Consider the following 53,010-nt stretch of genomic DNA (forward strand, 5'->3'; position numbering starts at 1 on the left):
TAAACCCTTATCATTTTTGGGGCATTTTTAGGGCTTTTTAGGGGGTTGTTCGGTTTAGGGCAAAATCTTTGTGTAAGCAAGTTTTTGGATACTCTTTCGCTCTTCTTTAATTTTAGCATTTTTTAGGATCAGTGGTTTTGCAAATTCATATCTATATGAGATAAAGTGTTCTCATTTTGTTCTGATCCTCTCTCTCTCTCTCTCTCTCTTTTACGTTTTTATTTTCTTGATGCAGATAAAGCCAAAGAAAGAAAAGGAATGAAAATAAGGTGGTTTTGAGATAGACAGAGAAGGCATAGTTGGATCTTCCGTGATCTTCGTTGTGCGTTATTTGGGTTTAAACCTGATTTTTGTCTGTGAAGGGGCGTCTTAAATTTGTCAACTCAATCTTTCTACTAATATTCTGTTTCTCGTGCATTGGCACGTAAGAATCAGATAGGTTCAAGCAACTAGAGTGAGAAAAAGAGAGACTCTTTTCAACGGCTAAGAGAAATTATAAGTCAGCTCTCTTTGTTTTTTTCCATGTAATAACCTAATTGGTTTGCACAGACATCTGCAAGGAATCTAACAATACTTATTTTCCCTAATTACTATATTAAACCCCCAAACCAAACATCACTAGATACAGTGGAAACAAGAGTGGGGAAGCCATATACAATATAGGGTTTCTGGGTCTGAAAATATGCCAACCGGAGTTATGATCCCGGCAAGAAACGTGCCGTCAATGATCGGTAGGAACGGTAATGTTGTTGGTGGACTTGAATCATCATCAGGACTTTCCCTCGGTCAGGTCAGGACTTGAGCTTTCTTTCCTTTGCTCTTTGAATCTATGGTTTGGATGAGTTTTTTCTTCTTCTTCTAGTCTTTCTCATGTTTAATTCCTCGATTTTTCTGCTTGCTTTCTTCATTTTCAGTGAATGCCATGGGTTACAAGATTTTTGAGTTTGGATTCGTTTTATCATTTCTTCTCACTATTCAAATTAACTACGGATCTTTTGTTCATCTTCTACTTTTAAAAAAAATTTATTATATTGGTGATCTGCTCTTAGTGGAACTAATTTGCCATTTCAAGCAAAATCCATCTCGAAATTTGCGAAACCGCGTAAAGTCTTTTGCTCTGCACACACGGATAGAAACGTTAATTTGGGACCTTCGTTTTTTATTTAAACAAATAGAATCTTAACATGCTCTTAAGTCTTATTCTTGACTTAACCAAGTCGATCGTTTATTTTTTTAATAAACTAATGTCAGATAGGGTAATTTATCTGTCTTCTTGCCTACCATTTTAATCCTGGCAACCTTCTTCTCTTATATTCACTCTCTCTCCTACATATTTATGTGCTGCGACATGCGTTTGCATTTTTTTTTTTTCAGTGGAATTTTCCATTGTGTTGTTAGATTGAAAAACCATAAGCTTCGGAATCTTAAAGATCTGTAGAAATGTTCCAGCCAAACATGATGGAAGGTCAGCTTCACCCTTTAGACATGACCCAAAACACATCAGAAAGCGATATTGCGGCTCGTTTAAGAGATGACGAATTTGAAAGTACTAAATCTGGTAGCGAAAATCAAGAAGGTGCCTCCGGTGATGATCAAGAACCACGTCCAAAGAAGAAGAGATACCACCGTCATACTCAGCATCAGATCCAAGAAATGGAAGCGTAAGCTCAATGTTCAGTGGTTTCTTTGTTCAATTTTGATTATTTATAATATATATATTTTTTTTTGACAAAAGAATTTTTTTTGTGTTTTTTCTATTAGTTTCTTCAAAGAGTGTCCGCACCCAGATGACAAACAAAGGAAGGAACTGAGTCGTGAACTAGGGCTAGAACCTTTGCAAGTCAAATTTTGGTTCCAAAACAAGCGCACTCAAATGAAGGTATATAACGCTTTTTTATAACTTTGGCATGTTCTTACAAATATAATTACTTGATTCATTATTTTAATGGATTTATTTTCTGATCTTTGTTTTACATGAAAAGGGCCGTTACAATATGCTTTGTCTTCTCTAATGAAAAATTTTGGTGTTCATATCATTGTTAGTCAACGACTCAACTCTCCTTAGTTTGTTTCCGTGACTAATTTATTTTGTATATATTGTTGAACAGACCCAGCATGAGCGCCACGAAAACACACAGCTTCGTACTGAGAACGAAAAGCTTAGGGCTGACAACATGAGGTACAGAGAAGCTCTTAGCAATGCCTCATGTCCCAACTGTGGTGGTCCTACCGCTATAGGAGAAATGTCTTTTGATGAACATCATCTAAGACTTGAAAATGCTAGACTTAGAGAAGAGGTATTAGAAGTAGAAGCCTGGTGATTGCTAATGTCTTTTGTCCTCACAATTTTCTTGAACGGCGATTTTTTTATATTTTGTCAATTCATATTCAGATTGATCGCATCTCAGCGATTGCGGCCAAGTATGTTGGCAAGCCTGTGGTGAACTATCCACTTCTTTCTTCTCCGGTACCCTCTCGTCCACTTGACCTTGGTGTAGGAAATTTTGGTGGGCAACCAGGCATTGGAGGAGAGATGTATGGGGCCGCAGACCTCCTTAGGTCCATTAGCACCCCAACTGAGGCAGATAAGCCGATGATAATTGAGCTGGCAGTTGCAGCAATGGAGGAACTAATCAGAATGGCTCAGATGGGTGAACCCCTATGGATGAGTAGCATTGATGGAACCACAACTGTGCTAAACGAAGATGAATATATAAGGACATTTCCTCGGGGAATTGGTCCTAAACCAACTGGATTCAAATGTGAGGCATCTCGAGAAACTGCGGTTGTTATCATGAACCACATTAGTCTTGTTGAAATTCTGATGGATGTGGTAGGCTTAATTTCTTCCATGATACCAATTTTGGGGTTTCTATAATTTTTTACTGTCTAGTATCATGGGAACTAACTTGTGATAGATTTTTTTTTTTTTTTCCTGTAAATTTTAGAATCAGTGGTCGACTGTATTCTCTGGCATTGTCTCCAGAGCTATGACTCTGGAAGTACTATCAACAGGTGTAGCAGGGAACTACAATGGAGCCTTGCAAGTGGTATAATACTGGATTTCAATTCCCTTTTCGCACGTACTAATTTCTTTGGTTTCTTGATATTATTTTAACAAAATCTTCTTGATATCCATGCTTTTAGTTTATTTTAATTCTTATGAAAATCAAGAGATGTCTTGAATTAACTAGTAGCAAATCCTAAATGCTTTATTTAAAGATGGAGCTCAAAGGCAAAAGGAAACTAAATCATAAAAGATAATTTAGAATGCAATTCTGTATATAGGCTTTAATATCTTTCTTTCTGAATAAATATGCATGATTCTTATTATTAATTGTTGAATATTGTGCGATTTTCCAGATGACATCAGAGTTTCAAGTTCCTTCACCACTTGTTCCAACTCGTGAGAGTTATTATGTAAGGTACTGCAAACAACATGGAGAAGGGACCTGGGCAGTAGTTGATGTTTCCTTGGACAATTTGCGCCCTAGCCCAGCAGTTAGATGCCGAAGAAGGCCATCTGGATGTTTGATTCAGGAAATGCCTAATGGATACTCCAAGGTAAATCCTTTTAAGTTGATTAGTTGAAACTAACTATAATTTAAAATGATAAGTAGTCATTACTTAATTTCTACTTTCTAATTTCATATTGTGTATTAGGTGACATGGGTTGAGCATGTTGAGGTTGATGATAGAGGTGTACATAATCTGTACAAGCAGCTAGTCAGCTCTGGTAACGCATTTGGCGCAAAACGTTGGGTTGCTACCCTTGATCGACAGTGTGAACGCCTTGCAAGTGTCCTGGCAACAAATATTCCTACGGGTGAAGTTGGAGGTAATGCAACATATCTTCTTTATATCTATCTTTTGACCATGAGGAGTTTGTTTAGAAATTTTGACATAATGAAAGACAATTACTGAAATTTATTAAACTTTAACTAGTGATTACGAATCAAGATGGACGAAAGAGTATGCTGAAGCTGGCTGAAAGAATGGTGATTAGTTTCTGTGCTGGAGTGAGTGCCTCCACAGCTCATACTTGGACGACATTATCAGGAACTGGAGCTGATGATGTAAGGGTTATGACCAGAAAGAGTGTAGATGATCCAGGCAGACCCCCTGGTATTGTGCTTAGTGCTGCAACTTCTTTCTGGCTTCCCGTTCCACCAAAAAGAGTTTTCGATTTCCTTCGTGATGAGAACACTCGAAATGAGGTATATTAAGTATTTAAAAACCTTATAGACTTAGATATCCGAAAATTTTAACAGAGAATGAATACTAATTACAATTACTACTAAAATAACTAAGGTGAATTGATTTTTTGTTTTTTCTTGAAATTTACTTTTGCTAATTTTGAGAGGTTTTCGTTAGTTGTATGCACAGCTGATTAATAATTTATTTTATTTTATCCCTCTATTTGATACTATGACCTATAAATAGAAACTCTATTATTAACTAATAATTGGTAGCATATATTTTATATTTGTTATCTGGGTTCAACATAAGTTTGCATTGCATGTAGATGGTTGGGTATGTTTTATTATGATCAAAGCTAAACCATGATTTAAAAGACCATAAGTCAATGCATATAACATTTTTTTTTTTTTTTTTTAAATACTGGATTTGAATTGTAAAGTGTGATTATATTGGAATATTTAATAGCTTAGTAATTGGAGTTAGTCATATACAGGAGTCTTGTACTCAAGTCGCGGGAGATGCAATTATTGCATTTACCCAAAATAGAAAACTGTAAAGTTAAAAATGTGTGATGGTTTGAAAAATGATCAGCATATTATATTCTAGATTTTTTTTATCTAAATTAGTTTTCATAATTGCAGTGGGATATTCTTTCAAATGGTGGAGTCGTCCAAGAGATGGCACATATTGCAAATGGTCGGGATACAGGCAATTGCGTGTCTTTACTGCGAGTGAATGTAAGTGAAAAATGAGGTGCATTATTATTATTATTATTTTTTAATTCAGTTCTTTCTCCTTTAATAAGGAGTGAATGTAGTTAAGTGTTGGTAAATTTACTAATAATTCTTAAGAAATGTTGTTGTAGAGCGCAAATTCAAGCCAGAGCAACATGCTGATTTTACAAGAGAGTTGCACTGATCAGACAGCATCTTTCGTTATTTATGCGCCTGTTGATATTGTTGCAATGAATGTAGTACTAAATGGGGGAGACCCTGATTATGTTGCCCTTTTACCTTCCGGATTTGCGATTCTTCCTGATGGAACTACAGTTCATGGAGGAGGCATTGGTGAAACTGCATCTGGTGGATCTCTACTAACTGTTGCATTTCAGATTTTAGTTGATTCTGTTCCAACAGCAAAACTGTCCCTTGGATCTGTTGCTACTGTAAACAATTTGATTGCATGCACGGTTGAGAGAATAAAGGCTTCTTTGTCATGCGAGAATGCATGAACCTCAAAGCGGTAACTTCTTTATTTTCCGATTCCATCAACGTGATTTCATTAAGAATACTGTTTAATGTTCTTGGCATACTGATAACTTATTTGTTACCGTTGCAGTTATCAAAAGAAGAAGGAAAAAAGGAGAAAAATATATGAAGAAGAACAAATAGGTGGTGGGAAATTTCGGCTTGAAAAATATGGAGAGAAGTCAAGAGCGCACCTTACATGATCCTTTTTTGGTGATTTGAAGTTTGTTTAAGAACACATTGCAAGCAAACAAAGGATTAGAGGTTCGGGTATTGACTTCCTCAAAACAAGATTAAAAACAAAAAGAACATTAAGACCTTGTTAAAAAAAGGGTTGGATCTCCCTCACCTTCTTATAATTGGTTTTTGTTGTTAGGGGTTTTGGGATAATTTTGTTTAGTTGCTTAGTTATCTTGTTTTTTCCTTCTTCTCTTGTTGTATGTGTGTTTTCGAAGCACTAGTAGGTGGAAAAGCTCTCACCTGCTAACAGACGTTTGCTTCCTTTTCTTTTTCCATTTCAAGAGCTGTTGAAATAGACAGAGACTGCTAGTCTTTTCTTTTTGTGTTTAATTATTTTTTGTGCTAATTTTGTCTTTTTCAAAGGTTTCTTTGTCCTATAATGTTAATTGGATAATGTGGTCACTGAGGCCAACTGGCCGGCGGATTCATCTCCGCTGCTCACTGACCAACTCCAATCTGATTGATCGATCTTAAATAACAAAACTGACTAAGAAATCCAATAGAAAACTTTACTATACAATTCTATATCTTATACCGAGGTAATTTGTGATGGACTGTTTACGATAGCGCTGTTCTAAGCATTATATCCAACGTCCAAAGCAGATGAAAATCAAATAAAAAAATGGATGACTGAAGAGTTATCTTGGTGAGCTAGCTCATAAGCTACTGTACAACAATATCATGCTAGTGGATTTGACGATTGCCGTACTGGAAAGGGTACGAAGATTATTAATTTCTGAAATGTGCCCTCAATTATATATAAACATCAAGCCTGTGCCAGCTAATTAAGATTTTTATTTTCTTTTAATGATTTGTCTCTGTACTGTTTATTTTTTTCTTATTCTGCCGAGACTTTTATATAGATCATAATGGATTTATAACTGTCTTGCCTATGATTACTACAGACTCCGCTCCTCTCCGTTGGTTTCTTCATAAATCTTAGAGTAAACGACTTTTTCCCACCCAAGATTTGCTGGAATGACATTTTTCTACCAAAAAAGTTTCAAAATACCAATTTATTATCCAAAGTTTATGTTTTGTTTACTATCCAGAATATGTTTTCCGATTCAGTGGTGAACGGATGGTAAACTCGGTTCAAGCTATTGAAGCTTTTGAAGAAGAGATGTCGATTAGTCTTTTGGTGATAGCAGGTTGAATTTTTATGATCGGGACTGGTTAAAATTTAACTTGGAAAAGGCAACTGCGTATTCCACAAGTCTCTCGATTTCCGATGACTAATGAGATCGACGAGAGCAAGGTTTGAGGGGTTTTGATTAGTTATAATTAAAGAAGAGACTTGTGATGGTATGAGGTTGTAACGATGTTAAAATCAACTAGCGATTGGTCAGAATATAAACTTTGGATAGTAAATTGGTATTTTAAAACTTTTTGGGTGGAAAAAAATGCGTTTACTCTAAATCAAACTTTAAAAATCTAAATAAGAACAAAAAAATATTGCAAATAAGTACACTCGAAGACATGACACAACACAGAAGAAATATTGATGAACTGGAGAGGAAAAAAATAAAATCCGTTCAACTAAACGCCAACACTCCTAACAAAAACACATAAAAAAGTACCCACAATTCTTAGGTGAGAATATGTCTCGCTGGTCAGCTGCAACTGCAAATGTAGAAGAATACAGATGGTGTGATATTATATTATTATTGACTTTGTTGATTCGCTAATTAAAGTCTATTTGAAAAGGTTGAAGTTTAAATTGGACCAAGAACGAAAGGATCGTCTATATATGATTCTGAAACATGGGCCGGGCTTGCTTTGCCGTTGATAAGTAAAATATGGATCATCTAGTCACGAAAAAGATTATTTAATATATAATTTTCTCGCCGGACTTCTAATTATAGTAGTTAACCGCTGTAATTATAAACCAATTAATTACTTCAGTTACTCTTCTACTATATTTTAGCATTTACATATATGGCATGTCTCATCCTGGTGGTGGTGCCAATTTCATCCTCATTGTGTAGTTGTTTCCCTTACACATGTACAATGTTAATGACAAATGCAATGTTTCCTTGTATTTCATCTTGTTGCTGGTGCAGTTTACATTGCACAAATGTCATGAGCTCTCACCTTAATTTATGAAACTGTTGGCTCTTCACTACCTATTGTTTTAGCACTATGTACATGTCAGATTGAATTTTTTTATTTTTCTCAGTTTTCTTCAGTTACTCTGCTCTTTCCATCTTCTTCTTTATTTTGAAGAGACGCTTCTATGTATTCTCGACTGTGCCACTGTTTTCTACAAGTTAATTCTGATTTTGATTAATACAATATTCAAATTCTATATCCGTCCTCTAAACGTACTAAAAGAAGATTAAAATTAATTGGTAATGACCTAATTAGCAATTGTTAATGACTAGTCCTAAGTACCTAGTCATGAGCCACCAATCATGATAAGGCTGACACTGTCCCTTCCAAATATACTTGCAATGGTTAATTTGTGCGGAAGCACTACGATATGAAAACTAGCACTAATTATTAATTAAAAGTTTTAAGAATGTAATTAAAATCATAATAAAATTTCCTTTTTAAGTCTAACAGAAATCAGTGTTGCCAATCTCATCCACAATATACATCAGCGAAATATACAGTATACAGTATTCGTATCAGTAAATTAATGTCCAGGTCTTCAAAGAAATGCGTGCATATTTGTCCCTAGCATAAAATAGAAGGTCATTAATTATTTAACGGGTCAATTCAAATTACGAAACCACATTCTTAAAAGATTAAATAATTTAATTAGTGACCACGAGTATCACTGGTTTTCTAATTCTTTGGTTTGAGAGGAAAAATGATAAAAATGAGATAAACCTGAAAGCACTAACTTTCAAAAGTAAAATGAGGCTGTTTATACGTACAGGGAATCAGCTGGTTTTGAAATACATTCCCCATCTCGGCTCAAGGTTTTGTCTGAAACAGGTTTAAAATATTGTGGTTTAGTGAAGGATAGAGGCTTCAGAAGATTTCTAATATATATGAGGGTGAAATTCACGCGCCGAGAAGATAGATTGGAATAGTTTCAGAGGGAATCCAAAAAAGGCTTCTTTTACTTAACGCTAACAAAGGCAGCCAACTCTACTTCGTCTTAATTCTCTTACTTGTTTACAACAGAATCGGCCTGAAACATTTATGAAACTTCCATGAGAAGAGGCCAGAGCAATCATCATAGGCCAAATTCTGACCCAAATATATACCCTCATTTCGAATTGCATCTCTTTTATGCGATTGTGTATTGACCCCACTTAGTATCATGGAAAATTCGTGCCACTTTAGGTCTAGATAAGTGTTTGGAGTCATTCACAGTTCACTCAGTACAAAAGGCCATGAACCTACCACCCTCTTTACATAAAGCCTTCCATTTCTGTCTTGTCTCTTTCAAACTCTCTCGTTTTCACAGTGAAACCAATCCCTAAACCATGGCAATTATTGAGAATGATGGTTTCTCAAGTCTCCCAGACGAACTTGTCATCTTGATCATCTCCTTCCTTCCCTTTATTGATGCGTTTCGCCTTTGTTTGTTAAGAAAAGAATGGCATAAAAGGGCTCTTTGGTTGCATTGCCCTAACTTCGAACTGTTTGAAGCAGACTTCACGTTTCCAGGTGCCAGGCAATATTCGTTCAATGTTGGAAAAAGAGTCCGTTCCATGGAGTTGAAAAGATTTGGGAAGCTGCGATTTGTAGATTTTCTCAATAAGGCCGTTAATGGTCTAACCTCACCGGCGTTATCCAAATTCAGTTTCCGCATGTTTTATTCCACCCAATACCAAGAAAATGTAGATAAGTGGATCAATGTTGCCTTGGCAAAATATGTGAAGGAGTTAAGTCTAGACTTTTCAGATGGAGACCCCATAGATCCCCAGCCACTGTTGCTCAATGCTCCACAATATGTCTTGCCCAATTTTTTCTATGAAAATGGCAGGTCTATTAGGGTTTTGAACCTAAACTCGTGCGGTTTGGGTTCTTTCAACTTTCAGAACTTTATTGGGCTAAGTAGCTTGACGCTAACAAGGGTGAGGCTTCATTGGGAGGAGATAGCACCTCTACTGGCCGCTTGTCCTCTGTTGGAGAGTTTGTGCTTAGTGGAGTGTTATCGAGTGATTAAGATTGATATGAGTTTCGTGTTATTGAGGCTTAAAAGGTTGATAATCAGGCATTGTGTACCAGTTACTCTTGGGGTGGAGCTTTGCCTTCCAAAACTTCAATATTTTGAGTATGCAGGGAGAATGGTGCTGTTGAATCTGAGCAAATTAGATGAAATACAGGAAGTGGTTTTGGATTATCGTTTGGATTTTTTTTATCCTTATGAGGCTGAGGATATAGTGGCACTTTTTTCTGGTTTTGCTGACGCCAGGATCCTTAAAGTATGCACTTCTGCTCTCAAGGTAAATTTTCTTCCAAATCATATAAATATTCCCTTGCCTCTATATACGGCTTAGATATATTTGTTTATGTTTTCCATTTCACTATATTCATTAATATTTCTATTGCAAAGAATCATTTCTTTTCGACTTGAATTTTGATCACAGAATCCTTGAAGATTTTCCTATTACTTTCTTTAATTAGATATATTTATTTTCTTGGTGTGATTTTGCTTACATACATTGTAGGTGAGTATAAATATTTCTTGACATAGAATTCCAAAACTTGAAAAAATAGATTCACAAATTGAGACACACTTTATTTAATCTTTCTTTTTTCCTCTTTTAATGGAAGATCTTGGAAAACTTCATCCAACATTTGATTTCAGAATTAGAAATCTCTAAATACCTAATGATAAACAACATTTTTTCCTCAAACTAAAAAGTCTAGTATAGGCATTCACATTTTGTTTTCACAAATACATGCATTGATCTATTGATCAACCTTTAAAATCATTATTCATGTATCATAAGTATTTAATGATTAGACATGAGCAGAAATTAAGTTTATTATCATGTAACATATGCAGACAATATACCTTGTTTGGTACACTTTTCAAATCTTATCCTATCCTATTGTAAATAGTAAAAACGTGTTTGTTTTTCTATTTGCGGAATTTGATTCAAAATCCAATTCAAAACATACAATTACCTTTCACAATAAAAGTTTATAAATTAATAAAAACACCCCCACCTACCCAAACCATTGTCGCTCGCCAGCAACCATTGCCAGTGCCAACTGGTGTTGACGCCAGAATAGTGCACGACCGGCCAAATCTAGTTGGTCGTGTGTCATTCTGACGACTGTCAGCCACTGTCCGATTGTGGTGGCCGGCTACCAGCAATCAGTTGGGTGGGTGGGGGGTGTTTTTGTTAATTTATAAACTTTTATTGGGGTGGTGTTTAGTTAAATTAATAAATGTAGGGGGTTAAAATTAATCTAAATATTTTTAGAAAATGTTTTCAATAAATGTACCAAGCATATTCTCATAATCCTATCTTATTGATTTAATCCTATACTATTTCAAATAATGTACCAAATGGACCCTAGATCTTCTGATCGATGAAATGACGTAAGCAACAGTTAAGTTCATTATTTTGTTTTATACTCTTTTAATAATAGATCAAATGATGCATAACTACTTGAGTTAAGTTCATTATTTTGTTCTATACACTTTTATGGTAGATCAAATGATGACAAAACCACTTATGTTAAGCTCGTTATCCATGTAAAACAACAGTTATTCTAATTTAGTACAATAGGAATCTTATAATCATTAGATATAATAGCTCAGGTCAACAAAATTTTGTCGCACATGATATAGTTCCAAAATAGGGTTTTAAATATGATTATCGGTGTAGAAAGCGAGTCCAAGAGGAGTATTGGAGAGGAAAGTCGTACACAATAACCTTACGACCCTATCCTGTCCTATAAGATTTAATCATATCGTATACTATCATATCCTATTCAGAATAGAATACTATTTCAAATAATGCACCAAACGGACCCTAGATCTTATGATTGATGAAATGATGTAAGCAATGGTTAAGTTCGTTATTTTGTTTTATACTCTTTTAACAATTGATCAAATGATGCATAACTACTTTAGTTAAGTTCATATACACTTTTATGGTAGATCAGATGATGACAAAACCACTTATGTTAAGTTCGTTATCCATGTAAAACAACTGTTATTCTAATCTAGTAAGATAAGAATCGTATAATCGGTAGATATGGTAGTTCAAGTCAGCAAAATTTTGTCGCACATGATATAGTTCCAAAATAGGATTTTAAAGATGATTATCGGTGTAGAAAAGTGTAATGTTACACTTAAAAGAAAATCTTATAAAGATCTTTATACAAAGTAATGTGACAAAAAATAAATAGAAGAGTGGAAGAGTTAATATAATGAATTTGACTTTTTGTTTCACTCTTCCATTCATTTTTTATCACCTTATTTTATATAAAAATCTTTGTAAATTTTTGTTGTAAGTATAATATTATTGATTCTTTAATTGATAATTTGTTGATTTTTGTTTAAGCTTATAAATAACCGTACTGAATTCTGAGAGAGAAAAAAAATTCAAGTTTCAAATTATATTTTAGATGATGAATACTCATATAGGAATCAGAATTTAGTGCTGCTGAACATGCCCTATCTCAAGATTTTATATTTTTTTTTTTGTTACTAAAATATGTGTTTTAGGAGCAATTTATCTAAGCCTATCTGAAGGTTGGGTCAATAGAGGAAAGTTTAGAAGCTAAATTTGTCCATTCTTTTATTGTATAATCAAGGGTATCTTTGTTCTTCATGTAACAAAAATATACATATATTTCATCTTAGAAAGAACCAAAACAAAGTTAGCTGTTACCTTCTTGTTTTTTATTTTTCTCTGCAGAAGTTTTCCAAGGACTACTTATTGTACTGCAAACCACCGGCTCACATATTGCACATCGAGCATTTGACATTGAAGACATGCTTAGGACGATATGAACTGCCAGCCATAATGTGCTTGCTCAGAAGTTCACCGCACCTCAAAACACTCTCAATTTTGTCCAGCTTGATGGAGTTGACAGAGGTAAGTTCCCTGACTCATTTCCTGACAAATATCAATTTGTGGAATATAATTCCATTTAATTAGCTTAGTAAACGATTGTATTGCAGTATCAGGATTTTATGTATAATCGCTATAGTGATCGATTGCCTGAAGGAATTTGGACAAAAAAAGGATGGAGACTTGATAATCTTGAACGGGTTGAGATGCAGGGGTTTACAGCAAAGAAAATTGAAGTTGACCTTCTCAAATTCATACTGAGGAAATCAAGATTCCTCCAGAAACTAATTGTTAAACCTTTGATCAGAGGTTCTTCATCAGAAAATTCAAAGGCCTTGAAGGATCTGAAAGATGTGGCGGTTGCTTCTGGTCAGGCAGTGATAAAATGGTATTGAATTGCCAAATAGTGATATCTACTGCTATCTGCCTCAAAACGCTCAATCTGATAAGGGAGAATAGTATGTAGGTATCTAATGTATAAGAATCCCGTTTCTTCTTCTACTTTCTGTTCTACACAGATTTGTGTGCTGTGTCTAGGTGTTGAACCTTTGACCTTATATATATGACTTTCAATTTCAGTTGCAGCACTTTATCTTATTTTGCATGTGTGTTTCCAGTTAATGAATTAAGCATTTTCTTTTTCCAATTATGTCTTGATATTTACCTTTTTATCTTAATTTTTTTGCCAGCTGTTCCTGGCTAGATAGAAATGTTGAGCATCAGTGAATTAAAAATCTTAATCACTGTTCTAATTCAAGATTTATAAGCAAGTTCCAACTTCGATATTGTTTAGGTTTCCACTCTCGGTCCAGATATTATGCTAAATTCTTTATATATATGACACTTATTTATGAAGATGAATACACTCGTTATCTTCTTGATGAGAATACTGTTATCAGCAAGCGGTTATGCATATAACAACTTATTTATGAAGATCATGAGTTCATATGAACATCCTGAAGATTTCCTGGAGTTAATGTCTGTTGCAGAACTCTATTAAAACAGAAGCAGAATTAAGATTAATGACTTTAAAGTTACTGTTAGTTATCAGCTGTAATTGTTTCGCTTCTTTAATTTCCTTTTATACAAAGTTTGTTGTCATACAAATTCTCTGTAGTGTAAATGATATTTTTTTTCTTGAGACATACACTGCTAATTTACATGTTTATGAACAAGTAGCCAGTGACGGCTGCAATCTGTGACACATGCAACAGCATGAAGTACATGCTGTGTGACAGATTTGCTATCATTCAAAGTTTATGTCTGCCTGGATTCGTCATTGTTTGGTAATGCATAAGAACTTACTTGTGTAATCATAATGCTGAATTGAGTATCTAGACCCTCCTTGTCAACTGGAAAATCAACCCAATCATCTTTCTAACGGATTAGTACGGATTTTGGTTATATTTTATTTCAGAATCAGGTTAACACTCAACTTTCAGTAATATCCTCCACAAATTAAACCGTTCTGGATCCAATAAAAACATTGGGTCAAATCCAACCTTCTCACATTCAAAATAAAATTCTGTATAAATCCCGAATGCAAAAAGAAAGAACAGGTGTTCACACAAAAAATGAAATAGCAAACTCTCTAAATACTAAAAACCATCTCAAGCCTTCTTCTTCCTCCCCAAAGCAGATCTCTTGCCTATATTCAATGTCGTCGTTTTTGCAGGATTCCCCAGCAGCCCACGTAGAATGGCCAAAACACCCAGACCCATGAACGGAAAGTAGACCATTATCAGCTCATCAGAAGCCTTTCCCGATCCGAACAGATCCGCCAATACAGCCGCCTGCAATTCACATCAAGATAATTAAAATCAGCGAGCTGATTTGGGATTATAAAGAGAACAGAAAATATTTTATTTTAGTTACCATGGAAGTGACAACAGAGGCGCCGTACATCAAACACGTGGTGTTAAACCAAGACTTAGAAGTAAGAATTGCAAAGATGTTAAGAATGGCGAGTGGCCACTGAAACACAAGTTCGTGGGTAACAATGCCTACGAAAAAATGGGGCTTCTCGGAGACAAGATAATCTCCATACTGTCGGATGTACCATTGCTTGATATCGATGAGGATTTGTGGGAAGAAGGTCAGCGGCAGACAAGTCTGGGCGTCGATCAACGGCGCGGCCGCCGCGATTAAGAGGAAGAAAATAAAGAGTATTGCGTCAACTAGGTTGAGGAGAGCTCCCATATTGATGGTTGAATGTTGATGGAAGGATGGAAGGATGGATTTATGATTGGATTTGGGGTGTTTGTAGAAATATGCTCACTTCGACTTCAAGATCCTTGTCTTTCGACGGTGGTTTTGGGTTTTTATTTTCTCAACCTTTTTCATTTGTCGATCATGTCATGTTTTAATACACATATATATAAATAAATATGGCTTCAAATTTTGTGAATTAATCCTATACAATGTTTATTGATTGATGACATTAAATTTTCTTTTTCAATTTTCAATTTTTTAAGTAAAATTATTTTTATTTTAATCACATCAAATATATTTTGGGTAAAAATGGATATTTTATTCAATAATACTATACTTACAAATAAATCTTATAAAGATTTCTATATAAAGTGAGGTGACAAAAAATGAATGGAAGAGTGAAACAAAAAATCAAACTTATTAAATTCACTATTCCATTCATTTTTTGTTACATCACTTTGTATGGAGGTCTTTGTAAAATTTATTTGTAAGTGTAATATTACTCTATTTTATTTTATTTTTTTGGAAAAAGAATTAGATATTTTTAACCTTAATTTATTTTTAAAAAAAAAATAGAGAAGGATTTAGGTATATTTTAAGATTGAAAATAAAGAAAATTTTAAGCAATCATAAAAAAAAAAAAATTATTAAAATCTCATTTCTAGATGCTTTCTTGGAGAAGTGGAGTTACAATTTTTCAATTACTCAAAATACTCCAAAGAATGGCGAAGAAGGATAAGAAAACTTTATCATATTTGAAGTTATAAAATACTAATAAGTAGAAAACAAATAAAGAACTCTTACCTTATAATTGAAAGAACAAAATTCCCAAGTACTGCTTAAAATTGAGGTATTTTTATGGGTATATATGTAAATTTATCATTTTAAAAAACTGTTAGAACCGTTGGAAAATAAACTTTCAAGTATAGGTTGAGGGAAAATAATACAGTTACCGAAGGAAACCCACCGAATGACATGGCACAATCCTAACCGTCGATTAATTATGAGTTACTATTAATCGACGGCCAGGATTGCGCTACGTCATTTAGTGCACAAATTTGGTGTGCTCCTTTCGGTAACTGTAACATTACTCTAGGTTGGGTGTTTTAAAAACTGTTACTAAAAACCGTTATGATCGTTTACCCTCAAAATCACTACCGTGGTTTACCGTCATAACTGCTATCATGAAACTCCCAAACGGACCCTTATACTCACAAAATATAATAAAATAATAAAATACAATCAACCTAATAGAAGGAAGAAATGGGGATCAATAAAATCAACCAAATAAATGAATAAACCGTAGAATAGGAGGTGAATCGAAACGACGTAGTGGTGAAAGTCCTAATTTTCCCTTGTAAAGAGCGGATAATTTACTCATGCTTAAGGTTTGGCTTAAGAACCTTTGGTCTGTAGGAATACTTAAGTTACACTAGGGCTGGTTAACGAACCGAGCAGCTCGCGAGCCAGCTCGGCTCGGCTCGAGTCCGGCTTGTTAACGGCTCGGTTCGTCTGATAACGAGCCGACTCGACTCGGCTCGTGAGACAAACTGAGCCGAGTTCGAGTCATGCACGGCTCGGCTCATTAGGCTCGCGAGCCAAGCCTGGCTCGAAATAGCGGGTTTTTTTTTTTTTAGAATTTCTGAAGTATTAGGATTTAATTGAAAATAATGCAATACAAGTTTTAAAAAATAACAAAATAACCCCTGTTATTAAAATCCCCAAATTGTCAAAATCCAACACCAATAGAACCCTTGCCGTAAAAGTTTGAATTAAACTCCTCCCAAAGTAACGATTTTGTTCTCCATCATCAGCCAAATAAGTTTCGTCAGATTTTCGTCAGCTTCGCAGGATCTTTGTCGTCTAATCGTCGTCGGAACTTCGTCATCTTCGTCGCAGGATCTTCGTCAGATCTGAATCTGCTTCGCGGGATCTTCGTCGGGAAAATGTCGTCGGAACTTCGTCATCTTCGTCGCGAGATCTTCGTCGGATCTGAATCTTCTTTGTCAGATCTGAATCTTCTTCGTCGGATCGTCATCATCTTCGTGGGATTTTCATCGGACTTTAATCGGTGAGCAGGGGGTTTCTTCGTTAGATCTTCATCATCTGTGATGGTTGTTTGTTTGTATTGTGATATGAAGAGTTATTACAGCAGTGGCTTCGTTTGAGGGGAAGTATTGTGATAATAGTCATGAGTGATGATGTTTGTAGTTAATGTTGTTTGTGATCTGTCAAAGTAATGTTCCTGTAGTGATGAAGTATAGATATTTTGAAATGATTTGTTGAGATGTGTTACTTTAACACTTGAAAAACACTTTACCAAAATAACTTCTTTGCATTTTCTTTCTCTGCGTGTTTTTGTTCTTTTTCTTTAAGTTCTCTTCTGAAAATCTATAGTTTGAGGTTTGGGGTTTCATCGGACTTTAATCAGATGCGCAGTTGTTGCCCAGCAATTTTTTTTAAAAAAAATTGAATTAAAAAAAAAAAACAAAATTATTTTGGAGTTGGCTCGCGAGTCGGCTCGAACTCGGCTCGTGAGCCGGTTCGAAATATGTCAAACCCATTATCGAGCCGAGCCGAGTTATATTATTTATGACTCGGCTCAGCTCGTTTATTTTTCCTTCTTCACGAGCTGAGCTCATTAAGCCGAAAGCTCGGCTCGGCTCGATAACACCCCTAAGTTACACTATCATCTAGGGCTGTGCAAAAAAATCCGATATCCGATCTTGATCCGTTTGGCTCCGATCCGAAAAAATCGGATATCCGAAAATTCGGATAGGATACGGATCGTTATTTAAAAAAATCTGAATATTCAGATTGGATACCGGATCGAGATTGTTAAAAAATCGGATATCCGTATCCGATCCGGATTTTACTAAATTACATCGTTTTGAGTTTTAAAATAACCCTAACAGTCTAACACAATTAACTCAACTCTCTCACTCTCAGTCTCTCTCACTCGAACACGCACAGACACACAGTCACTCAAACTCTCTCAGACCATATCTCATCTCAGTCTCTCACTCTCTCTCGCTCAACTCTCTCGGTCTCTCTCGCTCTAACACGCACAAACACAGACACACAGTCAGTCAGCCACTCAAACTCTCTCAGACTCAGATCTCAGTCTCTCTCGCTCAACTATTTCGGTCTCTCTCGCTCGAACACGCACAGCGGCACAAACACAGACACACAGTCACTCAGACTCAGATCTCAGTCTCTCTCGCTCAACTCTCTCAGATCTCAGTCTCCCTAACGATTGAAGCCCCAAATCGATCGTAAGTAAATTTCTTTAGAATTTAGATTTGCTGAATTTTATAGGCTGAATTTTAATTGTAGACTTTATGTCTGTGCTAAATGTTTACATTTAGTACTTAGAAAGCAAATTGTTTTGGTGGGTTATTTTTTATAGACACTTATATAAGGCATGCCATGTGTTTGATTAAACGTTCCAATCAATTCAGTTTATCAACTTTTTCGTGTTGTGTATTACCTGTTTGACAAAATGTCCCAACAAACAATGGGACTTCACATGTTTGGCTGAATCAGAAATTTCAAAAAAAAAAATTCAGAAGTATGAATCGCTACTCATTTCTTAACAATTTATACCCATTTCCGCATTTGATACAGGTAGCGGGATAATTGAGAAGTAGGAATTTAATGGAGGAGCCAACATTTTTCAATAGAATGATCACTCAACTTCGCACAACCTGCAAGTATGAACAGTACTTTATTTCCGTTATCTTTTATTTTTTTTTAGTGCTATTAAAGTATCCTTTTATGTGAAATATTTCCACATTTTTATTAGTTGAGTTTTTCATAAGTAATATAGCAGGGAAGTTCTTTTCTTCTATTTTCGATAAAATGTTTTGAGTAGGAAAACGACATGCCTGAATAACAGTGAAATATTATGCTATAAAATTTCTTATGCAATTAATTTTGTTGTTAATCTTAAAAGTTGTTTACTGAAATGGTTTATTTGTTTTGTACAGGAGGATGATGACGAGTAGGAATTGGCAATGAAGATAGCATATTCATTTAGGCTGTGACAATGTTTAGACAACATAGGTTAAATATTTTGTATTTCATGTTAATTTTTTTAGATACTTTTATCATGTAAGGGAATTATAATTTCAATTTTATTCCTAGAATTATTTGATTTTAATAAAAAAATTTTAAAATTCGGATCAATTTCGGACATCCGATTATCTGATCCGAATAATCAGATATCCGTAAAACCGGATATCTACATAATTCGAATCGAATTCAGATCAGGATATAGCCTGATCTGAAAATTCGGATCGGATAAGGGAAAAGACCTATTCGGATCGGATATCCGAATTTGAACAGCCCTGTTAAGTATCATCCCTATGTTAGCTGACGGCGTCACCCAAATTTAGGTGCTAACTCTGCTTGTGTTGTATAAGTCTATAATACCCTTCTGTTTTTATATATATATAACCTCATTTAACTCATTTTTAACTCGTTTCTAATTATATACCAACACAATTTAAACAAAGTAAAAAAACATGAAAAAGAAAACCCATACAAAAAAATCACCAACCTTACTGAACTACTAACCGCTATCTCCACTTATCGTCTACAATACCCACACCACACAAGCCTCGCATCTCATCTCGACCTGCCACCCTCACTCCCTCCGCTAGCAGCCCCACCCACATAAGCCTCCCCATCCACCGCCTATCGCCGACAACACCCACACCACACAAGCATCCCATCCCATCCCCACTTGCCACCCTTACTCCCTCCTGCTAGTGGTAGCCCCACCCACATAAGCCTCTCCATCCACGAACCCGTCTGCCCCATTGAACTCCCTCATCTCCACCAGGACCACCATTTTTGAATCCCCATCCAATTAATTTTAGATTCTTTAATAGTTTTATTGAGTCGTTGTTGTTGATTTGGGATTTTTGTGTCATTTTTTAGGATTTTTTTTATAATAATAAAACTGAAACAAGGTTGCTGCTAGGCCATTGAAAGGGTTTTGTTTTTACCCTTTCTTTATTATTTTCTTAATTTTAAAATTTTTATCATATAATTTCGAGAAAAAATATCAAGTTATTTTTTAATAGACAATATTACCTATACTTGTTTTGGGTCCGTTTGTTTTGTTATTTTGGATAGTATTTTGTGAATAATACTGGGTAGTTAAATAGGGTAAGTATTACGTAGTGAAATTTAAAAATTAACAAAAAAAACCTCATAGGTTTGCTAATTTAACTAAACACTCCAATATATAAACATTTTATAAAATGACAAAAACACCTTCACCCATCCATAGTGCCAGATTCCGACCACCACCATCGAAATCTGGCCAGAAAATAGCATTACGACGCAGACCGGTCGGATCTGGCGAGTAGGGCGTGGATATGACCTTTTTCGGCCAGATCTATGGTAGATCTGGTTGAAAAAAGTTAGATCTACGGCTAGATCTGGCCGTCGACGGTCGCAAAAGTCCAGATCTGGCCGTCAGCGATGGCTAAAGATATAGCCGTCGTTGTCAGTCAACGATGGCCCAGATTTAGCCATCGTTGACTGTCAACGACGACAATTTATTTGGTCATCTAGTCTTTTCTGGCTAGATCCATTGTAGATCTCATCGGAAAGGCCAGATCGGTGAATTACTGGCCAGTTTTTGTCGTTTGTAGGCTGTTGTGATAGATTTTGGCCACCACCAATGGTGGTTGCCAGAATCTGACAACAATTGGTGAATGAGAGTGTTTTTGTTAATTTTTAAATTTTTTTTGATGGTATTTATGAAATTAATAAACTTAAAAGGTCTAAAAGTAATTAAAAAAAATACTAATATTTCTTAAATAATTAAACAAATAAATTTTTTAGGAATAAGATTAGAAATATGGATAGAAATATTAAACAAGCGCACCCAACTTTTCCTAACCAAGTATTGTGGTCAATTCTCAGGAACGAATATGTAATTTTACAAATAAAATTATAACCAGAGGGGTAGTTGCTGCCTGCAGTGCTGGACTCCTTCAGTATTCGAGAGACAGAAATATAGAGAAGAGATGAGCGAGACAAGACCAGTGCCGAGGAGAGAGAGCCCATGGGGAACGCCGGAGGGAGAACATCGTCAACCTAAAGCTCACAGATGTAACGATCGAGCTGAGGATGTTATCCAAGTATGCCTATTAGTGGGCTATTACCTTCCTTTTTCCTCTATTATACCCTATTTCTCAAAATGCAATGGAGATTCTTGTGGCTTGTTGATTGATTCAATTAATGATATCCTGATTCTGATTGGTTCGCAATTTTGTAGGCTTGTTTTGAGGGGAACCCATTTAAGACTGTTCCGGGCCCTTTTAAGCTCTTTTGGCGGTGCATGCGATCGAAACCCGGGTAAATACTGAAGTAGTATCATTATTCATCTTCTTGATGCTTGAAATTCAATTGACAGAAGAATCGATTTTTATGCAATCTGTATTTTTGCAGAGAGGAACCAACAGAACCATACACTTATTTGCAACTGGATCCCCCAAAGAGAGAGGAGGTGAAACTTGAGTGAAATCCTTTTTTTACAATGCTGCTTTAGCTATTTGTTATTTGATTTTCTACTTTAAGGAATTTTTGTCTCTGGACTTCAACTTTTGTTATCTATTAAGTATCGTTTGTAGCAGTGTGGCACTCATAAATTCTAGCCTTGTCTGATTAATGATGAAAATGATCAAGAGAACAGAGAACCCTTTTTTATTTTTTTTTTATTATTGTATGTGATTTTATTTGGTGCAAAATAATTGCATTGGAAGCAAAACGAATGCATCCTATAATTGGTCGATTCAATCACCTCTTCATCACCTTCGGTCAAATATTTTCATCCCCATTAAGGAAATGTGCCTTTGCATCAAGATGTGGATGATATGCCTTCAATTGATTGTACATTTGGACTTTCTTTTGTTTGACTACTTTTTCATCAAATAATTCATTCTGGATTTTACATGAGTTTGGTATTGTGGCTATGAGGTCAGGCTTGTTAATCCCTTGTTTCTTTTGTTGTGGCGGGCTTATGTTGGCAATAATTTTTTTTCTAAACTTGAAGTATGGCAGTCGAAGAAGTGTTTATTCATTGAATGCTGCTTTATAAATAGAGGAAGTTTGATGAGATTTCTGTGCATAGGAGGTTCCTTGGGATAGACGATATATGATTGAATTGTTTACTTTTATAAATTTACTAGGTTAGCAATTGAACCAGGAAAGAAATGCATGAATCCCCTTTATTTGCAAAGTAGTTCCAAATATCAAAATCACATGTAATTAAATTATAATGAGTAGTGTGCCACAAATTTTTTTACCCTGGAAGTAGCTTGGAGTTCTTATTTTTCTGGTAGGTAACACTTTCTCTCATTTTCTGTGTTTATGCACATTATTCACCAGCATGCCATGAAATACCTTCTGAAACTCTCTCATTTTCTGTGTTTATGCACATTATTCACCAGCATGCCATGAAATACCTTCTGAAAATTATCAATCATATTAGAGCTTGTATTATCCTATTTTAGTGTTATTTACTCCTTACTTTCCCATTTTTTATGCTGCTGTCTAAATATATGTACCATTGTATGTTCATATTACGGATGGTGTATTTATATAGATTGTCCAAGGAGTCACCCCTTTTTTAAGAAATGAACCGAGAAACTGAAGTGCAAAAAAAATGTTACTCCTTTTTTCTATAATTTTTTCCTCTAAAATTGCTTAACGGTATAAAGGTTATTCATAAACGGAGATGTGGGCTGTACAAGCCTCCACCTTACTCCTTCAAGACTTATTTGCCGCACTGACAATTTAAGAGTTTCCAGCGAGTGATTGAACAGGTCAAACCAGTTCTTCTACGCACAAAATCGAACTCTAGAAATCGATAATAGGCTCACCAATGGTGAGATTTCGCTCCAATGCCCATGGTATGTCAAACAGCTTTGCTGTGATGAACTTGAAGATCTTGTTTACATTAATGTTGTAGGTTGCACTTGAAAAGAAGAGTGTTGCATTGAGGGCCTTCGCATAAGCTCTTGCCTGTCATGAACGAATAAAGTTGCCATCACAATATAAGATATTGAACTTAACTATCAGAAAGCCCAAAGCTAGCACCAGATTGTTTAACTTCTTTCAGCAAACAGAATAGAAGATCACGGTCCTCATCAAATTCAACTGACGCCGAGTTTAATGTCATAGCACTACAGGTTTTAGATATACCCATTGTAATTGCTTTACTTTCGAAATTATATTGTTGCATTAGGCTAACCGTCGAACTCCAAGGCATGCATCATTAAAATGGACTGTCAAATTATTGGTGAGCCTAACTGGGCGTTTACTGAGGGGTTGGGTAATTGATGAAGGCCCATCCTTTCTTTAAATTTGGTAATCTGCATGAATCCACCATTTTCTTTCTTCTAAAACTATCCGAAGTTCAAACAAGTTTTAAAATTGAGTAATACCAATTTTTATTTTATTTATTTTTTTTTTTTATAGAAGCAGTAGTAAAATGTGTTTTGGTGACCAGTCACCTTCAATTCAAATGAGTAATCACTGATTTGATTGCCTAGAAATTCAACGACCGTACAATGATAATGTCTACTTTGAAAGAGTTTTTATTTTTTCCTCGGGAATTGACCTGACCTGATCTCTCCTTTGCTCAATGGTTAAGCCTTTCACGTATATATATTCTCCCACATTCACAGATCGAATCAACTACCTACTTCTCCCACATTCACAGATCGAATCAACTACCTACTTCTCCCACATTCACAGATCTACACTATTATTGACTCAAAAAAGTTTGGCTTCTTTTGTTTTTATGATTTCTGCTGTTTATAAGCAAAGACAGATGAAAAACATGAAAATGTTACCTGACTTGCTATGGTCCATTGCAAATCTATAGGCAGCTGAATGAAATCGTCAAATTTGGTACCAATCAAAATCGGAATTGCAGTCTACAAGATGAAATGAGACTTCTTAAACATACATGCCTCGCCCTCGCGTATATGGACAGAAGTGGAATGAGAATATATACCTGATTATATTTTCTTGCTTGCTGATACCAGTTTATGACACTGCAACCAGAGAAATCAAATAAACCCTCTTGTAATTTAGAATAAAAGATCACATATCAAATCATATGATAATTCATCACAAACCTCTTCAAGGTTCGGCGACTAGTTAGATCAAACATAAACAGAATTGCTATCGAGTCCTTACAGGCATCAGGAAGATGATCCTGAGATTTTTCATCTCCTGCATAATGTATATAATGTTTGATCACCAACAAATTATTAAGAAAAAGATCCCACAGCATAGCATGTAAATCTGCTAAAGCAATACAAATATTGTAAGATTAATCATATACCTGCAACCTCCCAGATTGAATATGAAATGCGCGCCCCTCTTACCAACAAAGTTTTATCCATCAAATTCAGTCCTTCACTCTGCAAGCCACACTGCTCATTCCCATTCCCCACATACTTTTCCTTCAAACAAACAACATTTATATATAAGAAACATATTCATAAAACCAAAACATACAGAGTGATAAGTTTTGTACCAGAAAACTCGTCTTTCCGGTTTCACAATCACCCAAAAGACTAATCTTCAAAGCAACCAAATCTGAATCTAAATGGTGATGATGGGTATGACAAACTGGCATCACGTTGGGCTGGGGGGCGGATGTTGAGCTACTCTCAACAGAAGCCGGAGATGACGGCAAGGGCACCATCGCATGTGGCAACATCCGATACCGAATGGGCTTTCCTAGGGAACATATAAGAATGCTCTCCCAAAAACAACCAATGCAACGTCTGAGAATCAAAACACCACGATGAATTCTACGCTTAAGGTTGAATTGAACAATTTTTCTGGTAAACTGAGTCATACTTTCTTTTTTTTTTTCTTATATTTTTTGAATTTGAAGAGAAATTGATGGCCTCAAGAAGGTAGTGATTCTATATGGCCATGAAGATGGTAACCGAGCTTTGAGTCTATCATATTTTACAAAAATGGGTTATTTTTAGGATATGCTATACATTCCATTTACAACCACCTTCTCCTATCAACGTGACTACTTTAACGGGACCTTTGACAACATCCAACATCATAAACTACTACTCCACATTTCTTCCATTTTCACACATCACCCTGTTCCTACTTTTTCTATCGCCTTTTAAACCATTTCAATTTTCTTATCATAATATTTATCCCAACCACTGCTTTTAAACTTAATTAATCATATTCTTTAATGAACAAAAATTAAATAAAAATATTCTAATTATATATAACAAAGGCAATGAATAACTCCATAGTCAAATGAATCAGATATCTTCCGAATAATTTTACCCATAAATAACAACCTGAATTTCTGGTAAGGGTAGTCTCGGATGGATGAAGAGAGAAAAAGAATATTTATGATGTTGTTTCCATGTTTGCCATGCTCTTATTTCTTTACTGAATATTCTCTGATTAGTGATGTAATGGGAACAAAAACCTTAATAAACAAATCAGAACCAGAAATAATAGTTGATAAAGCCTATTAGTAACAAACCAAAACGTTGGTACTTGACCAATTTATTAATAATAAGATATGGTTGATATTAAACTATTTTTATATCTGTTGACAAACTCTCGTTGCATACACCTTTCAAATTCATATGATTGCATTTGGCACTAAATTTCAGAAACCATGTCAACCTTTTGTGGTTTGAATATTGTTATGTCTCAAAAAGTTAGGGCTGGCGTGGACTCTCGTCACCAATCAGGGTTCAGGAAGGTTTTGTGCCATCCAGGCGCTGCCACATCATGCAGTGACGGAAGAGGTATGGTTCTTGTTAATGCCGCAGGTGAATGCCAGGCTCGCAAGTGGTTAGGGATTATCCACCTATCCAAGCCCTACGTAATTTGAGGATATTTCTCGTGCAGATAATCAATGGGACGCAAAGAAAGATTTGCACGACACCTACCCACTTGCAGACTTGTAATCATTGCCTTGAACTCTCCCACTATAAATAGAGGATACCCTTCTCATTTACGGGATTGGCTAATCTTAGTCTAAAATAGCTTACGCATTTTCTCTCTCTGTTTGTATTCTCTTTAGATTATAACTCAGCTCGCCACACGTGATCTAATTTTACCCATCTATTAATACAATAGTAGTGGATGTAGGATTCACTTTTGAGCATCCGAACTACTTTAAATATCGCTTCTCAGTCATTGTTTCATTTCATGTTTCCTTATCACGTGTGATTTTTAAGTCCGCTTAACACTTTGCACGTGTCAATCGTTGGTGTCAAAATCCAGCATCAACAGTTTGGCGCTAGAAGGAGGGCCTGATTTAGTATCCGCTCTTCATCAGAAATCTTTGAGTAATCGGTCCTACTAATCAGCAAATGGCTCACGGTTTCGAACTTGAGCGAACCGACTATGACAATGAGGAAATCCCTTAGGTACAAGAGGACATTTCTCTTGAAGTGCCGCCAATCCAACAGAGTATCATGGTGGATATTCCTTCAAGCTCGCGGCTCGACCTAGCCGTCATGAGTTACCTGAAGAGGTTCAATAATACTCTTCAAACGATTAGCCAAAGGCTAGACCATTTGGATCTGGTCGTGCCACCATAATCCAATGAGGCGGTGCTATCGCCAAAAACACCTGCAGGTGGCACAAAAGTGCGAAAAAGGGCGAAAGCCCATACCGCACGCATTGCAGTGCTTCAAAGAAGGGGAAAGCAAGTGGCGAACAGCAGACCAGATGGCTCCGAGGGACTAGCAAACACCGGTCGCGCAACGGGTAGAATACCTATGGCACTACGACTTGGCGACATGTCACAGCATGAGCCGTCCCACGCCACGTCGCATGAGCACTCCCACAAATGTGCAAGGCGGGGAGATTACTAGTATCGCCAAAATAACGACCTTGACCGTTGTCATGAGGGAAATCCCTATTGTTCGTAGGTTGGTTCGAACCACCACGGAGATTAGGAAAATTCCCCGAATCACTCAATGCCATCACACGGCTCCAGCCAGCATGTGTCAAGGTTTGCCAAAGCTTCCAACCGAGTTGAGGAAGAGCCCGATTTGCGGTCTTTCCTCAATCGCAACCGTGAGGGTTGAACCCAAATTGCAGAAAGTGATTCCTAGGCAGCTCCGCTGCCTTAGATTGAGGAACTACAGCGAGCGTTAGATCAGCTTAAGGCTCAACAAAATGAGCGTGGGAAGGTCGTAGAGGCGTCTCTCTTTTCTCTAGCAGTTTTAGCTACTCCTCTCCCATCGAGATTCAAAATGCCCGACATACGGGCATTTGATGGGAATTCAAACCTGCAGGATCACCTGTATGAGTTCAACGATCTCATGGAACTCCACCAAGTCTCTGACTTGGCCAAATGTCGTTGCTTAGCAGTGACCCTGATTGCCTATGCCAAGCATTGGTTCAGGTTGCTTCCCGCGGGATTAGTCAGCTCATGGCCTCAAATGAGCCCGTCATTCCTAAGACACTTCCAGGCGAACAAGAATTTCTTCATGCAGTTGAGCTACCTAAACAACATACAGTAGGAGAAGGATGAATCCCTCTAATCTTACATAGATAGATTCCACAGGGAACTCCACAAAGTGGCTCACATTCTAGAAGAGTCCGTTCGGACTCTCATTATCACGGGAGTTTGCCCGCAAACAAATTTATGGAAGAAACTACAATTGGAGGACGATGTTTCCCTCACTTGCTTCTACAACCTCACTGAAAAATACCCCCGAGTTGAAAATTTCATGGCCGCTCTCAATCTCCACGACCTCGGTCCCTCGAGCAATACTCCTAACTGGGCGAAGAATAGGAGGACTGATCGCAGATGGGCTAATGACGATCAGCGGAAAGGAAAGAAGCGACAGTTTGAGCCCAAGAAATCTTATCCCTATTTCCTCGTTGCGATCGCGACAAGAATTAATACACTCCTTTGAACACTTTAGAATCGGCCATTCTGGATAAGTAAATGAGGCCAACTTGCTCGGAGAGCCAAAGCCCATGAAGAATCCCCTTTCAACCAGAAACAATAAAAAGTATTGCCGCTATCATAGGGATAATGGGCATCACACTGATGAGTGTCGAGCTTTAAAGCAGGCAATCGAATACCTCATTAAGCAGGGACACTTCAAAGAATATGTTGATGGCCCAACACCCGTTCAGGGGAAAGATCAAGAGGAACTAAGGAAGAAGCGTCATGGTCACAAGGGACTCTATTGTGTAGGGATCATCTTCAGAGGACCACACCTCGTGGGGAATTCTCAAGGTGCCTAGGAAAGGTATGCTCGGGAAACCCGTCATGACCCTGTGAGTGTAATGAGTATGGTGCCACAACCCGTTAAGGTTCGCAGAGAGGAGGAGATCACATTCTCTGAGAAAGATGCGGTGCGATTGCATCATCCCCATGAGGATGCTCTCATCATCGCCCTCGAAATAGGCTGGTGCGAAGTCCACAGATGTTGGTTGACAATGGAAGCACTATGAATATCCTGTTTCAACGAGCTTTCGAGAAAATGCAACTGGACGAGGCAGACCTGAAGCCTGCCTCCATCCCGCTTTATGGTTTTATCGGGGATCATCTGATTCCTAGGGAAACGATCTCACTCCTGGTCACATTGGGAGAAACCGACGAGATAACCAAAATAACGAAATTTTTGGTAGTAGACTGTCCGTCCGCCTTTAATGGAATTTTGGGACGACCTCTGCTGAGAAATTTCAAGGCAGTCACCTCCATCTACCATCTGAAAATGAAGTTCCCCACCTCGACAAGGATAGGGGAAGTAAACAAATCTCAACACGAATCTCGCGACTACTACATAAGAGCAGTACAGATGGCGTGCAAAGGAAGAGGAATGCCAGTTGGTATCCCCAAACAGGCAATGGCGATCAGTAGGATCGAGCCATAGCCCAGCCTGGTAGAGGATAACATGGATCCTCGCATCCAAGAATGCCCTCACAATGAGCCAGTCGAGGATTTATCTGAGGTATCAGTCGATCAAAATGAGTTGACCCGAGTGTTGAGAATCGGGAGTAATCTCAACCCTCAGCTTACCAAAGACCTGACAAATTTCCTTAGAGAAAATGTCGACGTGTTCGCATGGACTCATGCTAACATGATCGGTATAAACATGAATGTCATATGTAATGCGCTGAATATTGACAGTGTGGTCAAGCCAGTTTGCCTGAAGAGAAGAGTAATGGACCCTGAACGCTATGCTACCTTGAAAATCGAGTTAGATAAGCTCCTTTTGAACGGGTCCATTCAAAAGGCATTTTACTTGAGCTGGGTTGCAAACCCGGTCTTGGTAAAGAAGCCTAGTGGCAAGTGACGAACCTGTGTTGACTTCACCGACCTCAACAAAGCCTGTCTGAAAGACAATTTTCCCTTGCTAAGAATCAACCAGCTCGTCGATGCCACCTCCAGACACGAGCTGCTAAGCTTTAGGATGCCTACTCGGGATATAATCAGATTTTGATGTACGCACTGGACGAAGAGCATACCTCATTTGTTACAAATCGGGGGCTGTATTGTTACAAGGTCATGCCCTTTGGCTTAAAAAGCATTGAGGCGACTTACTAGTGACTAGTTAACCGTATGTTTTCCGAGCAGATTGGAAAATCGATGGAAGTCTATGTTGATGACATGTTGGTGAAGTGGCATGTCGCTTTAGATCACATAGCGCATCTCGCTGAGATGTTCAGCGTACTCCGAAGGTACAGAATGAAGCTCAATCCCCTCAAGTGCTCATTCGGAGTATCCTTGGGAATGTTCCTGGGGTATATGGTTAACGAGAGGGGGATAGATATCAACCCCGAGAAGATCAAAGCTCTTATCGATATGAAAAGTCTGACTAACCGAAAACAGGTTCAGAGTCTAAATGGGAGAATAGTGGCTCTCAGTCGCTTCATATCAAGGGCAAAGTTGCTTGCCATTTTTCAATATACTCAGGGCCAACAAAAAGTTCGAATGGACTTCAGAGTGCGAGTAAGCTTTTTAGAGCATAAAAGAGCACCTCAGAAAGCCACCTCTTCTGTCTAAACCTTTCCTCGAGGAAATTTTACTCCTGTACTTGTCCGTCTCTCAACATGCAGTTAGTGCAACTCCCATTCGGGAGGAAAACAGAGTCCAATGGTCGGTATATTACTTGAGTAAGTGATTGCTGGATGTCGAAATGCGGTATCTAGAAATAGAGTGATTAGCTTACGCCCTGCTAATCGCCTCCAGAAAGCTACAACCCTACTTCCATGCCCATAGAATCCTTTTCTTGACCAACTATCTGCTCAAGCAAGTCCTTTAGAAGTTAGAGGCTTCGGGTAAGTTACTCAAATGGGCAATGGAACTGAGTTAATTCGATCTGCATTATAGACCGAAAGCAACCATCAAAGGGCAGGCTGTTGCCGATTTCATTTCAAAGTTCTCTTACTAACCGAATCAAGAATCTGAGCAGTGAACCAGCGAAGTCACCCAGAAAACCGTTTAAAACTTATCAACTTGGAACCTCTATGTCGATGGTTCCTCGAAAAGGAAAAAAGTCGGGTCAAGTCTTCTCCTCCTTAGTCCCGAAGGGACTCGCATCCATGGAATTCTTCGATTTTGATTCCAAGCTACGAACAACGAGGTCGAATACGAAGTGCTAGTCACTGACTTGCGATTGGCAAAAGAAATGGGGTCAAGTGCCATCAGTATTCATAGCGATTCCCAACTGGTTGTCAATCAGATCTTGGGAGAATATCAAGCCAATGAAGAAAACATGATCAGTTATCTGAAGAAAGCTAAGGCCGCACTCGAGTCTTTCAAGCACTTTACAATTAGATAGATTCCTAGAGACAATAACTCTGTCGTAGATGTCTTAGCAAGAATAGCCTCGTCGCTAGACTCAAATGCGTTGAAAAATATTCTTGTTCGATACATAGAGATACCTAGCATCAACTCGCCCGAGCAGGCCGTAACTACAACAGAGTCAATTTTCTAGATGACTCCAATTATTCAGTATCTCCAAGATGGGACTTTGCCCAATGATAGGACTTTGCCCAATGATAGGACTGAGGTAAAAATCCTATGCACCAGAGTTGCTCGTTACACGCTCATAGGAGATCAGTTGTACAAGCGAGGGTTTAGCGCCCCTCTCTTCAGATGTGTAATCGATGAAGAAGCAGATTATGTCATGTGGGAGATACATGAAGGGATCTACAATAATCACACTGCCACGCGATTCGTCGCTAACAAAATTGTCTGCCAAGGGTACCACTGGCCTATACTTTAGGAAGATACTTTCAACTTTGTAAAAAAGTGTGATAAGTGCCAGTGGTTCGCAAACGTACTGTGAGCTCTTTCCCACCAGCTGATAACCATGACCAGCCTTTGGCCATTCTCAATGTGGGGAATTGATCTTATTGGGCCCATGCCAGCTGGAAAGGGAGGGGTCAAGTATGATGTGGTCGCAGTAGATTACTTCACCAAATGGGCCAAGGCTGAACCATTGGTCGCGATCACTATCAAGAAACTTAAAGACTTCATCTTAAAAAATATAGTGTGTCACTACGGAATTCCTCATACACTCATCTCTGATAATGGGAAGCAGTTCGACAATGAGGAATCCAAGCAGTTTTGCGATGAGCTGGGGATCCATAAAAAGTTCACCTCAGTTGCAAGACCGCGAGCCAATGGTCAAGTTGAAGCTGTCAACAAGACCATTAAACACACTTTGAAGGCTAAGCTTTACGCTGACAAAGGTAATTGGGTCGACGATCTCCCAGAAGTTCTATAAGCATATAGAACAACTCCGATAACCTCTAATTCAGAAACACCTTTCTCGCTAGCATATGGCTGCGAGGCTATGATCCCAGTGGAAGTAATGACTGGTTTGCTTCAGACAGACCTATTCAATGAAACAGACAATGAAGCACTTCTGCGTGCAAGTCTGGACTTAGTTGAAGAACACCGCGGCAAGACTCGGTTAAGGGTAGTATCTTACCGCAGCATGCAAAAAGGTTATTCAACTCTAAGGTCAGGAAAAGAGACTTTCAGGTTGGTGACCTAATTATGAAAGAAGTCCTTCTCGGTACAAGGGAACCGGGCACAGGGGTATTAGGACCTAACTGGGAAGGCCCATACCGCATTGCTAAAGTGATACGACCAGGGACGTATCACCTTAAAAGACTTAACGGTTCCGAAGTACCACGAGCTTGGAATGCTGAGCATCTTCGCCCCTATTACTAGTAATTCCGAACTAGCTCTTAATTTTTAATTTCCTTGTAAAAATTGTCCTTGTAAACTTTGTAAATAAGATCGCTCTTAAGCAAATTTGTCTTGTATGATCTTCTTCGTTGCAATGTTTTTACAAGCTTTATGTTCGCATATGTAACATTAGTCTTGTGGAGTATGCAAAATTATAAGTGCTATCACAAATGGCTAAAAAATATTTCTTATATATATATATGTAATGGAGACAAGTACAAAGAATTAGGAAATGCAAAAATAAAGTTAAAAGCAAGGCTGTATAGAAACAGGAAAAGGCGATCACTGGTGTCCACCTCTAGGCCCTGCAGGTGTGACCTTAGTGTCCTCCGGTTGGTCACCGACCACCCGGTCAACTGATGGGTCCTCTAGAACATATTCCTCTGGCTGATCGCCCTCTAGAGGAGGCTCTTGTCCCTCCACCTCCTCGACCTCATCATCGGCGTCCGCCATGGAAGTGAGGATGTTCTGGTATTCGATCGGGAGGTCAAAAATGTGCATTCCCGGGTTCCTTGGCCGCAAGCTATAGATGGTCTGAATCGCCCAGTCAGCATCCTTCCTCTCAATTTCCAGGCTTTGCCATTTCATCTGATCAATTAATGAAGTGACCCGCCCTTGGGCAAGCTCGAGGTCCATCTCTAGTGCTCTTTTCTGCTTCTCGGTGTTTTCCCACAACCGAGCTCTTTCTTCCTCTACCTTCTTGGCCCGTTCGAAGTTTGCTTGTAGCTCTTGCTCTTTTTTGCCACAATCTTTGGTGAGTCTGGCCACTGTCCTCTAGAGCTCTTTGATCTCTTCGCCTCTCTTCTCGAACTCGGCCTTCCAAAACTCTCATGTGCTAAGGGCAGAGTTCCTCTCTGATAGGTATTGGTTCACCTGGATGTGGTATGTTTTTGCCTCTGCGTCTACAGCCGCTACGTCCTGCTTCAACTTCTCATTTTCTTCCCTTAGCTGGTGGAGCCCCTGGCAGAATCCAAGTCGGTCTTCTGTTGGGCCAAGTGTAAACGAGCAAAGACTGTATGAGAAAGGAAGTAAGGGTTAAACCCTATATTTCTGAAAAACATTAAGGGTATGAAAACCAACCGATATTGGGAAATCCTCGACAAGGACGAGCTGCCTTACTTGGCTTTGCAGCTGGAGCGATGTAGTAATCAAGTCCGTAGGTCAAGAGGCCACGAACTCTTCAAAAGCCGCAGCAAGTTGGCACTCCAACAGGGTATACACCACCAGCTGTAGGTGTTCCAGAAGTTGTCACATAAAGTCCAACACATGTGTGTCTGCCCCTAACGGAACTGACATCTCACCAATCGGCTCTTTGCCTACTCTTCTTTAGGAGGCTGCGACCTCCCTTTGTCCCTTGTGGGAGCATTCTAGGACTACAGAAATGCCAAGTGCGGGCCTTGGGGTCGCCCCCAAGTGGAAGGCCTAGTAAGGTTACGACCTCCCGGGCTACACCCTTGAGCCCTCTGGCTCAGACTCTGATTCCTCAACCAGTAGCTGCTTTCTCTTCTTAATTTTTTAGCCCATGGTTTTCTACTTAGGGGTGCGAGCAGCCGCGGGCCGAAAATTTTCCCCTAGTCATTCTGTAGGTGTTTACGCACCTATTTGTGTCCCTTCGACAGGGGTATCGCCAGGGATTGCCTCGGTTGGGTCAGTCGGGGTGACTCGGGAAAAAACAAACCCCCCTAGTCCTTGTCGTCGGTCTTGGGACTCTGGGTGGCATGGTCGCTGCATGAAAGAATGATTAGTGAAAAAAGTCACTGCATGCAAAAGAAAGAATTTCTAAAGTACGCGGACACTTACAAACTAAGGATTCTAGAGACACTTCAGAATTGAAGAAACCGTATTTCCTCAGGTTGGCGGTAGTCACGAGCAGTCTCACTCGTAACTTTGCTCGAGCAGATTACCGAATGCTATGATTCGATTGAAATCAATTAGAGTCGACAACTTGGTCATCTTATTTCCTGCACAGAGACAAAAGAGTCCGTTAGAAAGCAAAGGTTAAAGGAAAAGAAAAAATTCGCAAAGTAAAAGAGGGGAAAACCTACTCGGTTCCCTAAATTGGCAGACGCCATCATATTGAAAAAAGAAAAATTTGGTTTCGTAGGCCTCAGCATTACTGGGGTAACCAAATATGCCTCCCTTGATCGTAGATCGCTTTGAGAGATAAAAATAGTCTTTATCTTTACTCTTCTTTAGATAATAAGAGCATACGAGCTCCAACGCAGTCAACTGGCCAAGGCCATTCTCACCACATGCGATATACATAACAACAACTATCATATACGCGTTGAGCATCAATTGCAGTGGTGCGATCGAGGATCGACCTAATGAAGGGGTGAAAAGGTATCAACGCCCCGCATTTTAAGATCGCGGCCATTCCCTCTGGGGATTTCGAGCTGTATATGTTCTGTGCTGGTAGACGTCCACGCTAAATTTGTATTGGTCCAGTTCCTTTTGTATCTCATCTCGGGTGGCCACTGACAGAATCTCTTGCACAGGACCCGTTGGGGCGTCCTACGCCAGCGAGCTTGTCCCATCGGTTGTCCTAGTCGCTGAGGCATCCATTGCTTTCTACGGTCTGAAAAAGGGGCGACACGCAGAGATTACTCAGTCTTCATACAGTATTATGTACAACGACGTGGAAGAACAAAAGAAACCCTAATGTACCTTTCTTAAACCTTAGAAAAACCCTAAAAACCATTGGGGACCACGCCCAAGGATTCGCGCCCTAAATTCTTACCCCTTGTGAAAGAAAAAACCTTCTCCTCACAACTGCCCATAAATACGCACCATGAAGATTTAACAAACAGTTCATGCCCACCATTATCGTCAAGACAAGCTATCTACAAAATAGTAAAAGAAAAGCAAAGGAGAAATCCTCCTTACCTCTTGGCTACCGGGAACAGACTTTCTGTCGTAAACAAAGGGTACGCACCAACTGGAAAAATGGGAGACTGATCTCATAAGAGCTTTGTTCTTTCTCTGAAAGTATGAGTTTTGTGACAATGCTTGAGGTGAGCCTGGGGTTTTATGGGGGGGAGAAAGCGACGATTGATTTCCCTAAGGTAAGCGACGCTTGGGCGGAATATGTTTCTCGTCATTGATTGCGACCACGTGTCATCAATCTGCGAGAAGAAGTAACCACCACGCTTCGACAATGCCAATCGACACTTCGCTCCATTGGAACAACCAAGTGACGACTCGATTATCTCCTCCATAATGCTCTGAAAGGGAATGTTATTTCAGCATGGCTTGCGTTTAATGCGCATGGCTGACACTTATTGCGCACTAGACACATCTGTCAAAATAAAGATTATTTTATTAAACGGATTAGCTGTCAAGCACAACAGATAACATCTAAAGAGGTCGTTAGGGCAGAACACTCTTCGCTGCGTATCGATTTCGAGACAATGCGATTCCTCATTCTTGGTAAAAATATGCTAAGTATTATCAGGTCACAGACCGTGAATGAGATTTGAAGCACATCGGTACGACATTGAGTGGGGCCTAATCCAGGTCGTTGAACTTGTGGAAGAAGGCCACCTCAGGTCGCTTGTACTACCTTTAGAGACTTGTGCTGCGACCTCCTTGCAACTTGGTCAGCTCGACCAAGTGTCATTTGGGACAAGTCAAGTCACGACATAATTATGAAGTTCTCAAGGTTCAATCTTTAAACCTTAAAAACTGGGGGACTTCTGTTATGCCTAAAAAGTTAGGGCTGATGTGGACTCTCATTAGCAAGAGCCAATTAGGGTTCAGGAAGGTTTTGTGCCATCAAGGCACTGCCACGTCGCGCGATGATGAAAAAGGTATGGTTCTTGTCAGTGCAGCAGGTGAATGCTAGGCTCACAACTGGTCAAGGATTATCCACCTGCCTAAACCCAAGCCCTACGCAATTTGAGGATATTTCTCATGCAGATAAACAATGGGACGCAAAGAAGGATTTGCACGACACCTACCCACTTGCAGACTTATAATCATTGCCTTGAACTCTCCCACTATAAATAGAGGACACCCCTCTCATTTACGGGATTGGCTAATCTTAGTCTAAAATAGGTTACACATTTTCTCTCTCTATTTGTATTCTCTCTAGATTATAACTCAGCTCGCCGCATGCGACTTGATTTTACCCATCTATTAATACAATAGCAATTGACGTAAGATTCGCTTTTGAGCATCCGAACCATTTTAAATATCGCTTCTCATTCATTGTTTCATTTCATGTTTCCTTATCATGTGTGATTTCTAAGTCCGCTTAACACTTTGCACGTGTGAGTCGTTGGTATCAAAATCTAACATCAACAAATATAAATATATATTTACATGTAACCCATGCTTTGTTTAATAAATGTGTTTTTTTATTATTATTTGGTAATGTCTTAGTCATATAGTTCCCGGTTTTCTTTTTTCAAACCCCCGAAGACGATCAATAATATTACACCCATTGCAGGACTTTAAAGAGTATGTAGATAAAAGCATAGAAATTAGAAAGTGTTGATGTGTGATTTTGACACCAACGAAACGCACGTGTGAAATGTTGTGTTGGCTCAGAAGGCACACATGAATGTAAGAGAAAATGAGAGTAAATGCAATGGGAACAGTTTTTAAAGTGGTTCGGATGCCAAGGAAGCAAGTCCTACGTCCACTGATGTTTGTATTAATGATAGAGATCAGGTCGCTTTAGCGGACTGACTTACAAAATGATAGTACAAGAGAAAGAATGCTATATATTCTTGAGATAGAGTAGCTAATCAAAAGTAGAATACGCGAATCCCCCAAATGAGAGAGGAGCCCTCAATTTATAGTGGGATAGATTAAGGTTATCATTACTGAATCTGTGAGTTGGTGGGATTATCCGTACAAATCTTCCTTTACATCCCATTGCCCACCTTCCAGAGTGATTTACGCAATTTGGTGCAGGAATTTGGATATGTGGAAGCTTTCCAGCTCCTGGCTGGTCTGGCACGCACCCACTGCACTGACAGGAGCATGCTGCTCCTTTCCTCATGTGACTCGGCTGTGGGTATACCCATGCTCTGACTTTTGCATGTTGACTGGACCTTACGTCAGCCCTGCATTCTTTAGGCATAACAGAAGTCCCCTAGTTTTTAAGGTTTGAGGATTGAACCTTGGAAACTATGATTCATGCCGCGACTGGATGCTTTTGGGAAATTTTGATGATTTCGACCTGTTTGAAAAGAGGTCGAGGTAGCGTTTTTTGCAAACATGACCTCGCATGGTTATCGATTGTTAAGGATGAGCGACCTTGTACTTTTGATATGGATGCATTTAATGAAACAGCATCTGCTCTGACAGACGTGTCCTGTGCGTAATAAGTGCTAGCCAGACGCATTAAATGCGTGGTATGCTGACACGATACCCTTTATCAGAACATTACATGCATGACATGCTGAAACGACACCCCTTATCAGAGCATTAAATGCAGATTGGGGTGCAATTAATGCTAAGGGAGAGAGTGTCGTCGCTTGGGTTTTTCAATGGAAAAGGATGAAGGTTTGGTTTTCTTAATCGTGACAGTCACTCTTCCTCACTGATCTGTGACACGTGGTCGTGATCAATGGCGAGACATTTTTCTGCCCAAACATCGTTTTGATTTCGAGAAAACCAAGCACCGTTTCCTTTGCTATAAAAACTCAGATCCATCTTAGGCAATGTCACCACATTCGTCTTTTTCAGAGAGAGGAAGAGACTTTCGCAAGCTTGGAATCTTTGCCTTCCAAACCAGCGTGTTTCTGATATTTGAAGCAGAAAAAGCCATTTTTGTATTCCGAGAGGTAAGAATCGTTCTTTGCTTTTATTTTCTTATTCCCCGTGGTTGGTAAATGGCGTTAGTCTTCCGGTAGTTGATCGGAGATGAGACGCTCATGTCGGGTTCGAGCCATGAATGGCGACTTGAATAATTCTGTTAGGGTTTTCTCTGGGATTTAGGGAGTTTGTTTCCTTCTGCGTCATCGTACGGAATAGCGTACGATGGCTAAATGACCCTCCTGCTTGTTGCCTTTACAGACCAGTAGAATTGACCCCTCAACGACCAGATCCGAGGAAGGAACCGGTTCGTCCTTGCAAGGTGCTCCGAATGTCACTCCTGAGGTCTACTCTGTACTCACCGGGGAAGAGCTTGAGAGGGTGACAAAACAGTACAATATCGATGTGAAAGTTTTTCGCGATAGGACCTACTCATCGCGATACCCATCAAGTGGGATGGTCGCGATCTTTGAGGAGATCTTCAAGGGTGGGGGGTTGATTCCCTTCCAACTTTTTGTTAGGTCGTTACTGGATTACTTCGGGATCGCGTCGATGTAACTCACGCCAAACTCGTATGTGGTTGCTATTGCCATGTACATCGCATGTCGTGAGAATGGGTTGGGCGAGCTAACCGCGGTGGAGCTCGGCTGCTCGTATTACTTGAAAAAGAGCAAGGACAAGGATTCTTATTACTTGTCCAAGCGACCTACTATAGAAGCGGGAATACACAGTTACCCTAGCAAAGTTTTTCTTCTTTCGTTATGACGGCCATTGCCGCTTTCAGGACCCGAGTAGGTTCTTTTCCCTTGGCAAATTTATTAAATTTGAAATGCATTCTTTTCCTAACAACCTGTTTCTTTCTGGCAGTTAACAAGTCGACCGACTTAGGGCTGCTCTTTGATCCGGAAAGGATTGTAGCTTTTGGCTTCCTGCCCGAAGCTACTCACGATGCGAAGAAGCTCGTGACGACTGCCAAATCTGCAGAAATACGGTTTCTTCAACTCAAAAATGTCCTTAGAGCCCCATTGCGTAAGTCTTGCTAACTGGGTCTTTTCTGGTTGTGCAATGAATTACTTTTGCTAACGATACTTGCATGCAACGACCATGCCTCTGAAGATGTCAGAGTCACCGTGACGAAAGTAGTTCAATTTTTCGCGAGCAATGACCACCAGGGCGATCGATGCTGCTCTTGCCGATCCCCCGGCTGAAGGTGCCATATCGGGCACCCCGGTTCGACCTTCTTGAACTTCTCAGCCTCAACCTGCTGAGGACGCACCAATCTGACAGGTGAGGGCTTCCCAGCCATCGGCTGTTCACCCGAGGCTAAAGATAACGGCTCAGCGACCAAAGAAGAAGAGAAAGCAAATTCGGGCCGAAGAGTCAGAGACCGAATCTGAGGGCGATCAACCAGGGAGGTCGTAGCCAGACGTCGGGAGGAGGTCGGGTAAGGAACCGACGGGCGACGTGACCTCTGCTGAAGGTGCGAAGAAGGAAACTCCAGTGCTAGACTCGCTGAGGAACCTGTCGGAACACCTGCATCCGGTAGTCTACACTTTGCTGGAGTGCGGACTCTCGGAAGCATTCAAAGAGTTCGTCGGTTCCAGTGACGTGGACCTAATGTCTACATCGCTCCAGCACTTAAGCAAGGTAAACGAACTGTCCTCGGTGAGGACTTCCCTTAGTTCCTTTTGATAAACTAACTTGCTATTTTTTCTTGTTCCTAGGCCCTCATTTCCATGCAACTATCCTTGCAGAAGGTTCGGCTAAGAGCTGCGAAAGGGGAGGTCGCACTAAAGGAAGAGAACGCACAGCTGAAGCGAGGCCTGGAAGCCATCGAAGCAGAAAGAGACCTATCTTCTGAGTCGGTGAATTGGTGCCTGAGCGAAAGGAACGCGGCTCTTTGCACAGCGGACTTCTAAAAAGCCGAGCTCGAGAAGCATCGGGAGGAAGTAAAAGAGCACTAAAGGACCATAGCCAGACTCTCCAAGGAGGTCGGAGAGATGGACCAAGAGCTCAAAACAACCACTATGCGAGCCTTGCGAGCAGAACAAGAGAGGGAGGCCTCCGAGAAGCAAAGGCAAGCTCTTGAGGCTGAACTCCAAGTAAGTCAGGGAAAAGTTGCTTCCCTGACTGAAGAGATGTAGGATCAGGTAGCGGAGGTGAAGGAGAAGGCTGCCGAATGGGCGATCTAGTCCATCTATGCCTTGCGGACTGGCAGACTGGTGGACTGGCGGGAAACTCTCATGTTCATGCGCGATAGGATGATGAAGCGACGGCCGCCCGAAGATCTGATCAGGGAGAGGGTTCGGGACATGCCCCGGAGAAGCCCCTAGCTGACCAGCCTGAGGATGATGAGGTCGGTCCTCCAAGAGTCAGATCAAGGCTAACAGTTGTACCGTCTTGCCTGCTGTACTCCATATTAATGAAATATATTTTGCTTTTACAATTTCTATTCGCTTTATTATACATGAGTTCACATTCTAACTGCTTATATTAGAGCAAGTCTATGCGAACATGATAACACGTTTATACGAACAAAATTACATGCGAAGACTATTACAAGCGAACAAAATAATACTTATTTACATTTACAAAGATAAAAAAATAATCTTTACAAGGAAAACTAAGTTTGGAATTACTGATAATATGGTCGAAGGTGCTCACATTCCAAGCTCGGGTTACTTTGGGACCATTCAGCCTTTTGAGATGATAAGTCCCTAGTCTTATCATTTTGGCGATGCGGTATGGGCCCTCCCAGTTCGGTCCCAAAACTCTCGCACTTGGTTCTCAAGTACCGAGAAAAACTTCCTTCAATACAAGATCGTCGACCTAGAAGTCTCTTCGTCTGACCTTAGAATTGAAGAACCTTTTCGCGCGGTGCTAATAAGCTGCTATTCTAAGTTGAGCCTTGCTGCGATGTTCTTCAACTAGGTCCAAACTTGCGCGCATAAGCGCTTCATTGTCGGCTTCGTTGTATAGGTCCCTCCGAAGTGAACCAGTTCCTACCTCTACAGGGATCATCGCTTCACAACCATATGCTAGCGAAAAAGGGGTTTCTGAGGTAGAGGTTCTTAGAGTTGTCATGTACGCCCATAGGACTTTGGGAAGGTCGTTGGCCCAATTCCCCTTGGCTGCGCCAAGCTTTGCCTTCAGAGTGTGCTTGATAATTTTGTTGACTGCTTCAACTTGACCATTCGCTTACGGTCTTGCGACTGAGGCAAATTTTTTGTGAATACCCAGCTCGTCGCAAAACTATTTGAACTCCTCGCTGTCGAACTGTTTGCCATTGTCCGAGATAAGGGTATGAGGAATCCCATAGCGGCACACGATGTTCTTGAAGACGAAGTCCTTGAGCTTTTTGGTCGTGATCGCGGCCAGTGGTTCTGCCTCGACCCACTTGGTGAAGTAATCCACCGCGATCACGGTATACTTTACTCCCCTTTTACCAACTGGTATGTGACCGATGAGATCGATTCCCCGCATGGAGAATGGCCAGGGGCTGGTCATGGTTATCAGTTTATGGGAAGGAGCTCACGGTATGTTCGCAAACCGCTAGCACTTGTCACACCTCTTGACAAAGTTGTAGGCCTCTTCTTGGATTAGGGGTCAGTAGTACCATTGGCGAACAACTTTATTAGCTAGGGATCGTGCGGTGGTGTGATTACTACAGATCCCTTCATGTATCTTCTTCATGATGTAGTCTGCTTCTTCGCTGTTTACACATTGGAGGAGAGGGGCGCTAAAACCCCGCCTGTACAGCTGGTCTTTGATGAGGGTGTAACGAGCAGATCTTGTTCGGATGGTCCTCGCCTCGACCTTGTCGTCAGGGAAAGTTCCATCTCTGAGATACCGAATGATAGGGGTCATCCATGAATCTGATTCTGTTACATTCACGGCCTATTCGATCGGGCTGATACTAGGGATTTCGATGAATCGAATAGGAATGCTCTCCGGTACATTCGAGTCTAACGATGAGGCTATCCTTACTAAGGCGTCTGCCACAGAGTTGCTATCTCTAGGAATCTGTGTGATCGTGATGTGCTTGAATGGTTCAAGTGTGGCCTTTGCTGTCTTCAGGTAACTGATCATGTTTTCCTCCTTAGCTTGGTACTCCCCCAAAATTTGGTTGACGATCAGCATGGAGTCGCTGTGGATACTGATCGCGGTTGCACCCATGTCTCTGGCCAACCGTAGTCCAGCGAGCAAAGCTTCATACTCGGCCTCATTATTGGTTGCCTTGAACCCGAACCGGAGAATGCCATGAATGTGAGCCCCTTTGGGACTCAAAAAGAGAAGACCTGCCCCGACCCTCTTTCTGTTTGATGATCCATCGACATAGAGGCTCCAGGTCGATAGATTTTGGATAGTTTCCCGAATGACTTCGCTGGGCTGTTGCTCTAACTCATCTGTCGGATGATGTGAAAATTCTGATATGAATTCGGCAATAGTCTGCCTTTTTATCACTGCTTTCGGTCTGTACTTCAGATCAAACTAATTCCATGGCCCATTTAAGTAATTTACCTGACACCTCCGGCTTCTGCAGGACCTGTCTGAGTGGGTAATTAGTCATTACGTAGATTGTATGGGCATGGAAGTAAGGTCGTAGCTTTCTGGAAGCGATCAGTAGGGCATAGGCTAACCGTTCCATTTTCGGATACCACATCTCGACATCCAACAGACGCTTGCTTGCATAATACACTGGCCATTGGACTTTCTTCTCTTCCCAAACTAAGGTTGCACTAACCGTGAACTGAGAGACAGACAGGTACAGGAGGAGGATTTCTTGCGGGAGAGGCTTGGACAGGAGAGGTGGCTTCCCGAGGTGTTCTTTAATACTTTGGAACGCCTGTTCACACTTGGTAGTACACTCAAACTTTTTATTGGCCTTCAGAACATTAAAGAATGACAAACAACGATCTGTTAACCTCAATATGAAGCGACTTAGCGCCGCTATTTGCCCATTAAGGCTCATGACCTGTTTTTTGCTGGTTAGGCTTGCCATATCGAGAAGAGCTTGAATTTTCTTAGGGTTGATCTCTATTCCCCGTTGGTTAACCATGTATCCCAGAAATTTTTCTGAGGATACTCCGAACGAGCACTTGAGGGGGTTTAGCTTCATATAGTCGAAGGATATCAAACATCTCGGCGAGGTGCACTATGTGATCTGAAGTGGCATGAGATTTCACCAGCATGTCTTCTACATAGACCTCCATTGACTTATCGATTTGTTCGGAGAACATCCGGTTAACCAACCGCAGGTAGGTTGCGCCAGCATTTTTTAGGCCGAAGAGCATAACTCTGTAGCAGTATAGTCCCCGATCTGTAACAAAGGATGTATGCTCTTCGTCCGGCGCGTACATTGGAATTTGATTATATCCAAGTATGCATCAATAAAACTTAGCAGCTCGTGCCCCGAGGTGGCATCCACGAGCTGGTCGATTGTGGACAGGGGAAAGCTATCTTTTGGGTATGCTTTATTGAGGTCGGTGAATTTGACACATGTTCGCCATTTGCCATTGGGCTTCTTTACCAGAATAGGGTTGGCAACCCAGGTCGGGTAGAGTGCTTCTCGGATGGACCCGTTTCGAAATAGGTTATCCACCTCTAGCTTTAAGGCGACGTATCGGTCCGGATCCATTGCTCTTCTTTTTTGGCGAACTGGCTTGGCTTCGCTGTCGATCTTCAATGGATGGCAGATGATATCCGGGCTGATCCCGACCATATCTGCGTGTGACCAGGAGAACACATCGATATTTTCTTTGAGGAAGCTGATCAGCTCAGAGGCGAGCTAGGGGTTGAGATTGCTCCTAATCCTTAACACTCGACTCGGTTAGCCCAGGTTGACCGACACTTCGGACAGATCCTCAACTGGCCCATTGGAAGGGTTTTCTTGAATTCAAGGATCCATATTATCCTCGGCTAGACCAGGCTGTGGCTCGATCCGGCTGATCGCCATAGACTGTCGGGGAATGCCATGCAAGATACCATTCCCTTTGTACGCCATCTGTACTGCTTTCATATAACAATCGCGAGATGCGCGCTGAGATCGGCTGACTTCCCCTATCCTTGTCGGGATGGGAAACTTCATCTTCAGATGGTATATCGAAGTGACTGTCTTGAAGTTTCTTAGCAGAGGTCGCCCCAAGATATCATTAAAAGCGGATGGGCAATCCACTACCAAGAATTCAGTTACCTTGGTCACCTCGTCAAAGTCACCCAGTGTGACTAAAAGCAAGATCGTTCCCTTGGGGATCAGGTGGTCCCCTGTAAAACCGTATAGAGGGAACGAGGTGGGTTTCAGGTCGGCCTCGTCCAGGTTCATTCTTTCGAAAGTTGTCTGGAACAGGATGTTTACAGCACTTCCGTTATCCACCAACATTCTGTGGGTGTTATGGCACCCTGTCAGGGGCGTGATCACAAGAGTGTCATCGTGGGGATGATACAGTCGGACTACATTCTTTTCGGAGAAGGTAATTTCCTCCTCCCTGCGAACATTCTGTGGTCGCTGCAACACGCTCATTACACTGATAGGGTCGTGATGAGCTATGCGAGCATACCTTTCCAGGACGCCTCGCGAGTTCCCCGCGAAGTGCGGTCCTCTGAAGATCAAATTGAGGCTGCATACCTCTTTGCGATCACGTCGCTTCTTTCCAGGTTCCCTTTGACTTTTATCTTGCACAGGAGTGCAGTCATCAATATATTCCTTAAAATGCCCCTGCTTGATAAGGTCTTCGATTGCCAACTTGAGAGCTTGGCACTCATCGGTGTGATGCCCATTATCCTGATGGTAACGACAGTACTTTTTACTGTTTCTAGCTGACGGGAGATTTTTCATGGGCTCAGGCTCTCCGAGCAGGCTGGCTTCTTCTGATTTGTCAAGAATAGCCGATACAGAGGCATTCAGAGGCGTATATTGATTTCTATCGCGATCGCGATGAGGAACAGGAGCATAAGACTTTTTGGGCTCATAGCGCGGTTTCTTTCCTTTTCGTTTATCATCAGTAGCCCATCTGCGATCAACTCTCCTGTCCTTCCGACCAGACGTACTACCCGAAACGTCGTGGTCGCAGCGACGAAGCGCCGCCACAGAACTTTCAATATAGAGGTACTTATCCGCAAGGTTATAGAAATGGGTGAGGGAAACATCATCCTCAGCCTGTAACTCTTTCCACAAATCGGTCTGTGGGCGAACCCCCGCTATGATGAGAGTCCGAACAGACTCCTCGGGAGTGTGAACTACCTTGTTAAGCTCTCTGTGGAATCGATCAATGTACAATTGGAGGGATTCATCCCTCTCTTGCCTTATGTTGCTGAGGTAGCTCAAAGGCATCGAGAACTTTCGATTTGCTTGGAAATGCCCCATGAATGTCGCGCTCATTTGAGACCAAGAGCTGATCGATCCTGCTGGGAGCGACCTGAACCATTGTTTGGCATGAGAGGTCAAAGTTACTACTAAACAACGGCATTTTGCTAGATCTAAGACTTGGTGAAGCTCCATCAGGTCGTTGAATTCATATAAATGATCCTGCGGATCAGAATTTCCATCGAACGCTCGCATGTCGGGCATTCTAAATCTTGATGGGAGTGGGGCGGCTAACATTACCGGAGAAAAAGAGGACGCAGACATGACCTGCCCCTACTCGTTTTGCTGAGCTCTTAGCTGGTCTAGAGCTCGCTGTAACTCCTCAATCTGAGGCAGTGGAGCTATCTAGAGATTGCTTTCTCCCATGCGAGTCCGACCTTCGCGGTTGCAGTTAAGAAAAGTCCAGAGGTCGGATTCCGCTTCGCCTAGGCCGGCAGTTCTGGCCGCCCTCGACACAAGTTGGCTAGAGCGTGTGATGGCGATGAATGGTGCGGGGAATTATCACGACCTTCGTGGTGGTACAAACTGCCCCGCGAAGTGTGAGAATCTCCCGCACGATGACGACTAGGGTCATTTTGCTGGCGATGATAAGAATCGCCCCGCCCAGCACTCTTATGGGGGTGTGCATGCGACGTGGCATGGGACGGCTCGGCTTGTGACTTTTCACCGAGTCTCAACGCCATGGGTATTCTACTTGGGACGTGGTCAATGTTCGCCATCCCTTTGGAGCCCTTAGGCCCATTCTTCGCCACTTGCTTTCCCTTTCTCCGACGCGCTACAGTGCTCGCGGCACGGGCTATCTCCCTTTGCTGTGCTTTCGTGCAACCTGCAGGTGTTTTTGGCGGTTGCACTCCAAACGGTCCAACCTTCGGTTGACCATCTGGAGAGTATTGTCGAACCTCTCCAGGTAGCTTCTAATGGCAGGGTCAAGTTGTGAACTTGATGGGATATCCCCCGCGGCATTTTGCGAAACTGAAGGTATTTTCGAAGAGGTGTCCTCCTGGACTTAGGGGATCCCTTCAGCACCCTGGTTGGTTCGCTCAGGTTCAGGTTGGCGAGCCATTTGCTGTTGTAGGACCAGTAAGTTAGAGATTCTCCTGATGAAAGATGAACACTAAATCAGGCCCTCCTTCTAGCGCCAAACTGTTGATGCGTGATTTTGACACCAACGAAACGCACGTGTGAAATGCTGAGCTGGCTCAGAAGGCAAACATGAATGTAAGAGAAAATGAGAGTAAATGCAATGGGAACAGTTTTTAAAGTGGTTCGGATGCCAGGAAGCAAGTCCTACGTCCACTGATGTTTGTATTAATGATAGAGGTCAGGTCGCTTTAGCAGATTGACTTACAAAATGATGTACAAGAGAGAGAATGCTATATTCTTGAGAGATAGTAGCTAATCAAAAGTAGAATAAGCGAATCCCCCAAATGAGAGAGGAGCCCTCAATTTATAGTGGGATGGATTAAGGTTATTATTACTGAATCTGTGAGTTGGTGGGATTATCCGTACAAATCTTCATTTAATCCCTTGCCCACCTTCCAGAGTGATTTACGCAATTTGGTGCAGGAATTTGGACATGTGGAAGCTTTCCAGCTCCTAACTGGGTGGCGCACACCCACTGCAGATGATTGGAGCATGCTGCCCTTTTCTCACGTGACTCGGCTGCGGGTATACCCATGCTCTAACTTTTGCATGCTGACTGGCCTTACGTCAGCCCTGATTCTTTAGGCATAACAGAAAGATATCCTTTGAGTTCCTATAGAATCACTCAGCCACTCAAGGATCGGTTAATGCCACGAATTACTTGATTGAACCTTTTGCTTTTTCTTTCACATTTTTGGATAAAATTTGTTTAATGGATAAGAACGCAGATTATTTTAAAAAAATTATCCTAAAGAAAGAGGAAGAATTGGAAACGAATGTCACAAAAAGAAAGAATAAAATAAAATAAAGAATTATTTTGTTCATTTCTATAAAAAGAAAAGGCAACAAAAATAGAGAATTACCATATACTGAAATGAGCAAGAATTCAAAGCATTAAAGGAAAAAAAAAAAATTCCATTTTAACCAATGTAGGTATGGTAGAACTGAAGAACTATACATATTAAAAAGCTCCAATCCTTCAATGATTGTAAGGACTACAAACATCATTGTGTAATACAAAATGGTTGATGACTAGAGAAGATTTTCTAACTCTTTTTTCTTTTTCTTTTATTTTTTATTTTTTTTCTACAAGCGATGTGAATACTTTCAGTCTAGCATCCTAATCTTTGGGTTTGAAGTAAGAGCAAATGAATCAGTATAGATGAACTTGTATGTGACTGTAAAATTAACAATGAGGAGCACTGCAAGCAACCCACTAAACCGTTGTTTGTCAACTTTTTGCTAAGCCGGTGAATTAACATTGGAATGCCCATCAGAGCTTTGGCCAGCATGTTGTTTGTTATCACTATTCTTCCGCTTCAGAATCTCCTTAATTTCAGCTTCTCTCCTATCTATAAAATCAATCAAGTCCTTGAAGCTTGATGAGCGTAGTGTACGTCTACGCCTGGCAGGTTCAATCTCCTCAACCTCGACATTCTCCTCACCGTCCGGGCTAAACCTGCGATACTGACAACAGACCCTATAGAAAAACATGATAAGAGCAAGGACGCATGCAATGCCACAAATAAGGAACAATCCCCAAAAGCTCTTCAGAGAAAGCTGTCCACTTGAACCGTCGTCATCGCTCAGTTGAATAGAGCACTGATTATATGTCATCCATTTATTATGTATTTTTTGGAGATCACCATTTTCTGAGAGTTGAAGAATGGTAGTTGACAAGTCGATTGCAAGAGGAGAGTCCCTTTGAAATGCCTGATACAAGAAAATTGAAGATGCATGAAAAGTGGACCATATTGTAAAAGCTTGAGAATTCTTTTCATGTTACACTGCAAGCAATATATATGTCTAAATCAAAGTCAGTGTAAGGAAAAAAATAAGTTTTTAGCTAACTTTATACGTTAAGACCAACATCGTGATTAGATTTGCGACCAATACATTTCATAAACATTTCAATGTTTGGCAATATTATGCAATATTATCTGATCAAATTTTTAGTAGCCAGCATAGTGTCATTGCTGCAAAAATGACTAGATCAGCTTTAGTTTAACTAGGGTGTAGACAAAAAAGTTGAAATGTCTATACTTACAAATCCCCATCCGCTTTTTGTAAACTCCTGCCCCACTGTCCGGTATACACAGTTGGCTCGAGACAAGAAGGATTCAATGTAAGGAAGTTCATCAACAATTGCAGCTACCCCACCACCTTTTGGCCCTAGTTGAAGGACACGAGAATAATCTTCTTGGCTTTTTAACACAACAAGTCTGGATTCTGCTATGTTGAGTTCGTTGATCAGATAGTTCCATGCAAATGACCCATCTTGGACTCCTATTGGTTCAGTACTAGAAATCAAGGTGTCAATCCCATCAATTCGTGATGTCAGCTGCTGCACAGTCAGGATAGAAGTCAAACTGGCTGTATAACTTGAATTGATAATCAACACAACAAACAGCCATATGATCAGCACTAGCCGTCCCAAGGCGCTCACAGTGTTCTCCCCTGCATCAAGTCCAAGCAGTAAGCATGTTAAACAGTTTATATTATGGATTTTCAAATATTAGATCACCAACTCAAAAGGATGATATCCTGTTTAGACAAGAAAGCACGATAGAATAGGCATGAACTACATACTGTGTGAGAAAAACATCGTTGAGAAGCTAAACCTGCAAAAGTAGAAGCAATTTCAGAATAACTCTTACATAAAGCAGAGCCGACAAAGCGTATGTTACTAAAAACATCTGTCTGGAACAGATTTAGCAAATGCAAAATAGGTGCTGTTAATGGCATATGGTGCAGTGAAGCTGTATGACAGTTAGGCAGGACTCTTTGCAATTGGTGTTGATATATTTTAATTGGAAGTTATGAGATTCAAAGGTTTTCTTCCATTATGGTTTACAAAGTTCAATATGGCGAAATTAACATCTGAGCACATGCTGATTTTCTGTAATAACAAAAAATGCATATGCAAAGTTTTATAATCATGATTTTCATAGGGAGTTATATGTCATTGGGTCACACATCTAACAAGGAATTTTGGAGGCTCTCAGGTAATTGCCTGATCCACTAGTGAGACATTCATCAACACTAATTAAATCAGAGGACTTTAAGTTAAAACGCTAACCAGAAAATAGTTATAAGTTGGTGACTTGGAGAACCACGAAATTCCTGATTGAAACGATGCTCCAGAATCCACACTACTGCTCCCACAAAAAGAAAGAATCCACCAGTGACACACCACATTTTGATGGTAAAAGGTTTAAGAAAAGCCCAAGGGCTAAGTTTAGCCTTTTGAACTGGAGCAACAACAACAAGACCTGATTCCATATAAGGCTGTGTAAAATCCACAATCTTTGTCCTATTTGTAATAATCGTGATGTCACCAACAGCAGCATCATAGTTCTGAAGAAGGAAAAAAAGATAATTACCAAAACTTAATCAAATAACTAACTATATATATACACACACACTGATGCACCTACTGGACTGAAAGCCAACAGCAGCCCCAACAAATTATCACATAACCTAGTTCAAGAACTCCTACAAAAGAATATATACTAATGTCTACACATGTGCAAGTTTATTTTCAATCAAAGCTAATTTTCCATCCTCAGTATACCAGAATTGAGCTATCCAGAAATAAGTACCACTCAATTGAAGTCAAAAGTATGGAGCAGGATACTCACATTTAGCGCAACTTGCTGCACCAGATCATTGTAATCAGGGTTCCTCTTACCATCTCCATACAATATATAGGTGTGTGGGACAGGATAAGGGAGCAAGTTTACAGCAGCTTCAAAGACATCAATACAGTATCCTTTCACCCCAGGGGAGTGACTGTCTTTAGCCAAAAATTCTGTATAACTTACTCGGTATGGCACAGCAATCCTTAATGGTCGTCCATTGTTAGGGAATACCCATCCCTGAGGTGTTGTCGCAACTTCGCCAGGCCAAATTACACTGTAAAGATGTTGATTACTAGTAGAAGTATTGGGAGGCTTTGTATACAAGATTTCTGGAGCAACAACTGAGAGACCAGAATAATTTGACCAATAACCGATTCTGCGCATACCGGTTCCACCAACATTAAGAACATCATATGCTGGATGAACTAGATTCTTATCTGGACCAAATCTAACCTCACCACTTAGACCTGTAAAATTAGTCCTCATCAAAGTTTGGAGATATCGTTGCCCTCCATCAAAAATGCGGAGGGACGATAAGTTCAGCCTGCTTCCACTTGTGTCATTCAACCTTGGGTCATCAGAGAAAGATATATTTCCACCTTCATTTAAGTAAGTATCAAGAGCACGTGCAGCTAACCAGACAGAATCATAAGCGTAGAGTGCATAAGAATTAAAACCTGCAGGACCACTCTCTTTGTATTTGAGGTTGTTCCACCTGGACATGAATTTCTTCTTAACATCAGTATCTGGGGTGTGATGGCGAAGAGCAACAACACCTTGTAAGAGGTTCATTTTGTCAAGGTCAACTGGTTCTGTTGAATCTAAAAGAGAAGGGAGCCAATCTGTGGTGATCCAAACATAGCCCTTGCCTGTCATCCCAAGACTCTTAGCAACAGAAAATATTGTCAAGCCAGAATCTGGATTGACATGTACAACAAAAATCCGAGATTCCATCAGATTTGCACTAACTAACAAATCATTAATTGTGCTTATGGAGGCTCCAGGAGTGAAGGCTGCCTTGTAAGATATCTTGGCACGCTTTTTTGCCAGGGCATCACCCAATACAGAAATCCCGCTTCTTCCATAATCATCATCTACATAGACAGCGATGACATCCCTCCATCCATAATAATCAATCAAATCAGCAACTGCATACATCTGATAAAGGTCACTCTGTGTTGTGCGGAGGAAATATGGGTACTGCATTGAAGAGAGAGTGGGATCTGTTGCTGCAAATGACAGAAGTGGTACGTTGAGTTCATTGACAACATGGGAGATCACATGAGCTATGCCAGAGGATTGTGGACCAATTGCTGCAACCACTTCATTTTCCATCAGCTGCAAAGCTACATCGTAAGGACACTCCCATCAAAAATTTCATCTTTCTAATCTTTTTATAGAGGGATATTGAAGCAAAACAGAGTTACTTCACTAGTAATGGTACCTAATTCTTTACATATTTAAGATTCCATTTTATAAAGTTGACGGTAGCCACAGATAGTTGCACTGTTTAGAAGATTGCACCGTGCAGACACAAAATTCAGGGGCGATATTAACTTAGATGATGATGCTAATTCAATGGTTCCACTATAGTTACAAACATCAACCTTTATCATTCATTTGATACTTGGACTATCTATAACTATAGAGCCAGATCAATCACCCATATTTTTGGGGCACAGAAGATAGAAACTGCAGATTTGAAACACATCAAAGTAATTAATAAGGACACATAGGATGTCACTAAAGTAGGAAACATAAAAAGATTACTAATGAAAAAATCATAATAATCATGTGACTTGTCCTTCAGCGACCATAGGACAGTATGCTTCATTCAAAACATGTGATCAACCGTACAGTCTCTTGGGTACGATAAACAACAAAGGCAAAATACTTAAGAGAAGTACAATCATACTCAGAAACCTAAATTCGTAAAGGCAGATTAATATGTCTGAACACTTAGATGCTTTAAGCGATGGACATTGGAATCCAGAAATTCAATCCATAAACATAATTTAACTCATTTCTTTATTCAAGTAAGAATACTGTTGGTTTTCTGATTCCTAAAACTAAAATAAATGCTTAACTCAGTTTCCTCTGAATAAATTAGGGCGTTGAGTTTAGAAATTACCTTCCACAGTTCCAAGAAATCCGCTGCAATTCGTGTCATGGATAACAGAGTTCAATTTTGTCCCAGGAAGAATAGTTGGATCAGAATTAACATCATCAACTGCAGCCGCAATTGCAGGCCCCGCAGCCCTCCCAATAACTGAATCAACAGTAAATAAAGCTCCAATATTCACGGACCGAAGTATTGAAGAAGAATTTTCATCTTTTCCGGCTCCCTCCATGACTTCCATACGCACCCACATACAAAAAAGCAACAACAGCAGTCTTCTAGTCATTTCTTTATTGCAAGGCCCGGAATCAAGAATACTCCTTGCCTAAGAAAGTTGGCAATTAATTGATTAATTCTTCTGCTAGAATTACCATACGTTCATAAGCACCTGCCAATTACAAACATGAACACCACATGGGATTAAGAAAATCACAAAGCTCTACTCAACTGATAGAAAATATGGTCTCTAAAGCAGCCAAATGCTAACAGAAAACAAAGAATTTTCAATTACCTTATACAAACAAAAATCTGGGGACTCAAAATCCAAGCTTGACCAACTTAAATACAGTCTATGCCTACCACGTGAGGAACAGGGAAAATATTAAACTAAAGGAACAAGTTGGAAAAGAAATATTGAAGTTTACAGCAAATCCCACATGCCAGGAAGAACTGAAAACTTAACACATATAAAGATATGGAGAGGAAGTTGCATGGTGGGTGGGGATGAAGATATTTATCTGAATAAGCAGAGACAGATAAAGCTTTGAACTGTTGAATCCACAATATATAAGGTTAAAAGACACAACAAAACACTTCACA

The 53,010-nt window shown here is 40.0% G+C and overlaps 6 protein-coding genes and 1 long non-coding RNA gene across 10 annotated transcripts; 4 read left to right on the top strand and 3 right to left on the bottom strand.

The window, feature by feature from the left end:
* The first annotated feature begins 13 nt into the window (after positions 1-13).
* On the top strand, positions 14-5,436 carry LOC116111208 (homeobox-leucine zipper protein HDG2-like). 3 transcript variants are annotated; one of them, XM_031397405.1, is made up of 12 exons: positions 14-72; positions 236-790; positions 1,450-1,661; positions 1,762-1,879; positions 2,109-2,297; positions 2,393-2,833; positions 2,949-3,050; positions 3,364-3,564; positions 3,664-3,838; positions 3,946-4,217; positions 4,842-4,937; positions 5,066-5,436. In XM_031397405.1, exons 2-12 carry the CDS (start codon positions 683-685, stop codon positions 5,429-5,431), a joined length of 2,280 nt encoding a protein of 759 aa, XP_031253265.1. In that variant the 5' UTR covers positions 14-72; positions 236-682; the 3' UTR covers positions 5,432-5,436. The 3 variants fall into 3 exon arrangements, with proteins under 3 accessions (XP_031253265.1, XP_031253271.1, XP_031253280.1); XM_031397411.1 differs by lacking the exon at positions 14-72 and having other exon boundaries at positions 688-790; positions 1,375-1,661; XM_031397420.1 differs by lacking the exon at positions 14-72 and having other exon boundaries at positions 692-790; positions 1,399-1,661.
* A 3,691-nt stretch (positions 5,437-9,127) lies between these two features.
* On the top strand, positions 9,128-13,080 carry LOC116111163 (putative F-box protein At3g29830). Its single transcript, XM_031397367.1, has 3 exons — positions 9,128-10,093; positions 12,530-12,709; positions 12,796-13,080. The coding sequence occupies exons 1-3, from the start codon at positions 9,128-9,130 to the stop codon at positions 13,078-13,080; spliced, it is 1,431 nt and encodes a 476-aa protein (XP_031253227.1).
* Positions 13,081-14,128: 1,048 nt separating this feature from the next.
* LOC116111197 (sigma intracellular receptor 2-like) lies at positions 14,129-15,022 on the bottom strand. The gene is made up of 2 exons (XM_031397395.1): positions 14,561-15,022; positions 14,129-14,478 (listed from the first exon to the last, which is right to left on the bottom strand). Exons 1-2 carry the CDS (start codon positions 14,882-14,884, stop codon positions 14,296-14,298), a joined length of 507 nt encoding a protein of 168 aa, XP_031253255.1. The 5' UTR covers positions 14,885-15,022; the 3' UTR covers positions 14,129-14,295.
* A 3,085-nt stretch (positions 15,023-18,107) lies between these two features.
* Positions 18,108-18,955, top strand: LOC116111172. Its single transcript, XR_004125022.1, has 3 exons — positions 18,108-18,171; positions 18,524-18,609; positions 18,886-18,955. It is a non-coding gene; the product is annotated as an uncharacterized LOC116111172 (long non-coding RNA).
* A 1,929-nt stretch (positions 18,956-20,884) lies between these two features.
* LOC116111154 lies at positions 20,885-21,712 on the top strand. Its single transcript, XM_031397356.1, has 3 exons — positions 20,885-21,054; positions 21,192-21,271; positions 21,365-21,712. Exons 1-3 carry the CDS (start codon positions 20,941-20,943, stop codon positions 21,435-21,437), a joined length of 267 nt encoding a protein of 88 aa, XP_031253216.1. The 5' UTR covers positions 20,885-20,940; the 3' UTR covers positions 21,438-21,712.
* A 1,062-nt stretch (positions 21,713-22,774) lies between these two features.
* On the bottom strand, positions 22,775-24,791 carry LOC116111228 (septum-promoting GTP-binding protein 1-like). The gene is made up of 6 exons (XM_031397429.1): positions 24,465-24,791; positions 24,270-24,390; positions 24,061-24,157; positions 23,937-23,976; positions 23,773-23,856; positions 22,775-22,939 (listed from the first exon to the last, which is right to left on the bottom strand). The coding sequence occupies exons 1-6, from the start codon at positions 24,789-24,791 to the stop codon at positions 22,775-22,777; spliced, it is 834 nt and encodes a 277-aa protein (XP_031253289.1).
* Positions 24,792-47,325: 22,534 nt separating this feature from the next.
* LOC116111183 (glutamate receptor 3.4-like) lies at positions 47,326-53,001 on the bottom strand. Of its 2 annotated transcripts, XM_031397381.1 has the most exons (7): positions 52,703-53,001; positions 52,204-52,579; positions 50,073-51,418; positions 49,511-49,788; positions 49,021-49,052; positions 48,479-48,888; positions 47,326-48,144 (listed from the first exon to the last, which is right to left on the bottom strand). In XM_031397381.1, exons 2-7 carry the CDS (start codon positions 52,475-52,477, stop codon positions 47,674-47,676), a joined length of 2,811 nt encoding a protein of 936 aa, XP_031253241.1. In that variant the 5' UTR covers positions 52,478-52,579; positions 52,703-53,001; the 3' UTR covers positions 47,326-47,673. The 2 variants fall into 2 exon arrangements, with proteins under 2 accessions (XP_031253241.1, XP_031253247.1); XM_031397387.1 differs by lacking the exon at positions 52,703-53,001 and having other exon boundaries at positions 50,073-51,410; positions 52,204-52,386.
* Positions 53,002-53,010: the final 9 nt, after the last annotated feature.

This window comes from Pistacia vera, unplaced genomic scaffold (genome assembly GCF_008641045.1).
Source record: "Pistacia vera cultivar Batoury unplaced genomic scaffold, PisVer_v2 Contig1188, whole genome shotgun sequence".
Classification (NCBI taxonomy): domain Eukaryota; kingdom Viridiplantae; phylum Streptophyta; class Magnoliopsida; order Sapindales; family Anacardiaceae; genus Pistacia; species Pistacia vera.

Bases quoted from the DNA above. Each gene is read 5' to 3' on its own strand.
- LOC116111208 (XM_031397405.1), top strand. From the start codon at position 683: ATGCCAACCGGAGTTATGATCCCGGCAAGAAACGTGCCGTCAATGATC. The intron at 2,834-2,948 runs GTAGGCTTAATT...TGTAAATTTTAG, and splicing joins TTGAAATTCTGATGGATGTG to AATCAGTGGTCGACTGTATT. The intron at 3,051-3,363 runs GTATAATACTGG...GCGATTTTCCAG, and splicing joins ACAATGGAGCCTTGCAAGTG to ATGACATCAGAGTTTCAAGT.
- LOC116111163 (XM_031397367.1), top strand. From the start codon at position 9,128: ATGGCAATTATTGAGAATGATGGTTTCTCAAGTCTCCCAGACGAACTT. The intron at 10,094-12,529 runs GTAAATTTTCTT...TTTTCTCTGCAG, and splicing joins TATGCACTTCTGCTCTCAAG to AAGTTTTCCAAGGACTACTT. The intron at 12,710-12,795 runs GTAAGTTCCCTG...ATTGTATTGCAG, and splicing joins GCTTGATGGAGTTGACAGAG to TATCAGGATTTTATGTATAA.
- LOC116111197 (XM_031397395.1), bottom strand. From the start codon at position 14,884: ATGGGAGCTCTCCTCAACCTAGTTGACGCAATACTCTTTATTTTCTTC. The intron at 14,479-14,560 runs GTAACTAAAATA...TGTGAATTGCAG, and splicing joins CCTCTGTTGTCACTTCCATG to GCGGCTGTATTGGCGGATCT.
- LOC116111154 (XM_031397356.1), top strand. From the start codon at position 20,941: ATGAGCGAGACAAGACCAGTGCCGAGGAGAGAGAGCCCATGGGGAACG. The intron at 21,055-21,191 runs GTATGCCTATTA...GCAATTTTGTAG, and splicing joins GAGCTGAGGATGTTATCCAA to GCTTGTTTTGAGGGGAACCC. The intron at 21,272-21,364 runs GTAAATACTGAA...GTATTTTTGCAG, and splicing joins TGCATGCGATCGAAACCCGG to AGAGGAACCAACAGAACCAT.
- LOC116111228 (XM_031397429.1), bottom strand. From the start codon at position 24,791: ATGACTCAGTTTACCAGAAAAATTGTTCAATTCAACCTTAAGCGTAGA. The intron at 24,158-24,269 runs GTATATGATTAA...TACATTATGCAG, and splicing joins TTCAATCTGGGAGGTTGCAG to GAGATGAAAAATCTCAGGAT. The intron at 23,857-23,936 runs GTATATATTCTC...TTCATCTTGTAG, and splicing joins AAGCAAGAAAATATAATCAG to ACTGCAATTCCGATTTTGAT.
- LOC116111183 (XM_031397381.1), bottom strand. From the start codon at position 52,477: ATGACTAGAAGACTGCTGTTGTTGCTTTTTTGTATGTGGGTGCGTATG. The intron at 49,053-49,510 runs GTTAGCGTTTTA...CTACTTTTGCAG, and splicing joins CAACTTATAACTATTTTCTG to GTTTAGCTTCTCAACGATGT. The intron at 48,889-49,020 runs GTATGTAGTTCA...GACTTGATGCAG, and splicing joins AACGATGTTTTTCTCACACA to GGGAGAACACTGTGAGCGCC.